General features: G+C 35.1%; 1 protein-coding gene and 2 long non-coding RNA genes across 3 annotated transcripts; 2 read left to right on the top strand and 1 right to left on the bottom strand.

Moving 5' to 3' along the window:
* The first annotated feature begins 1,402 nt into the window (after positions 1-1,402).
* LOC149415102 (uncharacterized) lies at positions 1,403-2,353 on the top strand. The gene is made up of 4 exons (XR_016303891.1): positions 1,403-1,558; positions 1,748-1,837; positions 1,938-2,016; positions 2,099-2,353. It is a non-coding gene; the product is annotated as an uncharacterized LOC149415102 (long non-coding RNA).
* Positions 2,354-24,005: 21,652 nt separating this feature from the next.
* LOC149415101 (uncharacterized) lies at positions 24,006-27,338 on the top strand. Its single transcript, XR_016303902.1, has 4 exons — positions 24,006-24,148; positions 24,555-24,752; positions 25,467-25,616; positions 25,828-27,338. It is a non-coding gene; the product is annotated as an uncharacterized LOC149415101 (long non-coding RNA).
* An 11,795-nt stretch (positions 27,339-39,133) lies between these two features.
* Positions 39,134-54,967, bottom strand: LOC149415100 (uncharacterized). The gene is made up of 6 exons (XM_089643000.1): positions 54,772-54,967; positions 53,402-53,830; positions 49,325-49,525; positions 45,096-45,239; positions 44,858-44,914; positions 39,134-39,159 (listed from the first exon to the last, which is right to left on the bottom strand). Exons 1-6 carry the CDS (start codon positions 54,965-54,967, stop codon positions 39,134-39,136), a joined length of 1,053 nt encoding a protein of 350 aa, XP_089499126.1.
* Positions 54,968-72,089: the final 17,122 nt, after the last annotated feature.

Here is a 72,089-nt window from a genome sequence, read left to right as displayed (position 1 = left end):
CAGCAAAGTGTACATAACATTTTTTACTCCAAATGTGCTAAGGAATAGCTGGTTAAAGTTTGTCGGGTTAGTGCCGATACACCCTGTATATTAGCTTGTTGTCAGAGTAAAACATAAATAGAAGTTCCGACTGCACCCATCTGAAACACCTCTGTGATATGCAATCGATAATGCCACTTACTGGTTTGCTGAACACTCTCGGCATACGGCAAACATTCCTTTTTCACACCAGGCAGGTGGATTTCTATATCCGTAAATGCCTGTTTTTCGCCTGAGCTTTCTTCCTGCGACCATGGTTCAGTCTTGATGGTAAAATTCTCTGGGATGGGAAGATCCATGGCTCTAATGTGAAAATAAGTAAGGTCTTTAGAAAAACTTATCTATATCATAAAAAATATTCATCACATAGTTTAAATAGCTTTTGTTTTTGAAAAAGCCAATATGATTCGTAAGCAATTCGCATTTCTTCAGAGATTACTAAAAAATAATAGTACCACAAAATAAATTTTCTGTTTTTCAAAATGTATATGATGTTCACTCGGGGTAATTAGATGAACTTACTAGTCGCTTGGTTTTAATGTGTGACAGCGGCCGTAAATCAACCTTGAAAAAACCCATTTAATCTCATCTGTCACGTGTGTTGGGTAGCTCAGTATGTTATAACGCTGTCAAAACTAATCAATCAAGTGCTTAGCGATATATTCTTACAATAAACAAATACAAATTTACGAGTTTATGTGTTACTTTGTTGACATAATTAGAACCTACTTACATGCACGGCAAAGCGCGGTGATCAATTTCAAGGCGTTGAAGAAACGTCACAAGGAATTAGAAGCACTTCAAATCATTGCTTTAAAAATGTGTTAGTTGTTGAAATAATCTCAAACGGTATATATTTTACATAATTGTTATGTATTTCATACGGTATTACATTAGAAAGACTGTTACTGATGAAAGGGAAGCAATCATTAATAAACCACTCACTAAATCGATATCTTCGAGCTTTTGTACGTAGCAAATTCGTCCTCTATTTAACCATAGATATGTCAATATCTAGACAAATTTATGCGTGCAACAAAAGTACCTACGTCCCACACCATCGACGAGGATAGAAGAAACGATAAAAGGCGCGACCATACACAATATCGTCGGTGCATACATAATATGAACAATGTAACGTTTTTGACGAAAATGAACTAAATATACAGTTTTTTTTAGTTTTTTTTTCTCCACCTTCTACAATATGAACCATGTCCTAATAACCAATATTTATGGAGATAGAAAACGAATCATGTGCAGGCAGTCAAAATTTTGCATCTCAATAAGAACCATGTGAACTTATTTTACATGGTTCATATTATTAAATGTGCGCTTTTTTCCGCATCTATGGTCACATTGTTCATATTCTACATCTATGATTACACTGACAGTTGTCAAGTTGTTCCCGCATATTTTCTACCTTGTACACGCTCTAGCTGTTTTTGAAGTGAATAAATAAATAAATCCGACATAATATTATTGTTTGACGGTTCGTGGCCATTTGGTTTATAAAGTAGCGGTAAGTTATTATGTTTTATTTTATAAATTTCACGTGTTTTCCTAAAAACAGTAACAAAATGTCATCCGAGGATTTATGAAAAATGGCTGCCCTTTGAAGCGTCAATAATTTGAGTCCAGTGTTGTGATAAACTTCGAATTTTGACACAATGTGGAAAAATATTAAAGTTATTTTGTTTTTATGTTTCAGGGAAAGTTTAATACTAAAATTTAACTCAAAAATAAGAGAAATACATGATTATTCTAAGCATTACATGTCATTATCATCTGACTGGCATCTGTAAGTATTTGTCTGTCTTTTAACTATATTTTACTATATTGTTGTCATATTTGTGCGTACTATGTAATGTATATTTCAATCTGTGTATCTTCTTTTACAGATAAATATATCTTTGACTATAATAAGAGAAACGTGTAGAGAAATCACTGTTGTTTGCTGACAAGTTCAAAAATTTTTATGTGAGTTCATATTTTTATTACTGTACTAGTACTGTAGCAAGAAAGATGTTGAATTATGTATTTAATTTTGATTTTGTTCCAGAATGTACCGAAACCGCACGAGGGAGATTGTACGTTTAAGTACGATACGTAGTTCTGTATCAGAGGTTATGGATGTTGGAGATCTTGAACCAGTCAATCAAATGGATGTTGAAGATCTTGAACCAGTCAATCAAATGTATGACAACATGATGTTATGTCCTGTGACTGGAGAATTTATTCCAAACCTGTCGAATAACATTGGCTCCACACGGAACGATGTTATCTCTGGAGACAAAAGTCTGTGTGAATTAACTGGAGAGTGGATCCTAGAAAATGATAATACAAATGTTTCTTTACCATTAGATTCTGATTCACTTGTTCAGAAGATTAAAAAAAATAAGAGATGTAGAGTCTTGGGCAAAGAGTATGTCGGATATAAAAAGCATTGCGGGAAATATGAGCAAAGCCAATTGAAGTCAGCAAAGTCTATGGGAATAAGATGTGAACACGAACAACCCAAATTTGCACTTAAAAATTCTTTTTATTGTCATAAAATAACGGAAGAGGATCGCCTGCACACATTCAACAGTTTTTGGAAATTGAAAACTTGGTCGGAGAAGAGAGCTTATTTCCTGGGCTTTGTAGCAGTACGTGCTATAAGACAGCGTCGTCGTGAAAGCGCAGATTGCACGAAAAAGACACAAGGACGTGATGTATATCTGTTTACCAAGGACGGGGATAAATATAAGGTGTGTCACAAAATGTTTATGAATACGTTGAGCATTACAAAAAGCACTTTCAGGAGGTGGAGCTATCATAATCAAGTTGTCAATGACGAGGATAACGTATCCCCTAACACTGTAAGTAAAAAAGTTGCCAAGCATACTAAAGCAGTGGATAGTATTAAAAAATGGCTTAATCTTCTGGCAGTTGTTCCGAGTCTCTACTGCAGATCACAAACAAATAGACGATATGTGGAATCGTTCTTTTTATCGAAGCAACACATGCTTTCAGTCTTCAGTATTTGGTGCACTGAAAATAATGTGCCAAAAGTCAACAGAAACTTATTCAGTGACGTTTTAAAAGCTGAAAAGGTTTCCATTCACCACCCACGCAAAGATCAATGTGATATTTGTGTGGGTTTTAAATGCGGTACTATTGGAGGAGAAGTTTATGAGCAGCATATTATACGCAAGGATCAAGCGAAAATTGCTAAGAATGCAGCAAAAGAATCTGCCAGTGAGACTACATTAGTTGTCACTATGGACTTGCAGAGTGTACTGTTATGTCCCAAATTACTAGCGTCTGCTGTATACTACAAGCAGAAACTTCAACTCCACAACTTCACATTATACGTCCTAAACAATGCAGATGTCACTCTCTACACGTGGCATGAAGCAGATGGAGGTGTGACCGCGAATGAATTCACAAGTTGTATAATCAACTACTGGAGAGCTTACCCCTACAGTATAAGAATGTCATCCTTATTTCCGATGGTTGCAATTACCAAAATCGGAACAGAATACTGGCAAGTGCATTGAGTGATTACTCTAAAAGATCGTCAGTCACAATAGATCAAATTTTTCTGGAGAAGGGCCATACTATGATGGAAGCCGACAATGTCCATTCGGTGCTGGAGCATTACTTCAAGCCACCAATATATTCTCCAAGTGATTATTTATCTCGCATGCAAATGGCTCGACCCAAACAGCCATACAATATAAAAAATGTCCACTTCGACTTTTTTTAAAATTACGAATCATTGAATACAAACCTAACATCTTTGAGACCGGGAAAGAAAGTAGGGGATCCCGTTGTCACAGATTTGAGGGCTCTTAAATACTTATCGTCGGGGGATATCCTCTATAAATAAGACCAGTCGAAGGATTGGCTGGAATTGCTCCAACGCCGCAAGACTGGCTATGTTCCCCCATTGCCTCTATACACCAAACCCCTTGCTTTATCAGATTCTAAATTCAGGCATTTGCAAGAGTTAAAACTGGTAATAGATAAGGATCATCACCCATTTTATGATTCTCTAACTTATGTGTAGAATTGTGGGAGAAAAAACAAATAATTTAAGTGTGAATTATGTTTCCTCTTTTTTAGTAATTATATTCCAATAAAAACATCATTAAAAAATATAATATTGTGTTTATTTTACTATTATGTATTTCATTGAAGTATGATTTTATGCTATTAATATTATCGAGTTATTAAATTTATTCTTAAAGAATAAACTTACTAAAACTAGTGTGAAAAATGAGAGCAATGGTCCACTCACTGAACTTGTCAGGAGGTTACTAGTTTTAATTAGCAGAGCTCTAAGAATGTGAATGGTAGAAGAAGGCGAGGACGCCCAAGAAAGACATGGCACGACCAAGTGAATCAGATACTTGAGTCGGACCATGTCAAGAGTCAGAATAATAGAAGAGCATGTATGAGACGTTGTATTAATGTGAACGAGACAAGGAATGTGTGCCAAGACCGAGTTGTTTGGCGGTCCGTCCTCTCTGCCTACCCCTGCGGAGAAACGGCGTGATGGTTAGTTAGTTAGTTATCTTTAAGATATTTTAGAGATGGATTTTCTTCTGTGTAAATATGGGTGTTGTGATGACAAAGATGTGTGTCGTTAAAACTTGGGAATCTTAAAATAAAAAGTTTCATTCACATAATTTATACTTTTCCAATATATTATACAAAAATTGATATAAATAATAAAACAAAATGTCATATCCTTTGCACACCACTACATTCACATAATATATTTTGTGATAATAGTCTCCCATTTTAAATCTCTACTTTAAACACAAGACTTGAATGAAATATTTTGACAGCTGCTATTGAAAATGAACAATGTGACGAAAACCGTGCACAGAATATGAACCATGTGAGCAAAATCGCATTAAAATGTGATTTTCTGATACAAAATAATTAATATTTGCAAATAACATTTTATTTTACTGAATAAAATGTATATTTCCTACTTTGTTCATAAATAGAACTTTCGTTTTCCGTTTCGTTATTTTTTTAAACAGTTTTTATCGATTATCTCAGAATGTACTAAAGCTTACATTGTTCATATTATGTATGCACCGACGATATGTAACTAACCCTTACCACTCCATTATTTTTTTATATATTTTACTAGCCAACTCCAATTTAAATAGTGGCAAAATATTAATTTATTGAAAGGCATTTAAAAAAAAATCTTTAAAAATTCATTCGTTATGATTTATATTTAAAATAAAAAACAGTTTACAGAAAAAATTATGGAGTACTTATATTTTTGCATCGTATGGTACTTTTAAAAACATTCTCCATGATGAAGACCAGGTTTTCTGGAACAGGTCTCACAAAACCACACTATTTCGCGTCTTCCTTCTGTGCTGTTAACACTATCATCATCAGGATCTTCAAAATCACAAACAACATGCTCGTACTCACTGTCACTTTCATAAGATTCATCTTCTGAAAACACTTGGTAGTCAGATGCCATATCACGCGAAGTTCCCGCTATTTTAGGTTATGTGAATTTGCAAAGCTTATTTTATAGTAAGATAAAAACTTAAAACAGTCAAAATCTAATTAAAACGTGAATTTAAATGTTTTTTTTTATCGAATAATCACAAGAAACAACGTCGCATGTCAAGTTTTGCGCATGAAAATACACCGCGCGCGCACGTCTTATCTTGTCGACTGCCAGCCGACAGCTGAGTTGAAGCGTACAAATAGTGATGTCGGCTGGCACTCGAAAAATGAGTGGTAAGGGTTAAGTACCCATACCTATATCCACAATTAATTAGGTATATTATTTGTCCCGTTGGCGTCATGTATTTTTTATCAGGAGATTTTTTCAATGTGGATGAGTGTTTCAGGCGAACAATTATTGCTTATAAAAATAATAGGTACATTATTATAGTGATTATTTAATTAAATGTAATCGTGTCTAGAAGAACAAAAAAATAGAACCATAATAGATCAATCGTAGAACAACTATAAATTTCTGTGATCTAATAGTTTTCACAAAATGATGAGTATGTAAAAAAAGTCTTTTTTTCGAAGGAAGCAAATACTTTGGGGTGTGACATATTGAATGAAAAAACATACACTTAGTAAGACACCACTTTATTTTGGAATTAATAACAATAGCCAACCGGGTTTCGCTTGTCCCAAGCTTCATCAGGACTAAATATCAACTGTTGATATTTAGTCCTCATATCAACTGTTGATATTTAGTCAGTTGATATTTAGTCCTGATGAAGCTTGGGACAAGCGAAACCCGGTTGGCTATTGTTATTAATTCAAAAATAAAGTGGTGTCTTACTAAGTGTATGTTTTTTCATTTAAAAAAAGTCTGTTTCTAATTTTCGCTAATTTGAAAAATCAAAACAAAATTAAGATTTGTAACTACGGAACTTACATACCTACTAACTGAATGAACTTATATACCTACTTAGGTACTTAATAATAAAACAAAAATATATCTAATAGATGATGTTTTTTTCATATTTCAAATAAGGAATTAAACCATTTGTCCAGTATCTTTGCATAAGTGTGCCGGTAAATCTGACTTCTGTGAGCAGGAATGGTTACAATAGGGATACGATTAAGGTTTTTCTTCAGTATTTTTCAGTATTTTTTTCTTCTTCCGCAAGTGTTGCGGTAAATTTGACTTGCGTGAGCTGGAGAAGTTACAATGGGAATAAGAATAAGGATTTTCATAAGTACCTATGGACGCGTACGTACCTTTTTAATATGTTTTTTCTGAGCAGGAGTGGTTACAATGGGGACATGAATAAGGTTTTTTCTGCGTAAGGGTGCGTAAGTGCCTTTTTAAACGTGATTTGTCTGAGCAGGTGAAGTAACAATGGGAACATGAATAAGGTTTTTCTCCAGTATGGGTAAGAATGTGATGTTTTAAATATCCCCTTCGAGAACGTGAATAGCTGCAGTAGGAACATGAATAAGGTTTTTCTCCAGTATGGGTGCGTAAGTCAATTTTTAAATTTGATTTTCGTAAGCTGGAGTAGTTACAATGGAGACATGAATAAGGTTATTCACCAGTATGGGTGCGTAGGTGCGCTGTTAAATCTGATTTGTGTGAGCTAGAGTAGTTACAATGGAGACATGAATGAGGTTTTACTCCGGGATGTGTCTTCAGGACCATTATCACATCTGTAAAAGATGACAGATAAAGCTCGATAATAGTACAGAATGTTGATATTCAAAATATCACAAACACTTTCATCACCGCTGCTGTTAAAAAATTAAAATCAAAAACTTCTTTTGGACCGGATCTCATTCCGTCATTCGTGTTAAAGGGATGCTTTGAGCATTAAAAGGAAACCGGGTGGTGTTTTTTCCATACAAACGTATTCCTCATTTCCCTCTCTGGATTTTGACACTAGAAAAAATATTTTTTTTACAAAATATGAATATTGACCGCAAGCGTGTCGGTACGTTTTGATTTTTTTGATAAGTTACTTTTTATAGGAGTTATAACCCTTCAAAAATTGTTAAAATTGCCTTTTTTTAACGCCATCAACAAACGTTCAGTATACAAATAAGACGATGTATTTAAAAAAAAAAAACAGACATAGAATGTTTTCTTAAAAAAAATCTTGGAAATCGGTTCAGTTTTGGAGTAGAAAAATGAGGACTACAAAACCTCGATTTTGACAATTTTATTTAGGTATTATCAGGCTGAGGTGCATGTGTCCCTTTCTCTCAGTATTCGGGGGTGAGGGGGGCGGAGAGGGTTTTGTTGAATACGTATACAGTCAACAAAGTGATGTGACATTCTCAATAATTATATCAATACACTAGTCCACTAGTGTTGTCATGTCCCGAGTTATCGATGTTTTTTAAAAATTATTTTTCTGTTTGGTGACTTATCTTGAGTGTGCCAATACTTACCGAGCTTATTTACAAAAGTTATTGTGACAAATTTAATTTGTTTACGTCAAATAAATTAATGGAAAAAAATTGAAAAAAAAAACACCTGTTACAGACAGACCCCGAGATGATTCCGTTCCGTATTGCCGAGTTGGATATGGAACACAAAAATTAATTAAAATATTTTTTGATAACTTTTGATGGTTGTACTCAACATAATATTATTCCTTTATAGGACACTTTTTTTAAGATACAACTACCGAACCAAAAAAAACTTTTATATTTGACTAAATATATTGTTCTAGATTTTTTTTCAAAAAAATTATATTTTACAATAAAATGTGTGATGGTAAGTACATACACCACTGATCGTTTGATGGAATGCTGGTACAGCGTATGTTCAGTGGTACATGCATCTACCACATGTTGTTGAATCGATTATGTTATTATAATATCATATACAACAACAACAGTGACACGGTGAGCACATCAAATATTCGCTCTATACAAATTAATAGAAAACCAGTGAATTTCTATACTCAAAAGCAGCGAAAAGTATATTAAAACGTGGCTTCAATTGCCCACAAGTGTAACTGGTCTTACATCTTTTAAAAAAGTGATTTTAAAGTGTCAAAAGTGAAAACAAAATAATAATTAAAAGTGACTCAGTGCGAATATCTGGAAGATTATTATTGCTACCTGCCTTGTCAAACTTACTGTCTCGCAGTGTATTGCTCATAAGTTCATAAGTCATTCATAAGTACTCATAGAAATATTGCATAGGTACTCGGAGTAAACCAACTTTCAGGGGAGTGAAACCATTGCAGTTAAATAATTAAATAAAAATAGTATAATAAGTACTCATAGAAATATTGCATAGGTACTCGGAGTAAACCAACTTTCAGGGGAGTGAAACCATTGCAGTTAAATAATTAAATAAAAATAATAACCTTTTTCTACTTGCAATCCAATTTTTACCATAATGGATGTCGAAGCATTGATAACAAATGTAGAAAATGCTGTGGCTGCATTTAATACCTGTTTAACGGATCCAGCAAATAAGTTCACGAAAGACCAAATAACAAAACTAACCCCAATTACAAGTCATTTCTTAATAGCTATTGGTAGATTGGCGCAAACGGTGTCTAATAAAACTGCTAGTCTAGAGGGTGAATTACGGGCTTATAAGGAAATCGGAATAAATATCCCAGCCCCACAAAACAACCTCGACATTTGCGAGGTAATTGCTGAAATTAATGAGCGTAGCGAAAGAGCTCAAAACATCATTCTTTGTAATATACCCGAAAGCACTGAAACGACTGCGGCCAACAAATTAATAGATGACAAAAACAAGGTAACGGTTTTAATCTCTGCTCTTGATGATACCGCAAACCGTGATATGCTACGCGTTTACCGCATTGGAAAACCAAGTGTTGAAAAACCAAGGTCCCTTAAAATAGAATTCAATAACTCCACAACATCCAGAACATTACTAAGTAAACGTCATCTTTTAAAAAACAACACAAGGATATACCCCGATGCTACAATTTTTCAACAAAAACATCTAAAAAATCTAAGAGAAGAACTGGAAAAACGAAAGTCAAATGGCGAATATGATATTACTATAAAATATGTAAACGGAAACCCTAAAATAGTGCAAACACCGCCAAAAAACGATGCAAACTCAAGATATACTACCAGAACGCGCGGGGACTACGCACCAAATTAAATGAATTACGTTCTACAATATCGCTACACCATTACGACGTATATGTGCTGACAGAAACTTGGCTCGACTCGGAAATAAAATCAAGAGAACTCGGACTTAACAACTACAAAATTTTTCGCTGCGACAGAAACTCTAAATCCAGTTCCAATACAAGGGGAGGCGGAGTACTAATTGCAATAAAGAAGAAATTGATGTCAAGAAAACTCAAAACAAAAAATAATACACTCGAACAACTATTTGTACAAATTGATACCACTGTAGAAAAGATAATAATTGCAACTTTATACACACCGCCACTATCTGATGCCGGAAACTATCGAAGCCACAGCGAAGACGTTGAAAATCTACTCTACAAATACCCTAACTCTAAAATTATTATTCTCGGGGATTACAACCTCCCTAACCTAAAATGGAAAACAAGTGATAGTGGTTTCATTGTTAATGAAAGTCAAAATGATCGTGCACGTGAGATATTAGATATGACAAATTTTTTAAATCTTTTACAACATAACTTTATATACAACATAAATGATCGTTTACTAGATCTAGCAATATCAAATTATCCTAAATTGTTCATTGAGAAATGTAATGATCCTCTGTTACCTGTTGATAATCATCACCCCCCTCTTTATATTAAGTTAAATATATGTGGCGTCGAGCCGAAACCCGTTGAAAAAACTCTCAACTACAAAAAAGCAGATTTTGAATCTATAAATTCTCATCTTTCGCATGTTGACTGGTCTTTTTTGTCTGAAGTTAATACCGACGATTCCTTAGAAAATCTATATTCAATATTCTCCACCACTATCAAATAATATGTACCACTATTTACTCCTAAAAAACATACATATCCAACTTACTTCTCATCAGAACTAATAGCCTCACTACAACAAAAAAAAATACTTCATAAAAAATTCAAAAAAACTCTGAAGAAAATCGACTATACAAATTTCAGTGAAAGTAGGAAAAAATGCAAAGATCTCTCTAAAATCTGTTATAAAACATATATAAATTCTATCGAGAACACAGCCTTAAACTCGAACAATCTCTGGAAATTTATTAAAAAAATAAACAACGACAGCACAGACTATCCTCCAGAAATGCACATGGACGACAAATACGCCAACAATACGCAAGACATTGTAAATATTTTTTCTGATTTCTTTAAAAATGTTTATGATGATGAAACACTAGAAGAAAATATTCCTACATACACATTAAAAAAAACCACACATTTAACAGACTGCTACATCACCGAAGAATCTTGCAAAAAAAAATTAAGTTCCTTAGACATAAACAAGTCTGCAGGCCCGGACTCCATCCCGCCAATTTTTCTAAAACAGTGCTCCTCCGTATTGTCTAAACCACTAACCATTTTATTTAACCACCTACTATCCTCTGGATATTTTCCCGTCTACTGGAAATCCAGCTATATTATTCCAATATTTAAAAAAGGTGACGAGACTGACATTTCAAACTATCGACCAATATGCATACAATCTGTATTACCCAAAATCTTTGAATCTTTAGTTTTGGAAGAAATATATCCCACACTAACAAAGTTAATAAATGACAAACAGCATGGCTTCATTAGAGGTAGATCAACTACAACAAATTTACTACTGTTTCAAAACTATATATTGGAGTCTTTTTCTAAAAATAAACAAGTTGACTGTATATATACTGATTTTTCGAAAGCCTTTGATAAAGTGTCTCACAAAGTACTGATCCAAAAACTTCATGCTATAGGAATCAGAGCAAATATGTTAAACTGGTTAAGTAGCTACATATCTGGTAGAACTTTACTTGTTAAAATAAAATCTTTTTTATCTAAACCATTTTTGGCCACTAGTGGCGTACCGCAAGGTAGTTATCTTGGCCCAATTTTATTTATTGTTTTTATAAATGACATAGTCAACTGCTTTAAAAATGTCAATGTACTGCTATTTGCCGACGATATTAAATTATATAAAGAAATAACTTCCTTAAACGACTGTCAAGTTCTTCAATCTAATATAGACATGCTAAATAACTGGTGTTCACAAAACAATTTATATTTAAATGTAGAAAAATGCAAAATTTTGACCTTTTCCAGAAAAAAAACATCACAATTTTTTGGCTATTCAATAAATAAAACAAATTTAGAAAGAGTAAAGGAAATGCGAGATCTTGGCATAATAATGGATGAGAAACTAGACTTTACGGCCCACATTCAACAAACTGTGAATAAGGGTATGAAAGCATTAGGTTTTATATTAAGAATAATTAAAAACTTTGAATCTTTACAAATCATAAAACTATTGTACATATCCCTTGTTAGAAGCCTGATAGAACATAACTCCATAGTTTGGTCGCCCTTCTACAATGTACATATTCATAATGTTGAAAGAATTCAAAGAAAATTTCTACGCTTCGTCAATTTTAAACTTAACATCCCTTTAGAACACATAAATTACCAGTCATTATTGAATCATTTAAACATTCCGACATTAGAAAACAGAAGAAAAATAAACGACCTAACCTTTTTATTAAAATTATTGAACTCTAAATTCGATTGTTGTGAACTCCTGCATTTAATAAATCTACACATACCTACACGAACAACTAGGCAAATATCAACATTTTACATACATACATCTCATTCCAACTATAGTTTTCACTCTCCAATACAACGTTTACACAGTCTTGGTAACAAATACTTAAATAATATAAATGTATTTGACAATAATTTGAACTTGGCCAACTTTAAACGGAGTATGTGCGAACTATTTTTACCTAATTCGTAAACTATTGTTATACTTTCTTATTATCATTATGGTTGATTTTGTGGATTTTGGAAGATTTTATATTTTTCGTCTCACTTACTCTATCCATACCTATATTTTTAAAATTCTTATATTTTATGTAACATATTTTCAGAGATGTGCTTTATTTCAAATAAATCCATTTCAAATGGAAATGCAAAATGGGTATTTTCCATTTTGCATTTTAAATGCTTTTCTAAAAACCATTTTGCATTTTGCATTTTAAATGCTTTTCTCAATGCATTTTCCATTTTAAATGCTTTTTTGCAACATTCTTCCTACTATCTCCACTCATCTTTTTTTCATAAGACCCAAATATCAGTCGGTCCTCAACCTCGCTATGAGAGATAATTTACATTTGTCAAGTTGCTCCCTGGTAGGAGCCCTGGCAATTGAGTGATACCATTACAAAAAATACTGATTCAAATACTGAACATGGGGCCATGACGCTGTAATATTAAATGTTAGATAGCAGTTTCTATGTTTTTACGTTGCCAACATTAGTCCCGCGCAAATTTTTTGTGGTTTCATAATCTGTAGTCATGGTGTTTTTGGATTTACCATCATGTAATATGTTTGTTCTACATTGATGTCCCTTATTAAATGACAAAAAAAATTTAAAATTCTATAATTATTTTAATTGTTTGACCTGAGAAACCATTTTGCATTTTCAATGCATTTTGAAAATAGGTATTTTGCATTTTGCATTTGAAATGCTTTTCTAAAACCCATTTTGCATTTTGCATTTTCAAATGGAAAAGTTTTTACCCATTTCCATTTTGCATTTCAAATGGTTTTGGGTACCCATTTTGCACATCTCTGCATATTTTGTCAACTCGATTCTCCAGTCGCCGTCACTCGTAATCGCCGTCGAAAGTACGTACATTGGTCGACATGGTATTCTTGAGTTTCTTCGTAGGTATATACTTAGTCGACAAACGTCAAAAGTCATTCGGAACTAACAACGAGTGGGTTGAACCAGTCGAAACCATAGATTTATGGTCGACATCGTGAAAACTGTCAAAATCGTACATAGTAACGAACGGTTTCCCGCCCGCTCTTGGAAGGACAAACGTCATATATTTTTACAAAGTTGTTTTGGTTCCTTATAATGGCTGATTTACCGCCGATATTGGCTGCAATAAATAATGTAGAGCAAGCTGAAGCAGCTGCTGTGAGACCAACAAGAACGTTTCGCCAGAGGGTCGATCCTTTCGATAATTTAACAGACGAAGTCTTCATCAGGAATTTTAGGCTTACCAAAGACCTAGTACGTCGGCTGGTAGTCATTGTGTCGCCTTTCATATCACCCCCAACCCGTTCTTCAGCTCTAGATGTCGAAAGTAAAGTGAGTTCAAAATGATTTATACAAACGTCGAAAGTTTTTACATGAAAATGAACTTGCTAATTAATCTTTTCCAATGTCGTTTTGCAGGTGTTAGCAGCATTAAATTTCTTTGCCACGGGTGGTTACCAGTTGCCCGTGGGGTGTAATTTGCACATTGCAATTTCCCAAGCATCAATTTCCCGGGCATTAGATGAAGTGGTAAACGCACTTAATAACCGTGAAGTTTTTAACCGTTGGGTAAAATTTCCCCCTAACATCCAGGCCCTAAACCAGATAAGGGCGAAGTAAGTTTTTATTAGAGAAACATTATGATCAAGTTATTTACTTATTTTAAGGTTAGCTCTATCAATAATATTTGTTTATTTTAGGTTTTACAACAAATACAGATTCCCAGGGATAATCGGCTGCATCGACTGCACCCACGTGGCCATATATCCACCAAAAACACGAGATCCAGTTACTCCAGAATACATTTATGTAAATAGAAAGGCATATCATTCAATTAATGTTCAGATAATTTGTGACTCGGATCTCCGAATCATGCATGTCGATGCACGTTACCCTGGGAGCACTCACGACGCTTTTATCTGGAAGTCGTGTTCTGTAGAACCTGTGCTGCAGCAGATATATAGGAGTGGTCAGTCCGGATATCATCTTCTGGGGGATTCTGGGTACCCTTTGCGACCTTGGCTAATGACCCAAATCGACAGGGCTGAACCTGGATCTCCTGAAGACAGGTTTAATATAAGATTAAGATCAATCAGGTCAACTGTTGAGAGATGTAACGGTGTCTTAAAAATGAGATTCCGTTGCCTTTGTAAACACAGAGTTCTGCATTATTCTCCTGAAAAGGCGTCCAAAATTATTAATGCATGCATAGTGCTTCACAATATGTGTGTAGATGATAATTTTGATCTTCCAGAATATCTGATGGATCATAATATAGATTTGGGACTGATTGCTGGTGGACCGGCTGCTGAGCCTGAGCATCGGGCTGTTAGAATTAACCCAGATTTAGTGGCTGGTAGAGCTCTTCAAAATAGAATTGTTTTAAATTATTTTGGTTAAATGTTTATATGTACTAGCCTTTTTATCTTTTTCTTATTCATTTCTTGTTCATTCTATATTATGTCATGTCTCTATTACACTCTAAATTGTTTTATTTTTATTAATGATGGCGGATTAGCCACATACAAATGGTGAGTGGCAGGCTGCATGAGGCTGCGTTACAAAACTTTAAATATGATATGTACGTATTGTACATTTGATTATAATTATTAACTTTGTAAGCACCACTTTATTTTGGTGGCAAATCAACTAACTTATTACAGCAGTTCCTATACAATTCCTTCCTTAGTGTTGTATTTGTAGGGTGAATTTCAAGAACTTTTATATTATATTTTGTAGTAATGTAGGGATTTAAAGTTGTAAAGTATGACACATTATGTTTAAAAGAAAACAAAGGTCTGATCATAAAAAAATAATGTATTTAACATTAAGAATACCAGTTTTTTTTTTAAATAATAAAGATATCAACACAGTTTTCAATATATTTTGTAATACAAGAAGAATAATGCACTGACAAACAAGTCTGATATTTTCTAGTAAATAACATCTTTGGTGTTAATTTTAAAATAAAACATTATATTTATCCAAGGAAAAAAGTAAACCATTCATTACGATGAATAATATCACTTTTTATGAAATAACTCAATGTCAGAGAGTGACACAGTTATCAGTTGTACAGTTTTAATATATTTTGTAATAAAAGCTAAAGAATAAGTACACTAACAAACAAGTCTGATAGTTTCTAGTAAATAACATCTTTGGTGTTAATTTTACAGTAAAACGTTATATTTATCAAAGATAAAAATAAAACATTCATTACGCTGAATAATATCATAATTTTTATCAAATAACTCAATGTCAGAGAATGACACAGTTATCAGTTGTACAGTTTTAATATATTTTGTAATAAAAGCTAAAGAATAAGTACACTAACAAACAAGTCTGATAGTTTCTAGTAAATAACATATTTGGTGTTAATTTTGAAGTAAAACATTATATTTATCAAAGATAAAAATAAAACATTAATCACGCTGAATAATATCACAATTTTTATCAAATAACTCAATGTCAGAGAATGACACAGTTATCAGTTGTACAATTTTAATATATTTTGTAATAAAAGCTAAAGAATATGTACACTAACAAACGAGTCTGATAGTTTCTAGTAAATAACATCTTTGGTGTTAATTTTAAATTAAAACATAAAATTTATCCATGATAACAATAAAATGATAACATTATTTTTTACATTGAAAACTATGACAACTTTGTTTTATGACCCAGTAAACGATGGTTTGCACCAAAACATTTTGTTAAACAATAGGTTGAAGAATATCACAATTCTTATTATATAATAACATAAAATGATGTTTACTTATAAAAAAATGTTACATATTTTCAATACAAGCTAAATACTAAGGCACGTTAACCACCACATTTAGTTTTATTTAGTAAAGTAAAAACAAAAAAAAAAAAAAACATATAAATAATGTGCTGCTTGCTTTAATGACGGGGCTAGTAGTAGTAATCAAATCACTTCTTTGACTTCCCTTCTTCTAAAAGTTTAGCAATTGTATTTAAAATTTCTATGGATCTAGTATTATGATTTTCTATTGACTCTGTAAGCCTCGTCAATACAGCCAGCAGCTCATTAAAAAATACCGACTGATTAATGATGTTTCGATCCCCTTGTTCAATGAACGCATTTGATGTCTTCAACGTTTCATCTACTCTACGGGATGCTGTACTTCGCCGAGTCTGCACGAGTGGCGGTCGGTTAATGGAGGGTTCATTCAAAAAAGGAGTTGCCTCCAAAAGTGGTGGTGTCAGTGACGGGGCCTCCACGATTAGTGGTACCTCAACTCTCCTGGGAGACTGCCAGCTGCTGCAGCCTGCAACAGGTTGAGTTGAGGAACTCAACGTGTTGCTGGCTGTAGCACCTGGGAGAGACCAAAAGTCAAAGTCTACCACAGACTCTGGGACTCCTGTGTGGTCCGTTATCAACACGGGACTGATGACTTGTAAAATCATCTCTTCTGAGTGGTTTAAATTTATTGATGGCGCCGGTGGTCCACCTCCAGTCCCGGCCGCATGACGTCTCAAGGCGACACTCTTTAATTTGGCCTTCGATCTTAAATCTTGCCATGTCTGAAAACAATTTTGAATAATATTCATTATATATAATATTCGAGTACGATTATTCTATATCGCCCGGAACGCACGTCTTTTTTGTCGCGCTAAAATTTTGTTTCTGTTTCCTATTATCAGCGCTTGATAATTAACCGAAATGGGTGACAGTAACGAAATTTTGACTGGGCTTCACCTTCTAACGAAAACGATTGAAAGTTTGAGTGACAAAATGTTGTTTTTTGAAAGGGAACAGAATTCCCTTAAAAATTTGCTGACAACGTATGTCGGTAGCGTTAAAATGTGTACATGTACATGCAGTGTCTCTTCGTCGAACGCCGCAGGTCCGATCCCCCCGGACCCGCGCGTCTTGCCCGCCGCGCCTGCCGCCGCCGCACAAGCGGTCACAACTTTACTACGCTCGTCCCCCTCCGCCCCGCAGCTCTCAACGGGACCCAGCGACATACAACCAAACAGAGCGGCTAGCCCACCGCCCGCCACAACCCAAGCTGCCTTAGTCGGCTGCCCCAACGCTCGTAAGATTACCACGAGATCTGCTACAAAAAAGGGCAAATCGGAAGTAGACCCTCAACCTGCTATAACATATGCTTCAATGGCATCATCTGTTCCAGATCCATCGGTTCCGATGTCCGGCCCATCTAAACCGAAGAAGATGTCAACTCCCGTTGCCCAACCTACCGATACTATAACATCGAAGACTGCAGAAACCGATACAGCAGAATCCAAATCGGAAACAGAAGCCTATATCTCCACTTCGGCTAACCCCAATTGGCGCCGAGTCACGCATAGGAAAAAAAGACGACCAGTACTTCATGGTACCGCGACTGAGCATAAAGGCCTCATAGCCGTTGAAAGGCGCAAATATATACATGCCTGGCAATTCGATGTCAACACTACGGTCGAGGATATGGTAAATTTCCTTCTCAATATAAACAAAGAAATTGTTTACGATGTTGTCAAATTGACAGCCAAAGCTGACTACGCCTCTTTCCGGATTGGAGTCCCGGAATCGAAGCTTTCATTTTATATGGACCCGAACATATGGCCAAATCATGTTGCATTTAATGAGTGGTTTTTTCGGAGAAACGTTGCAACCAATGATAAAACGAAACACTCTAAGAGTGAGAAGTAATTCTAACCTCTCTATCTATTATCAAAACGTTCGAGGGCTAAATACGAAATTGGCAGTATTTAAAAACAACCTATTTGCTCGAGATAGCTTAGATTTAATAGCAATCACTGAATCGTGGCTGAAACCAAGTGTGCATAATTCAGAGCTATTTCCAGAAAATTATGTTGTCTTTCGTCGTGACCGCCTCACACGAGCGGGGGGTGTCGTCCTGGCTGTTCGTGCTGATTCTGTAACCCATGCTGAGAGGATTTCTTCAATGGACCTCCCCGACACTGAATCCCTGTGGGTGAAGCTATCCTTGAAATCTTCAACTGTTTTCGTATGTGTGATATATGTGCCACCTCGTTCTTCAACTTCGTTATACTACAACATGTTCGAAAAAATAGAAAGTAATTATAATCTTCTCAGTGACAAAAATATCTTAATATTAGTTGATTTGAACCTCCCTTCCTGTAACTCCAATATTGTGAACATGTTTAACTATTTTAAATGTTTCTACGGTTTGCAAGAATATAACTTGATATGTAATGATTATAATAACACTCTGGACATAGTTTTATGTAATGCCAAGGATCTTATAAAGTGTGTTGAGAAATGTCATGACCCTATTACAAACGAGGACAAGCACCACCCTGCTTTGTCTATTAGTATTAGTGAGACTCACTCAGGTGTTGCAAATTCATGTCTAAACCCAAGTCCAATAGAAGTTCCCTCCTATCATGGAGCTAGAACCATAAACGCATGGAGATTCAGCAAAGGAAATTTCCACTTATTATATGAATTGCTTTCTGAATGCTCATGGCAACCGGTCTGCCAAAGTTCAACAGATATAAATGCATTATGTACAAATTTTTACAATTCAATTTACAATATATTCGACAAGTGTATACCCATTTCCACACCTCGCACTACGGCACACAGAGTATATCCTAAGTGGTACACCAATAGTATTATTTCAAATATTAAAATTAAACATATTTTTCATAAGCGATGGAAAAAAACACGTCACAACTTGGACTATGCTAGTTTTTCAGCCTATCGCTCCATCGTAAAACATGAAATCAGTGAAGCTTTTAAAAATCATTTAACTTCAATGGAAGAAAAATTATCTATTGATCCCAAACAGTTTTGGAAGTACATTAAGGATCTAAAAAAATCCAACAACTCATTTAAGTCTATGATTCTTGACGGAGAGGAATTGACTACTGATGATAAAATCGCAAATAGTTTTGCGACCTTTTTTTCATCTGTTTACAAAAATGTCCAACCAACTCTCAATATTGACTCTACCCTTCACACTGTACAGATTGGGCCCTCATTCGACCTGGTCAGTATTTCAGAAAAAGATGTTAAGGAGGCACTCTCAAATTTAAAGAAACCTCACTCCATCGGTCCTGACAATATTCCAACATTTATACTAAAGGGTTGTTCCGACCTTTCAATACCACCATTATGTCATCTCTTCAATGTTTGCCTAAAAAACGGGATTCTCCCAGACATCTGGAGATTAACTAAAATAACCCCTATCTACAAGAAGGGAGACAAACGCGATATCCGGAATTATCGACCAGTTGCCGTTCTATGTTCCATCATGAAAATATTCGAGAAAATTCTACATAAATATATACTTAATCACGTTAATCCAATTCTTGATGACCGTCAATATGGTTTTAGACCCCAGATGTCAGTAACATCAAACCTCTTATGCATCTCAGATTTCTTATCACAAACTCTCGACAATCGGGGACAGGTGGATGTTGCTTATTTCGACCTGGAAAAAGCATTCGACAAGGTTGACATCGACATTCTTCTAAATAAGCTAGCTTCATTTGGTTTTTCCAAAAGACTACTCTGTTTTTTTGCTTCATATTTTCGAAATCGTAGACAGTTTGTTTATTATAAGGGTTCCAGTTCTTTGGAATTCACAGTTTTTTCTGGAGTTCCTCAGGGGTCTATCCTTGGACCACTTCTGTTTCTGATTTTTATCAACGATATTGGTTCAGTCATCACACATTCGCTGTATTTACTATTTGCAGATGACTTGAAACTATATCGTTCAATAAAAAACCATCTTGACTGTATTCTCCTTCAACGTGACATTGACTGCGTCTCAAACTGGGCCAAAATAAATGGCTTGAACTTCAGTACACCCAAGTGCAATATCGTCTCGTATACAAGATCAAAGAAACCGCATGTATTTGAATATACAATCAATGAAATTATTCTCCAACACCTAAATCAAATCAAAGATCTAGGAGTTATTTACGACAGCAAACTAACCTTTCACCAACACATCGATGATTTAATAAGCAGAGGATACAGGCTTCTCGGCTTCGTAATTAGAAACTCATATCCGTTTCGTAACACAAAAACACTGACGTTATTATATAACACACTAGTCCTAAGTGTACTTGAATCAAACTCGATCATCTGGGCTCCACATGAATTAACATACACTTTACGCATTGAAAGAGTCCATAAATTTTTTTTAAGGTTTTTATTCTCGCGGCTCTATGGACGTTACCCTTGGCTTTACCCATCGATTTATATATTAGGCATGACCAATTACCACTCCCTAGAGACACGTAGAGGTATTGCTTTGCTTAAATATTTTTTCCAACTAATAAACGGTCACTTATCTAATAATGAGATTCTGGCCCAATTAATTTTTTTTGTACCAGAGTCTCACTCTCGAGGACGTCATCACAATCTTCTATATAGTAGAGCAAGCCGCACTAATTTATTAATGAACTCACCTGTGGGGAGAGCTACGTGCTTTTTGAATGCGGTAGATAAGAAATTAGATTTATTTTTTGTGTCCTATAGCGCATTTGCGAGATTTTTGGCATTGCATATACACTGCATAAATGGTACAATTATAACGTCTTAGGCTTTATTACCTGTAATTGTTATAAATAAATGTACAAATTATATATAAATAAATAAAAAAAAAATAAAAAATTATTGACAGTAAATATCCTAACAGTAATGTAGAAATACACTTTCTAACATCTTAAAATGTTCAATATTCTTCGATTTTGAAACAATCGGCATTGAGGTTAGGTAACCCAATACACATTCTTTTCAATATAGTGATTTTTAACAAACAAATTAGGTTTAAGGAAATTCCGTGTGAACATCATATTCGTTTTATCGAATCGCGATTCGTCAAAGACGGACCTTCATCTGAACGTAGTGTTAGGGCAACAAGAACAGTTTATATTTTGTACACAAATTAACAAATAGTAACCTTTCTCCAGTGTTTAAAGTCTTTATTCGCCCCTGCGAGGGCATTCAGTTTCTCCGCGATTTGCACCCACCTCCGTCGCGATTCATTAAAAGTAAATGTCGCCAAAAGAAGTTCGGGATCACTACTAACTAGCTCAATTAGGAGCTGTTTTTGGGCGTTAGTTATATAGCCGGTAGACATTGCGACAAAGAAAGTAAATAGTGTAAACACAAACAACGATGCGACGGTTGTTTTGTTTTGACATTTCAAATTCACACCATAGAAACGCCAAAAAATCAGAAACATAGACAATATTCACAAGATTACCAATATAATCATCTCTTTGATCATTCGACACTCCAGAATACGCATAAATGAAACAGTCGACAAAGTTGGTCGTGACGACCAGTAATTTTTTGCGAGTAACGAGCAACTTTTGTTCGCTACTGGAGAATCGCTAGCGTTACAATTAAATTTCTAATCTAAGTTGACAATTACTCCAAATTTAAACTTAATGTTAAATATTTTAAAATTACGTTTTTTTAATACGACCTTCAAACAATTTCAATATAGCCTAAATCAACTAACGACAGAAATAAGGTTAGAACGGGACTATAATAAATTCAAAAATAAAATAAACTTCACTAGCTTAAATAATTTAGAGAATTAGAAGTACGATGACATTTCACTATATTACTTTACATATTATTATTGAAAAGAATAAAAATCACTTCACTTGATATGTTTTTATAATTAAAATTTTAAAAAATATTTTTTCCCTTTACACACGAGTTTTTGACTCTTTTAAAGAAAAGCATGTTAACTTTTATTATTTTTATTTGAAACTGTGTTTTATAATCACTGTGTCTTATAATAAATGTGTCATATAATAATTTTTTATTCACTGATTCAATCTGTATTGCAATATGGAATTGTTGGCTGAGGTGGTGTATTAAAAACCTCTTTCTTGCCTGTAGAAATCATCAAGAGAATATTAATTAAAATAATTTTAAATAAGACATATGATTACCCCACCATGAGATTATTTATAGAATTTAAATCCCCTAATCACTTAAAAAAACATCGCTTTTACAATTTCATAAAGATTCTTTCAACAACAAAAACCAAACACTTTTTTCAAACAGCAACATACCAAATGTTCTATAACCTCCCCGTGCTGCAAAACCACCACAGCCCAAACATTTTATAAATATAATGGAGTGAAATGGTTTAACGAATTACCTCTAGATGTAAGATTACAAAAAAAATTGTTGAAATTCAAAAACACAATTAAAAATATAATTCAGCAGTATTTCTTTAATTATTACACTTTTAAAATAATATCATAATTCTCTAAAATAATATTAGACATAATTTTTTTCTGCTTTCTTCTTTTTTTCTATTAATTTTTTTATAACAATTGTCTGAAAACTGTATTTTATTTTTCTTTGTTAAAAATAATAACATTGTTAAAATGGTAATTGATTACGTTTCCTCACCTTTCTACCACGAGCTTTTGCTCAAAGGGAAGGTGTGTTAGTTTACTCTTCCTGATATTAAAAAAAAAACAACTTTGTAATATGTATACATTATAACTGTACCTATTTAAAACAATAAAAAAATAATATAATATAATAAAATAAAAATAATAAACATTGAAAAAAAACAGCCTAGCATTGGGCGAAGGTTTTTATTGCCCTTGGGTCGCTGGCTTAACGTTTCCCATTTCAGATTTACGACTTGATGAGGGTCTAGAGCTAAATCTGCCGACAAATGGGTGAATTTCTAAGTTGGCTTTCTAAATTTTTATTGCGGTTGCCGGGCAAGCTATTCATTAAATATTTTAGGTCTAATAATGCGAACTGCCGCCTCAATCAGCGTGTAAAATCACAGAGACATATGCGGGCGCACGTGTTCAATTTGGTCTTTCTGTGAATTCAAATCACGTAGATATCTAGGGACATATCAAGTACAGTTAGTTGCAGGTAAAGAATTGCCATCAGTTTGAGTAAAATTAACACCTCTAAATTTAACCGACTGCTAATTTTATCGCACAATTACTCTCTTTTTATTCATAAATGTGAATTGTTTCTCTAAATAGTCAATTAACCGCCCCATTTGATAAAAAAAACTCTGTGTCGTACTAACCTGCAACTAGAGTTACTCACCTTGTTGTGAGTCTTCTTTGGACCACTTCCAACGGGTCTAAGTCTGTTTTATATTATCCTCCCCAGACTGTCTGCTTGTTGGTTTTAATGTTACATAATATGTTTAATATGATCCTGCCCGGACTGTCTGTCTGTTTGGGTAAATATTATGTAATAAGTTTTGCCCGAGTTTAATGTTAAGTAATTGGCATCGAACCATTTATACAATTGTTGAACATTGCCTGAAGAACAAAAAACTGTTATTGACTGTTCTACAAGCTATGGCTGGAGATATCCACCTTTACCAAAATCCAAAATAAATGCGTATTTTGACCGCCAAAGAGGAACAATTATTTTACCCGTCTGTAACTTTTGCATCGTTTTTAAATCAAATTAAATATGCAAGCATTACTGATGATGGCATAAAACTTGTCTATGACTTCATTATTGTCTGTGGAAAACTAACCTAATTTGATGACTCATCCTTTTTTCATCGCCAGTTAGCCAGTCGCATCCCCCGGTTTTTACTCTCTAATTCTACATTATATTGCTAACACTGTTAAACACACGAAGTTAAATTTATCTTCCCGTGCTTGTGATATTTAATAGTAAGTACTAATGCTTTTATGAATCACGCTATTCATTTTGGTAGCGGCCGTTATCGGTACACCTAATTTAACAAATCTATTGGCGTTTTGTTTGCGGAACGTTCAACCTGTCAATTAGACGTCTGTTTATTTTAGTAAAAATATTTTAAAAATTAGTTTTAAATATTCCGTTAAAAGCTTTACCGGTCTTAATATTACTTATGGTTATAGTTATATTGAGTTATCCGACGAATCTGTAAACAGATTTCAAATGTCAACTCCAAGGTCAAGATAGTCACAATATGTATATCCCTATTTCCCAGTATAAGTTTCGCATAAGATATCATTGTTTTGACAAAATATTTAACCAAACAAAATGAAAAGCTCATTTAAAATAGGGTTCCATCACAATTATGTTCTGTTTCAGGTAGGTATACATATTTGTTTGGGCTTGTACCAATTACCGCAGCCTATGACAGCGGTGTCATGGATCTAGTAAATCCAGAAACTGTTTCCATCAAGACGGAACCAGGGCCCCAGGAAGAAAGCGGAGGTGAAATGGATTTAGATTTCCTAGATGTAAAGAAGGAATGTTCCCCATATGCGGAGAGTACTCAGACAGCCAGTTAGTTGCATTGCTTTTGTAAAATAAATTGTATGTTATTAATTAGAGTCCATTTTCGATTGCCATGGCGATAGAACATAATATGTTTTTTTACGCTACCCTCTTTTGCCGTAGTTATATTAGTTTTTATCTTTGCCAGAAACAGCCAATCTACAACATTAGTTAAACTAAATCATTTTTATTTAGTTTTGTGAATACTCCAGGCTAGAAGTCAAAAGGAGGGAATGGATATAGAGCGGTGAAAGGTGGGAAGTACCTGTCTATTTCAATCAATGTTTAAATGGAAAAATTGTTAACATAACACCAAGGCGATACCGATAGTATCTCTTACTCTGGAACGTGCCACAAGAATATATTGTGAAATATCATGTATCAATCAAAAAAATTGCTTGCGCACGCCTTGATTTTATCCCGGAACCTCCAGATTACAAGTCGAGAGCCATACCCTTTGATTACAATAATATAACCTCACAATAAGCTCTCGATTCCTCAAATTTTCCATTTTTTCCTCATGAGTTAAAAATACATATTTATTTATTTGTTTGTACACGCCCAATTAGGGCTCTTACTATTATTGAAAGGAAACAACATTTCGTCGACTTATAACAACTCCATAATGCAGGTGCTCTAAAGCAAATGTTTATTCCTTCCTGTAATTTGAAAACTTGTGCTGTTTAACATCGATTATCAATCTATGTACATGTTATTTTATAGCTTGCATTAATGTGGAGACTGTTACCGTTAAGGCGGAACTCGGATGCCGAGAAGATAGTTATGGGGGACTTCCTTGTATGGAAATTGACATAGACCTGCCGGATTTCAAAAAGGAATGTTTCGAACGCTTAGAAAGAATCTACCAGTCCGGTAAAAACAATTTCCTTCCTAAAATTTTACAATTTCTGCCATAGTAATTTGTTAATTTTTTTATCAATTTTAGTGCTTTATTATGGTTAGTGTAGATATTATGTCGAATAAAGCCTTTATAATCGTATTATTTTTTTTCGACAGATATCAAGACGCATCCTGTGGAAAAACAATTATTTTGTCCTAATTCTATCTTCTCCCTTTTTAATAGGTCGAATTTAAATAGGCACCTATGCAACCATACAGGAAAAAAACATTTTTCATGTTCGGAGTGCAACTATTCATTTTCTCGACAAGTCTATCTAGAGAGGCACATACTGACTCACAGTGGAGAAAAACCTTTTACATGTTCCGAGTGCAACTATTCATGTTCTCGAAAGGGTAATCTAACGAGGCACATGCTAACTCACAGTGGAAAAAAACCTTTTTCATGTTCTGAGTGCAACTATGCATTTTCTCAAAGGGGCACTCTGAAGAACCACATGCTGACTCACAGTGGTGGAAAACCTTTTTCATGTTCCGAGTGCAACTATTCATGTTCTCGAAAGAACAATCTGACAAGCCACATGCTAACTCACAGTGGAGAAAAACCTTTTTCATGTTCTGAGTGCAACTATTCATGTTCTCGAAAGAGCCAACTGACGATCCACATGCTGACTCACAGTGGTAAAAAACCTTTTTCATGTTCTGAGTGCAACTATGCATTTTCTCAAAGGGGCACTCTGAAGAACCACATGCTGACTCACAGTGGTGGAAAACCTTTTTCATGTTCCGAGTGCAACTATTCATGTTCTCAAAAGGGCCATCTGACGATACACATGCTAACTCACAGTGAAAAAAAACCTTTTTCATGTTCCAAGTGCAACTATTCAGGTTCTCGAAAGGGCGATCTAACGAGGCATATGCTAACTCACAGTGGAAAAAAACCGTTTTCATGTTCCGAGTGCAACTATTTATGTTCTCGAAAGGGCCAACTGACGATCCACAGTCTGACTCACTGTGGTGAAAAACCTTTTTCATGTTCCGAGTGCAACTATTCATGTTCTCGAAAGAACAATCTGACAAGCCACATGCTAACTCACATTGGGGAAAAACCTTTTTCATGTTCTGAGTGCAACTATTCATGTTTTCGAAAGGGCCAACTGACGATCCACATGCTGACTCACAGTGGTGAAAAGCCTTTTTCATGTTCTGAGTGCAACTATGCATTTTCTCAAAGGGGCACTCTGAAGAACCACATGCTGACTCACAGTGGTGGAAAACCTTTTTTATGTTCCGAGTGCAACTATTCATGTTCTCAAAAGGGCTATCTGACGAGACACATGCTAACTCACAGTGGAAAAAAACCTTTTTCATGTTCCAAGTGCAACTATTCATGTTCTCGAAAGGGCGATCTAACGAGGCACATGCTAACTCACAGTGGAAAAAAACCGTTTTCATGTTCCGAGTGCAACTATTTATGTTCTCGAAAGGGCCAACTGACAATGCACAGTCTGACTCACTGTGGTGAAAAACCTTTTTCATGTTCCGAGTGCAACTATTCATGTTCTCGAAAGAACAATCTGACAAGCCACATGCTAACTCACAGTGGAGAAAAACCTTTTTCATGTTCTGAGTGCAACTATGCATTTTCTCAAAGGGGCACTCTTAAGAACCACATGCTGACTCACAGTGGTGGAAAACCTTTTTCATGTTCTGAGTGCAACTATTCATGTTCTCAAAAGGGCCAACTGACGAGACACATGCTGACTCACAGTGGTGAAAAACCTTTTTCATGTTCCGAGTGTAACTATTCATGTTCTCGAAAGAACGCTCTGACAAGCCACATGCTAACTCACAGTGGAGAAAAACCTTTTTAACGAAAATAATAAATTAATGTTATAACTTATAAGTGCACATATTTCAACTCGATTATATAACCATTATAATTAACACTATAAAATAGAAGTAGGCCGAGTGGCCCAGTTGTAGCATTGTGAACCATGTCATTTTACCAACTTCATAATTAATTCTCTTTTTCTTAATAAATATAAATTTAATTTGTTTATTTCCATGTATTTTTGTAATTATCATATTTCCTTGAATCATTATTGATAACAAACACATATATTCTTCATCTTGATGCTCACAACTCTTTTAAACTCAAGCACTGGCTTCTTTAGAAGAAAAACATTTCTAAAAGGAAAAGCAGTGAAAAGTAATTTTACGAATTATTTTAGTTAACATAAATGATTATACTTTTTAAATTGATTATTATTTAATTAAAACATTGTTTGAGAAAAATATTCATCTTATAATATCTTGTTTTTTTTTAAATATTAACTCCACACAGGAAGCCCTGTAGAAAATAATTTCCCTGAGGGAATATTTCATCTTTGGGGATGCTGTGTGGAGGGTCTTTTTGTGGAGAGGAAGGAGTGAACGTCTCGAAGAGTCCCATGTTGTAGGAGGGAGGAAACACAGAGGCCGGCAGCTCGTTCCACAGCCGAGCTGTGGAACTTAAGAACGAATCGTAGAAGCGACCCGTTCTCATGTGACAAATGTCAACCGTGTACAAATGTTGGGCGCGCGTTTGGCGTGTATCCCGACTACGCACCGGTGCCGAAGGGATCATTGACGCTAGTTCCTCAGAGCATCTTCCATTGTAATACCGATAGAACAAGGACAGCATATATACCTGACGCCTGTGCTCTAAAGATTGCAGTCCTTTTGTTAAGATTGGGGAATCTATCAAACGGACCGCCCGTTTCTGCACAGAGTCAAGGGTTTTTTTCAGGTATTTAGGGGCTCCGGACCAGAGATGGCTGCCAAATTCGACAGTAGGGCGCACTTGCGATTTGTACAGGGTCAGCAGTTGTGTACTATTAAAGTATCTGCGGGGCCTGTACAGTACGCCCAGCTTCTGAGAGGCCAACTTTACTCTGGCTTCGATGGAGCCTCCGTACCTGAGCTGGTCACTTATAGTTACACCTAGCATATCAATGGAAGGCCTGTTCAGAATATTGCTTCGGTTGAAGGAGACTAGATTATCATTTGGATCCCTTTTAGACGTAATCGGACAGGATTGGGTCTTTGAAACATTAAATTCGACGAGATCATTTTTACCCCAGGAGGAAATACTCTCGAGATAACCGTCCATTCTCTGTTTCAAAGCCCTCCGAGCCGTTGGAGTTTGTGTGCCCTTTGGGGGCTTGTCAAACAAAAGCTATCATGAACTGTACTGTCATCCGCGTAACAATGAATCGGTGCACATGTCAAAAGGTCATTGATGTGCAACAAAAACAAAGTCGGAGACAGAACCGATCCCTGTGGGACGCCAGCATTTATAGAGTGCGAGGTAGAGGTGAAACCGTCAGCAACCGCCTGAATCGACCTATCCCTCAAAAAGTCAGCGATCCACGTACACAGGGATGCGGGAAGTCCGTAAGAAGGCAATTTGTTGACAAGTCCTCGGTGCCAGACCCGGTCAAAGGCCTTTGATATGTCTAGTGCAGTCTTTCCCACGGTATGGCGTACGCCCCACCGGTGGGGCATAACGCCTCAGAGGTGGGGCACTACGCTTCAGAGATGAGAGATGTAGGCATTCCATATATAAAGGGGAATACTCATCGGTCATACAAAAAATGCGTGAGATGTACAAAATTGAAATATACGCTAAATTTTACATAGTGAAACCCGTTACAATTTCAATAATTATCTTAAAACACAGAAACTGTGCATGATAATATACTGCTTAGTTGTTTTATACATAATGAATATGTATAATGAGGAAATCTGTAATTGGTTTCTCAGTTAAGTGAATTTAACATGCATAAACCAACCAAGTAACTGTTAATTTTCCTAAAATAAAATATATTATTACAATAAGAACATGATATGATTTTTCCTTAGCATGAATGCGAATTTCTAACAATAAGTTGGATATCCGTGAACATGAATGATGACAGTAAGAAAATGAGAATGGATTTTGCTTAGTATGAGTGCGAATGTGTCTTCTTAAGCTTGACTTTGTGAGCGTGAATAGTTACACTCAGAAAATGAGAATGGTTTATCCTAAATATGAGTGATAGTGTGTGTCGTTAAATTTGACTTCAATAAACATGAATAATTAAAGTAAGAATGTTTTTTCTTTAGTATGAGTGTTATTGTGTCTCATAAACGTGACTTCTGTGAACATGAATTATCGCAGTAAGAATATGAAATTGGTTTATCTTTAGTGTGAATGCGTATGTGAGTGATTAAATTTGTATTTTGTGAACATGAATAGTTACAGTAAGAATATGAGAATGGTTTTTCCTTAGTATGAACAGAAATAACACGAGAAAAGAGACGGGTTTGCCTTAGTATGAGTGTGAATGTGTCTTATTATGCTTGACCATGAATAATCACAGTAAGAAAATAAGAACAAAGTTTTCTTAGAATGAGTGTCAACGTGTTGCAATAACTGTGACTTCTGTGAAAATGAATAACGACAGTAAGAAAATTAGAATAGTTTATCCTTAGTCCTCGTATGAGTGAACACGTATGCCATTAAATTGCAGTAATAACATGAGAACGGTTTTCGCTCAGTGTGAGTGCGAAGGTGACATAAAGGCTTAAATAAGACACTTACAATAAGGATTTGCGAAGAAACTAACACAAAATGTCCTAATATTACTTTACATGCCAGAAAATTATCATTACCCTTTCCCTCAATTTATTTGGTGGAATGTGGTTTTAGCGCCATAGGCGATTTATTCATTAAAAAACGAAATCGATTGGATATAACTAATAGAGGGGACCTAAGACTAAAATGAACTAAGTTAGATCCGGACATAAAATTTCTTTATAGCAAGCGTAACTGAATTTAATTTCAGTTATAATATATGTATTAGAATAGGTTTTATTTAATTTCATTAGGGGTTCATATGTTTACAAACATATTACAATATGATTTGAAAATTTACCTGCTGTTTAGTTAAAAAAGATGCCGGTGGGGCATAGACTAAATACAATACATCAATGCGGTGGGGCATCTTATGGTAGCTATACACGTTAGGGTTTGCATGATGGTTATGCATGTACATGCATAACCATCATGCATAACCGAGTTTAATAAAACACATACACGTTAGGGTTTGCATGTACACTTTCCTATAAACTCTCAGTTAAAGGTAGTTGCAGCTATGTAACGGTGTTTTGTAGGACATTTTCCTAATCTGCTGTGCACTGTATCGCCAACAATGGACGACGACGATGTGATAGCTGTACTTGACTTTATACTTGTAACAAAGAAAAGGACAAGAAAAAGAGATCGCACTGAGTGGTGTAAACACTGGCTTTTGAAAAGAAAACAGTTCTCTCATATAAATTTGATGAATGAACTGAGATTTACATCCACTACCACAGAATATTGGACACTGAGAACTGAGAATGACTTAGAACTCTGCATGCAAGCATGAGCGGCCGCCACACACGCTCGGTTATGCATGCGCGCAAACATAACCGAGTGGCAAAAAATATCTATTTTGGTATTTGTTAGGTTGCATGTACATGCATCGATAACTGTACAGTTTTTTACATACACACTAGGGTTTGCATGATGGTTATGCATGTACATGCATAACAATCATGCAAACCCTAACGTGTATGGCTACCATTACTGTTGAAAAGACAACGGTGGGACATGGCATATAGAAGGCTGGGAAACACTGAACTAGAGCGACGTTTTCACTATCATTTAGAGAATTTCTTCCGGAAAATGTATGTACATAAAACATGCATATTATATTTGTAGAAAGTAGAGAAAACTCGATGTTTTTTAATCGAGTAGTAAAAATATATATTTTCGGGCGCTTACATTGCTAACTCTGGCTAAACCTTATGAGATACATCAAAATAATGTACTACGGAATTGTATATCTTAAAAAGGTCTGCAAAACAGTCTTTAATGGCATGTGTATATCTCCAAAAGTTCACCCCCAGAACGCCAGGTACAAGTCAGATAATAAAAATTAAAGTAAAAACAATCAGATCCATGTACAAGAAGGAATCAGGATTAGTAATGAAATCTCCCTTTTCCAGATCTGATATCTCAATATGGTCGTGTAGGTGGAACCAATGAATGAGAAAACGTTATTTTCTAAATGTTTCCAAAGTTAGGTAAAGTCTGCTAGTAGCCATAAAGTAAAAACGTAGGTATTATTTTTAGTAAATTATGGTTTTCCTTATTCAAAATTAAATAAGCGACGACGCTTACGTTTTTTAAGTCCAATAATTTTTCTAAAATTGACAGTTTGTACAACGGAATTGTACGTACGTACGGATTCGTTTGTACGTACGGATCGTTTTTTATTTAAATCGCAATATTTGAAAGCAAAATTAACTATGTACAATATTTTGTTGTGAATTCAAAAAATATCATATCTAATAATTCAAAGAAAAAGATTAATACAAAATTAAACTAAATTTTAAAATTACAAGTGATTTTTTAGCAAAAAATTTAAATGAAAAAAGAAAATCGGTTATTAATAGAAAAAATCAGAAAATTGTTCTGACTTTTGAAAATTATCCATTCATTAATTAAAATAAGAAATTAAATTTAAAATTTAACTTTCAAAATGTGGCCGAGGAGTATTTTGATTTTGGTATGTTTATTGGCATTTTTGGTATCGGTGAGAACATACGATGTGCCAGAAATTGTCAGGTCCTTGGAGCTGGAAGGAGTTCCCTTCGAGAACCTTCCGACGCCCGAAAAACAGATGTTTCGCTTGTCAGAGGAGGAATTTCTAAACTATTTCGAGTTTTGGATGCACCTCAAAAGGCAGAGCACGACGGGTTTGCCACACTTTCGATGTTGGTAGCAATAACGTGATTGATAAGTTGGTTTTTCAGGAGGTCCTGAAGAAAATAATTTCGCTCAGGGGCTACGTCATCTTTGAGGGTGGTCTGTGGGGGGGTCTTTTTAATGAAAGGAAAAAGGGGTGGGTAAGAATCTAGGGATCAGTGCGTCCAAGAGTGACGAACAATTAAATCAATCCATTCCGCTGCGGAGTAAGACAAGGGTCTCCCTGAACCAGCCTCTGCCGATCCAGCCCACCAGGCAACAGGCGCATCCGCCGCCAAGACCTAAACACACCTCGTCAAATCACCAAACGCAACGAACCACTTGGTGTGGACCTACGGCAAAGGTTTATAGTGATTTTTTGGGGTATTTTGCCGTGTTGCGCTACCTCCTTCTTTAGTAATCTTGTAATCTGATTACACATCTGCCCTTATGATGGACACTGCAACGCTGTCCGAAACGTTGGCTAAAGAAAGAGGTAGCGCAACACGCCATAATACCTGGGCCCTTTACACCTTATGATAACTAGATGGAGCCCCCGTGGCTGAGCTGATCACTTGACATTATATGTTTTTCCTTCTCAGAAGCCGAGTTGCTCATTAACCGAGTACGTAACAACGAGTAGACGCGATATTTGTGCTCTCACCAAACCGATTAAAAACAGTGAATAATCTGAAGATTTATATTCAAGTGAGTGAACTTACTGATAAAAAAAGTTTTTCTTAAAAAGGTGGCTAAATATACTGTCAATCAAGTGCTTTATCACGGTGCATTTTGCAAATTTAACTGTGTTCTATTGGAGTCCATTAGAGCTCAACCACTGAGTGATTGTGACAATAACACACAAATCAACGAAATAAACACTGTGTAAACTAGGGTAAACATGACGCACACAAATAACCACCGATTTATGGAATCATGCAAGACGGCAATTCAAGACCTGTTGGAGGCAGTACAAGATCCAACAAAAAATTTTACCAAGGATCAACAAAACTTAATTACCTTAAAAGCAAATACAATATTGGCACTGATGGGTCACGTCGCCATTGAAATGACTGAAACCAATGTCAAACTTGAGTCGTATGACCAATCAGCAGATAGAAAACGATACTTAAATCGAAAAAACGAATTTTACCTAATGATTACGCCGAATCAAAATAATAAAGAATCAAATGAAAAACTCCAAAAACGAATCCAAGAAAAAATTAAAAACGGAAAATTAAGGATTAGTATTGACAGCATTAAAAAAATTACTCAAAATAGATTAATCATAAAATGCTTCAAAAAAGAGGATGCACTGATGCTGCAAAAATAAATCTCCAAAGAATTACAGGATGTAGAAGCAAAAGAACTTATGAAAAAAAAACCTACACTTATATTCAAAGGTATCTTCAATGACTACAACACTGAAGATTTTACTGATGACCTATTTGAACAAAACGAATATCTTAAAGTTTTTACACACACTACAGATATCAAATCACTAATAAATGTGAAAAGGGTTGTTAAAAATAAATACAACGATACGGTGAACTTCATTGTAGAGGTAGACAAGGACATCCGAAGAACTATAATACAAAAAGAAAAAATAAATATCGGATATCAAAGAATTTACGCCGAAGATGCAAACCCGCTGGTACAATGTTTCCATTGCTTACGCTTTGGACACACATCAAGTAGATGCCTTGGGAAAGAAAAGGACGCATCTAGCTGCAGCTATTGTGGAGACCCTCACACACATACGGCTTGTATTAATATAAGCAAAGCACCCAAATGTCTGAACTGTGAACAACATAACCTAAAAAATAAACTGACATTTCCATCAAATCACCGAGCAAATGACAAAATTAATTGTAAGTTTTATAAAAAAATGCTTGAAATTGCACACCAAAAAATCGATTATTGAAAATCGTTATGTTTTAATATTTTCTTCCTCAGGATGTCATAAAATTGACATTTCTAACTACGTTTTACAAATCCATATTCTTGAAGTTTATTTTGTACTCTATAGTAGTATTTTGCACATAACTCTACAGCAGTATTCTCTCGTATTATTATTGAAACATTTCTCTTTTTATATATTCTACTTACACGCCGATTTTCTTCAAGTTTGTTTTGTATTACTCAATACTAGGTTGTACATAGCTTCTCAGGAAATAGTATCAAATAATACTAAACCCAACAACCATAATATTAAAATATACGAGGATAATACTATTATTACAAACAGTTTGATATTTTTCTTTATAAGATGCACAAAATTAAAATCTATTTTTCAATTTATTTTTTACAGGCCTACAATATTCAAGTATAGTTCGTACATCTACTCCACCCATACTATTTATGTACATTGGCTTGCAACATTACTTATTAATAGATGCTATATTTCAACTTCTAACCAATATAGTGAATGTTACGAGTATAATATTTTATATTTTTAAATGGCTTTCAACTATATTGACAATGATACTGATGTAGAATTTACCCGTGCAAGCAATTTAGAATGTTGGATTCACGCACAAAATATTAATAAATGCAATTCTAACCTAACCTGTGTCCAAATAAATATAAGATCACTAAACAAGTATTGGGATATTCTTCATGCCTATTTGAAAAACTGTTTGAAAGACATAGATGTAATTATGCTTTGCGAAACTGCAATTAACGACGAACTTATTAAATTATATGATATTCCAGGATATAAATCGTATTACTATTGCAGAAGCAATAAACAAGGAGGCGGTATATCGCTGTATATAAGGGAACATTTACATTTCAAACAAGAAATGGTTGAAACCATTCACTTTGAAAATGTGTTTGGAATATTGACATTACCTAATAAATGTAATTTTTATATTTTAGTAATTTATTGACCAACCAACCTCAATAAAAAGGGATTCTTAAATGAAATTTCTTGTTTTTTTTGTAATAATGTAAACTTTAATGATAATTTAATATTTTTTGGGGATATTAATCTCAATATACTAAATCAAAGTGATTCAAACAGGTATAATAGCTTATGAAAATATACTAACCAGTAATTACTTAATAAAATGTATTAATGGTACGACTAGAGAAGCAATCGTTGCTGGTCAAATAACTAAATCCTGTATTGACCACATAAATATATGTCAGGTCCAAAGATATTAGAAGAACGAGATGTGCTATGAGCAGTTCATACTGTGTGGAATTGTTTTGCCGAGTGTCGCCGGTTATGTTCACCAATACTACTGCACACCTTCGCTTACGCTAAGGTATCCGCACCAATACATAGAACAGATTTCTGTGCGTACATGTCCCGATACCGTTCAAAGTACCCTAATTAGGTAGTACTCCGCCGACGGTCCGGCGGCCAACATAGCATATCTCGTTCTTCTAATATCTTTGGTCAGGTCTAATACATATAACTTATCCGCGTGTGTAATTGATTCGAGAATTGCTGATCATTTTATGACGGGACTAAATGTACAATACCATGATGTCAAAAATATTGAACAAAATGAAAAATCACAATTCTGTCTCAAAAACGTGTTGATAAATAAGTAAAAAAATATAATTGGAATATCCTTTTGAAATAAGTGGATTGCGTTACTCTGTATAATAAAATTAAAAATAAATTTAATGAAATCTATGAAAAAGTACTGTAGTAAAGTCTTATAAACCTCAAATCAGACCTAATGCCATAAATGAATGGATGAATGAAGATTTATTATCAAAAATCAAATTAAAAGATACACTTTACAAAAGATGGAAAAATAATCCTACAAATAAATTTTATGAAAGAGAGTGCAAATGTAATCGAAACAAAGTTACAAAATTAATCAGTGCATGCAAATCAAAATTCTTCAACTCAAAATTTAAAAATTACTTTGCCGACTCTAAAAAAACATGGGACGAAATAAACAGATTGTTAGGAAGGAAGAGCAAAAGTAATGGCGACCAAGTAATATCAAACTATTTTTTAAAAAAAGAACAAACATCTGACAATTTTGCAAACTTTTTTTCTGACAATGTTGAGCAACTATTACATAGATGTGACAAAAAAGCTTTTCATATTCAAACACATAGACTTCCACACAGCATGCTCTTAACACAAGCAAAACTTTGTGATATTGAAAAAGTAGTCAGAAGTTTAAAAAATAGTCAATCGCCGGGGATAGATAAAATAAGAATGTCTGACATTAAAAAACACTTTAATATCTTAGGACCTATTTTAATTCTATTAATTAATATGATTTTATCGGAGGCAATTATACCTGAAGATCTCAAATGTAGCATAATCCGACCCATCTACAAAGGTGGTAAACATAGTGAAATTGAAAACTATAGACCGATCAGTATTTTACCTGAAATTGAAAAGATCCTAGAAAAATATATATCTGTAAAACTAATAAAGTACCTTGAAAAATGTTCTATTATTGATAACCATGAATATGGTTTCCAAAAAAATAAAAGCACAGATCTACTACTTCAAGAATTTTCAAATAAAATTAATAATGATCTTAACAAAAGAAAACATGTACTCGTATTATTTATTGATAATTCAAAGGCTTTTGATACGATTGATCATAGTAAATTACTTAAAACTCTAGAAACCATTGGAATTTCGGGAAACCTACATAAATTGTTTGTTAACTACTTTCAAAATAGAAAGATTTGTGTAAAATTTTTTGATCATTTTAGCAAAAAAAATATTGTTTTCGCAGGCGTACCACAAGGGTCCATACTAGGCCCTACTTTGTATATAATATATGTTACTGCAATGAAATTTATTTTTTCTCATGTAAAACATTACGTTTATGCTGACGACACTGCATTAGTTATTTCACATGAGGATTTATTAATAGCGAGCACTTTACTGCAAATTGACTTTTTCACTCTTCAAAAATGGTCACATGATGTAGGTTTAATAATCAATGCTAAAAAAACGAAGCTTATGCACATCAGATCTCTTCATAATAACATCACCATAACTCCTAAAATTATTTCTCATGATTTTAATTGCATCCATAACTTTGTAATACAACCATGCTCATGCAAAAATATTGAACTTGTTTCAAAATACGTATATCTAGGCTTAACAATTGATTGTAATTTTACATGGGATATACATATACAAAAAGTCTGCACACGGCTTAGAGCTATAGTGAGCAAACTTTATAGATTGAAGTTTTTTGTTCCACCAAATACCCTTAGAATAGTATACCTGTCATTGGCGGAATCCCTAATAATATATGGAATAACTTCATAGGGACATTCAACAAAAACAAATCTTCTTTCAGTCCAAAATGTACAATATTCGTTGGTTAAATTATTATTAAACAAAACCAAATACGAACAAAGAAATGACGTACCAAAGTCATTGCTATACAATTCTGTAAATTTATTATCTGTTCGTGCTTTATTGTGGCTTAAAATTGCGAGTCAGCATACATCTCAATCTGAACATAGTAAAATAGTGACACATGTTCATAATACAAGACTAATTGCAAACGATGGACTTGTAGTTCCCAGATACCTGAATAAATACGGTCAAAGAACGCTAGAATACCTCGTTCCAATAATTTACAACATGTTACCAAACTCAATAAAAAGCTGTGAATTGACTAACAGAAGGAAATGTATGTTAAAAAAATGGTTATGTGAAAGAATTTATTTGTACTAATGTAATTATGTGTATATTTTATGTACTTGTTAAAATTGAATATGTATTTAAAAAGTAATTGTTAAAAGAACCCGTTGACAAACTGATATCAATCAGTTTAACGGGACTTAATTGTAAAAAAATGTATTTTTGAAAAAAAAAAAAAAAAAAAAAAGCTCCACTCCTTCGTTTCTTTGAAAGACCCTCCAGACAAAGTTATTCTTACCGCATGAGGAAACCCTGTCAAGTGCCCCCCACTGTTGAATTTAGCATCCACCTCTGGTCTGGAGCTCCAAAATACCTATAAAAAAATCCTTGACTCTGTGCAGAAACGGGAGGTCCGTAGATTGGGTCATAGATTCCCCTATCATAAAAAACGGATCGCAATCTTTAGAGCAAAGGCGTCAAGTAGGCATGCTGACCTCGTTATATCGGAATTACAATTGAAGATGCTCTGAGGAACTAGCGCTGATGATCTCTTCAGCACGCGCGGCCAACACATTGACATTTGTCACATGAGAACGGGTCGCTTCTACGACTCGTTCTTGGGTTCAACAACTTGGCTGTGGAACGATTTGCCTGCTTCTGTGTTTCCTCCCTCCTACAACATGGATCTTTTCAAGACCCACGTTCGCTCCTTGCTCTCCTCCAAAAAACCCTCCACACAGCATTGATGACATAGGCCCTGAGGAATAAATTTCTCTCAGTGTGTTCCTATTTAATTTTTTGTGCCTCTCCAACACCATAATTTGTTGACGGTTCCAGCCCGATGCTCCGTATCACTTCATAGCTACAATCCGTCCCGGCCGCAACCTGTTTACGTCTCCAACGGTTCTCTGCTAACCACCAACGGCAACGGGTATCTGGTGTTCCCGTACGGTGGTGCAGTCACCGTTGCTTGTCCAGGGAGCTACCTAGTGCACCCCAGTGCCACCGTACTGAAGACGGAGGCGGTGAGACACTCAATCCAACCTAACCAAAATTAATATTACATAATCTTACATAAACTAAACTATCCTAGATTCACTTTACCTTAAAATAAGCAAGTATCTAGCGGTTTCCTGATGCACCCATTGCTAAACACGGAATACAAACATTCATAAGAATCTCTTAAACCCATGTGAACACTTAACTAATATCAGTGTAGCAGTGTATAAACCACTTCGGTGGAACATTCAACACAAAAAACAGTTTTTAAATTGTCCAATTTATAGAAATATAAACAGTGTAAATTTAGATACAGATCGCCGCTATTTCATTTGACAACACACAAGCCAAAAAAGTTAGCCCTATTCCTCGGCCTGAACAATCCTTACGTCACTGCAGAGCAGGCTGAGCAGGAGCTAGAGCCGTGTCGCGATGTCTGCGCAGGCAATTCCGCCTTTCGCTGGCTGACCTGGCAGCCGCGCGACATGAGGCGCGGTTACTCCATTTGCTGCGAAGTCGGCTTCTTCCGGAGGGCCGTGCGGCATTTGTCAGACTTTTTGGCAGGTGAACTATTCACGTGATGGATTTTTTCATTTATATAAACAATAATGAAGTATTCCTTAATTTTAAAAAAATGCCCGTATTAAAATCCTATCATGCATCAAAACTTTATTCTAAAAAGAAGCTAAATTAAGGACCTTGGTATTATTTTTGATAATAAATTAATTTCGGTTCCGCATATAAATGAAATAAATAACAGTGCAATGATATGTTTGGTGTTTATTTTGAGGACAGGGAAAGATTTTAAATGAATTAATCCATCTAAATTATTATTCACTGGGTTGGTGAGAAGCAATCTAGAGTATTATTCGACAATCTGGGCTCCACTGAATAAGATTCTCCAACTAAGTATCAAGAGAAGGAAGCGTTAATTTCTAACATTTATTAATTACTAGCTGACGTGTTCCCGGCGTTGATGGGGGTTATTCTTAGGACAATGCACACTCCTACGTCGTTTTTTCCTTATTTTTTCGTCAACTGTGCGTCTCCTATTGCAGTGTGTGCTAGCCCCAGATTTTGACAAAAATATTCCACATGCAACAATGTCTGATGAATCCATCGTTCCAATATTTATTTATATAAAACAATATGACTTTTATAAGTTGGAGGAAGAATTTAATCTCGGTTGACAGTTGACATAGACAAGTGACAGCGGCATAGTCACTTCTATGAGCGTATTCTATTTCAATTCCAATTTTAAACCACGATCTAAAATATTACGGATTACGGCACCGGCTTATTCATACCGCTTATTCCTATTATAAACGGGTATTTATTTGAAAAAAATATTGTATGAAGCGTTGCCAGCGATCCCGAATAATTACCTAAATGGGTAAAGGAAAATTAATAAAAATATAAATATAATTAAAAATTATTGTTTTATTATTGATTAAATTTTTGTTTTATTATATATATAAGTATGTTATTACTATACTCAAGGGAATTTAATATTATTACTTTGCATTTAAAAGAAAAGTAGGAACGAGTAAAAAAAGAAGTTACTTAGTTACAAACACTCTTAAAATTTATTTAAAAATTGTATAAAGTTATGGGTTAGTCTTAATCTAGGCTTAATACTGGTCTTAAATTGTAATTCTTAAAATTAATTGTCCTTTTACTTAATCCTAATTTATTGTTCATTCAATGTCTTCAAAAGTTGGGTCACGTTACGAGATAAATATACAAAAATTGTTCAGGCACTTCCCTTTACGATGATTCTGGAACCGCGGATCTCCACGTTCGCACTTATCACTGATAACACAAGCGGCAACTTGGGCTGATTCCAAAGGGCGGAATCAGTTCAGCCTGGGCCAAGGCTCCGACGGGCGGAGTCGGCAGGCAGCGACTTCTGAGAGGGCAGCTTCCTGGGCGGAAGTCTGGCGACCACTCTGGCTTCCTGGGCGGAAGTTCGCGGGGTTACGGGAAGAGCCTCGGCGACCGCTCCAAGGGGGAGGGCAGGAGGTTTCTCGGCGGAGGCGAGATAGTGAATCCTGAGAGGCGAGATCGTGACTGTTTTCTCCAGAGGCGAGATGGGAACCCTTTTGTTGCGGAATCAGTTGTCTTCACCCGCGCGATCCGGCGACCGTAGCACGCCTGTGGTGGGGTGCTGGAATTATAGTGGTTCCGCTATACACCACTTCGGTACGTTGTCTGAGCCCGTGGCGCTGGCATCGCCATTCTCACCGCTAGATTGCGCTGTCTGGCTGATTCTGATAATATTGATTAATATTATGCATGCATACACTTAATTGATATCTGGTTGCAATTAAATTTCTAATCTAAGTTGACAATTACTCCAAATTTAAACTTCATGTAAAATATTTTAAAATTACGTTTTTTAATACGACCTTCAAACAATTTCAATATAGCCTAAATCAACTAACGACAGAAATAAGGTTAGAACGGGACTAAAATTCAAAAATAAAATAAACTTCACTACCTTAAATAATTTAGAGAATTAGAGTGACGATGACATTTCACTATATTATTTTATATATTATTATTTAAAAGAACAAAAATCACCTCACTTGATATGTTTTTATAATTAAAATTTAAAAAAATATTTTTTCCATTTACACACGAGTTTTTGACTCTTTTAAAGAAAAGCATGTTAACTTTTATTATTTTTATTTGAAACTGTGTCTTATAATCACTGTGTCTTATAATAAATGTGTCATATAATAATTTTTTTTTTTTTAAATATACTTTTTTTTTTCACTGATTCAATCTTTATTGCAATATGGAATTGTTGGCTGAGGTGGTGTATTAAAATCCTCTCTCTTGCCTGTAGAAATCATCAAGAGAATATAAATTAAAATAATTTTAAATAAGACATATGATTACCCCACCATGAGATTATTTATAGAATTTAAATCCCCTAATCACTTAAAAAAACATCGCTTTTACAATTTCATAAAGATTCTTTCAAAAACCAAACACTTTTTTCAAACAGCAACATACCAAATGTGCAAGGTTCTATAACCTCCCCGTGCTGCAAAACCACCACAGCCCAAACATTTTATAAATATAATGGAGTGAAATGGTTTAACGAATTACCTCTAGATGTAAAAAATTGTTGAAATTCAAAAACACAATTGAAAATATAATTCAGCAGTATTTTTTTAATTATTACACTTTTAAAATAATATCATTATTCTCTAAAATAATATTAGATATATTTTTTTCTGCTTTCTTCTTGTTTTTCTATTAATTTTTTTACAACAATTGTCTGAAAACTGTATTTTATTTTTCTTTGTTAAAAATAATAACATTGTTAAAATGGTAATTGATTACGTTTCCTCACCTTTTAACCACGAGCTTTTGCTCAAAGAAAAGGTGTGTTAGTTTACTCTTCCTGATATTTAAAAAAAAAACAACTTTGTAATATGTATTTTTTTTATTTTTATTTTTTTTTTTCTTTATTCATAAAAATATATTTAGATACAGGTTTTTTACATCCTTTTCGACTACCACACTAGACACATGTCCGTATTATGGTAGTCGAAATTTGTATATAATTATATAAATGTAATACATGATTCATTCAGTTGTAAAATAGGTATAGGTTAAATAGGTTTAACTGAAAATAATAAAGCGATGAAAATAAAGATAAATTAAATAATTATTTTAAAAATAAATTTTAAACAGAATTGAAATGAAAAAAAAGAATAAAAAAAGAATAAGAAAGCAAATGAACTTATTTAATGATGTCAGGTATTCTTTAAAATAGTTCTTTCCTTCATAAATAACCAATACTGAATATATAATATTATGTACATGATCACATACAGGAAAGAAATTGGAGTAGGTGAATCTTGTAAACATAAAGATAAAAATAAAAATAAGGTAGGATACAAATAAAAATAATAGACAATGCTAGGGATAATAGAAATAAAAACAAAAAATAAAAATAATCGCATCAGCGTAATATAAGGTTTTTGTTGAAAGTTAATTTAGAGATAAAATTTTTACTCGAAAAATAAGAACACTATTAAGTTGTAAGGTATTCTTTATAATATTTCCTTCCTTGAGCAAATAACCAGTTCTGTACACTAATGGCATAAAGATCATCAGTTTTCGATGTCTTAATATCAATACTCAGTAAGTTGAACATTTTTGGCGCTATATAAGAGAACTGTCGCTGGGCGAAGGCTGTTTTTGTTGGAGGAATTTTACATTTTTGGTGTGATGAGTAGCGGGTGCAAATATTGTGTTGAGTTTTGAGTGCTAAATCATTTTTCCTTATGTGTATAAGAATTGTCTTCAATTAAACCGGAATGAAGATTTCTCTTCTGGTGCCCGCTTGCGTCTAGCGGCGGATTAATTTAAGTGAGTGTTGCCACATGTGGGGGAAATAAAGTAGTACCACAGAAAAATGAAAGAGGTTATCTCAGGTATAGGTAAGTAACTTTTTAATTTCCACTCCGAGAATATGAATAGCTGAGGAGGGAACATGAATAAGGTTTTCAGCCAGTATGGGTGCCTTACTACGCTATTAAATTTGACAATCGTGAGCACGTGTAGTTCAAATAGGAACACCAATTATATTTTTTTCCAGTATGGTAGCGTAAGTGCCTTCTTAAATTTGATTTGTCTGAACAGGAGAAGTTACAATGAGAACATGAATAAGGTTTGTCTTCAGTATGGGTGAGTAAGTGCCTTGTATAATTTGATTTAAATGAACAGGAAAAGTTACAATGGGAACATGAATAAGGTATTTCTTTAGTATGGGTGTGTAAGTGCCTTGTTAAACTTGATTTAAACGAACAAGAGAAATTACAATGGGAACATGAAAAAGGTTTTTCTCGAGTATGCTTAATAATGTGTCTTTTTAAATGTTCCTTTTGAAAACATGAATAGCTGCAACAGGAACATGAATACGGTTTTCTCCAGTGTGTGTGCGTTAGTGTACTGTCAAACCTGATTTGTTTGAAAAGGAGTATTTACAATGGGATCATAAATGAGGTTTTTCTCCAGAATGGGTGCGTAAGTGCACTGTTAAACTAAACTTTCGTGAGCACGTGTAGTTACAATGGGAACATTTATAAGGTTTTTCTCCAGTATGGGTGCGAAGGTGCACCGTTAAAGTTGAATTTTCTGAGCAGGAGTAGTTACAATAAGAACATGAATAAGGTTTTTCTTCAGTATGGGTACGTAAGTGCCTCGTCAAATTTGATTTAAATGAACAGGAAAAGTTACAATGGGAACATGAATAAGGTTTTTCTCCAGTATGGTTACGAATGTGAATTTTTAAATGTTCCTTTTGAGAACATGAATAGCTGCAGTAGGAACATGAATAACGTTTTTCTCCAGTATGGTTACGAATGTGAATTTTTAAATATTCTTTTCGAGAACATGAATAGCTGCAGTAGGAACATGAATAAGGTTTTTCTCGAGTATGGATGCGTAAGTGCCTTGTTAAACATGAATTGACAGAGCAGGAGTAGTTACAATGAGAACATGTATATGGTTTTTCTCCAGTATGGGTGCGTAAGTGCACCTTTAAACGTGATTTTTTTGAGTAGGAGTGGTTACAATGAGAACATGAATAAGGTTTTTCTCCAGTATGGTTACGAATGTGAATTTTTAAATGTTCCTTTTGAGAACATGAATAGCTGCAGTAGGAACATGAATAAGGTTTGTCTCCAGTATGGTTTCGAATGTGAATTTTTAAATGTGCCTTTTGAGAACAGGAATAGGTGCAGTAGGAACATGAATAAGGTTTTTCTCCAGTATGGATGCGTAAGTGCCGTGTTAATCTCGATTTGAGTGAAGAGGTGTAGTTACAATGGGAACATGAGTAAGGTTTTTCTTCAGGGTGCATCTTCAGGTCCGTTATCATATCTGAAAAAATAGCAGATAAAACTCAATACTCAATGAGATATCAATAATAAAACGAAAAAATGATTATAAGAAATTTAGACAAAACAAATCAATTAATGAATATATTTGTACAGCGCCCTTGGTGTGATATTTCACGAAAATGGCGCTATAAAAAATAACCAAATATTATTATTATTCTTACCTGCAGCTCTTACAGAGCGCTCTAAGCATTCCGTTTTAACGTCCAGCAGGTCTATGTCTATCGCCGAATAAGGAATACCTCCACCGTCTTCTTCTCTGTGTCCTGGTTCTACCTTGTTGGACACAGTCTCCACATTAATGCTACCTGGAATAACAAAAAAACAATACAGGTTTAGATCACATCAACGAAAAAAATAATAACTTCACTGACTTTTTTGCTATCCACACTTTAATTTCCGACCACTACACAACAGCCCTGTGCTTTAAAGATAAACCGCCCACAACTGCTAAATTAAAGTACGTCCCTCGAACAAACTACAAGAGTTTAATTAAAGACTTGCAATTAGAATACTGGCAAAAAGTATTTGATCAAACTGATACTGACATTGCGATGAATGAATTCATCCGCATCCTTCATACAAATATATATCTAAACATACAAGTAACACACTCATACCGAACAGCCAGTTAAAACTTACGCCCTGGATATCTCCCGGCCTTGTCAAATCGATTCACAAAAGAAACCAACACCACAAAAGGGCGCAAAAGTTTCCAGATAATATTTTAGTACAAATTCACTGTAAGAAATACAGGAACATAAGCAAAACGATTTTTAAAAATACGAAGGAAAATTATTATAAAACGTTCGTTCACGAAAATTCTTATACTCCAAAACGTATGTGCGAAGCATTTTGTAATATTAGTAAAACAAAAATCAACAGGTCTTCCGAAATTAAATCATTAGATATCGGTAACACAAACTCCTCTAATCCAAAAAATATGGCGAATTTTGCTAATAACTTCTTCACATCGGTGGGAACCACACTTGCCAAGAATATAATTGCACACCTCCTTATTAGCGATAAAAAAAACACAAAGGCTCTCAACAAGTCCGTTCTCCATAAAATCTAACTCCAACAGTGAAACGAACAAAGGTGAATCACGGCTAATAATGAATTTTAATATTATTATTTCTTCGATATGGATGACTTTGTGGTAAATGCTATAGACAAAATGCTCAAGACAAAATCGATTTTTCTTAAAGTAAGTAGATGTATGACACATAAGTAAATATTTATGTATTATTTACTCGTAAACTGCATAAATTATTTAAAAATACAAACTAAAATTAAATTTATTGCTACATACATTGAATATACCTTACTATTAAAACGATATACAGATCGTTTTATCAAGAATTTTATCACTAACTATAAATCTCTCCTTTCAGAGGATAGACACCATCCAGCCCTGAAATTCGAAATATCCTCCGCGATTCAATCAAAAATTAAAAACAACAAAGAGCGTAGGCGAAATTTCAGGAAAGCTGATTACACGGAAATTAATAATGACATTGACTGTATTGATTGGAAGTCTGAAATCGCAAATTTATCAGCAGAAGAAGCAGAAGACCAATTCTATTTAATAATAAACAATGTAATTGATAAGTTTATTCCATTACTGGCACGAAGAAATGAAAAATTTCCCATATGGTTTACCCCCGAAATTATTAGGCTATCACGGAAAAAGGACAAAGTCTGGCTCAAATGGAAGACATACAAAGGTCTTTCTGACTATCGTGAATTTTCCTTCTTACGTGCAACATACAAGAAGTTGTCTAGTGAATCTCGAAAGATATTTTTCGACAACATCGAAAGTTCATTGCAAAACAATATCAAAAGTTTTTGGTCATACATATCCTCATTAAAGTCGTCCGACGGATATCCTGCTGCTATGTCCTTTGACGGCCGTGAATCTAATAATGCCCAGGAAATCTGTAATATGTTCTCTGAATTCTTCAAGTCAACATTGGAACCCTCCTCCGTCAATGACACAATAGACATTGATCAACTTGAATCAGTTCACGACTCAGGACTTGCGCAAATTCACACGATTAAACTAACGAAACAAGAAGTGAAATCAAGTTTAAAGTCGCTAGACATAAACAAAGGTGCGGGTCACGATGGAATTCCGGCGTTTTTCCTTAGATCTGCTGCGTCGTCACTGTGCGTGCCGCTTACCATAATATTCAATAAATGTCTGAGTGATGGGGTTTTCCCTGGCAGGTGGAAGCTGGCCTACATCATACCGGTCCACAAGGGTGATTCGCGTCAACGAGTGGAAAACTACGGGCCAATATCCATTCTCTCGGCAATCCCTAAACTGTTGGAAAGACTTGTCCATACTAATATATATCCCCAGCATGCTGCCAAAATTACAGAACAACAACACGGGTTTGTCAAAGGCAGATCTACTGTGAGTAATTTACTTATTTACTCTAATTTTTTGTTTACTAGCATGGATCAAGGCCATCAGGTAGATGCAATTTACTGCGATTTTAAAAAGGCTTTTGACAAGGTTGATCACCTTATTCTTATTAAAAAAATGATGTATAACGGAATTAGGGGAAACTTATAACGTTGGTTCATCTCATATTTAACAAAAAGACAGCAAGCTGTATCGTTACGAGGACATACTTCCGTATGGGAACCAGTTACTTCTGGCGTACCACAGGGATCAATTCTAGGACCGCTTTTATTTATACTTTTTATTAATACAGTTTCTGAATGTTTCATGCATTGTTTATTTCTCTTGTACGCCGATGACATAAAAATATTTGCTATTGTTAGGAATTTAAATGATTGTCTGCTCATCCAACGAGACTTAGTAAGGTTTTGCAATGAAAACAAAATTTACCTAAGTTACAATAAATGTAAACAAATAAGCTTCACTAAAAATCATAACGCTATTATACACAATTATTATATAGGCAACTATTCACTAGATCGTGTATACTGTATAAGGGATCTTGGCGTACTTTTTGACTCCAAACTTCATTTCGATGCGCACATTAAAAACATTGTGAATAAAGCTTACTGCATGCTAGGCTTTGTTATCAGAAACAGCCGCGTATTTCGAAAGCCTGAAACCTACCTTCTGCTTTACTATACGCTGGTCCGTTCTCAACTTGAATACTACACCTCTATATGGACTCCACTTTACGATATCTATAAAGAAAATATTGAAAGTATCCAGAAGAAATTTCTGCGTTACCTCAACCACAGAATGAGCGCACCTAAACGGGGATACACAAATATGCTCTCGAAATATAACGTATCCACTCTTACTAACCGGCGGATTTACCTTGACCTAATGACCTTGTACAAAATCTGTAACAACTTTATCGACTGTCCTGGCTTACTCAATCTAATAAACTTTAAAATACCACTCAGAACGACGAGGCTTAACGACTTATTCCATATTAGCCGGACGCGCACAAATGCTGGTGTCAGAGATCCAATCAGAAGAATGTGCGAATTGTATAATAAAAACCAAAACCTGAAGGATTCCGACATATTTTTTGATACATATAGTACTTTTGGTAGGAAATTGAAGTCTGTTTTACTATAAAAAAAGAAGAAAATGTGTACTTACTTCATTCACTATACTCTTTAAGTACTTTTTTATGATTTATCTCTAAACTTGTATAAAAAATATTTGTACACTTTTATTTGATACTGAGCATTATCTATATACAAAATAATTTTACCTTATTTACATGTAAAAAATATTTAAAATTGTTATCTACCAGTCAATCAGTGAGAAATAGTTAGGATGCAGGTGAATTCTCAAGTTATTGTTTTACAAAATTATCTTTTAATTACTGTCTGTATCTGTGTTTTCTCCTTCAATAAATAAAAAAAAAATAAAATAAAATTTTTTTTTTAAAAAATCACAGATTTGACAGGTTCTTACTTACTGCAAAGTAAGAAAAATAATCCTATATTATATTCATAACAACCGTTTGAAATAAATAAAACTATATTTCACACTTTTCAACACTCTCTTTCGAACACCGTTTGATAGAAATAAAACTATAGTGCACACTTTTCAACACTCTCTTTCGAACACCATTTGATAGAAATAAAACTATACTGCACACTTTTCAACACTCTCTTTCAAACACCGTGACTTTGAACTTAATTGAATTCATTAGTACATTTTTTTGGCACAAGAGAGAGTAATAGTTACACGATTCATTACACGTAAGTAAAACTGTAATGGCATAATAAGTTTTAAAATTTCTTAGTTTGTCAGTTTCAAGTAAGGAAATATTTCAAAGGTAAAATCAAAAGAACCGATGGACGACAAGAATGGTAGAAGAAAACAGTTGGGTGTTCTAACTGCGTCCATCTGAAACACATCCATGATATATGTAATGCAACTTACTAGTTGGATGAACACCGTCAGCATACTGTAAACATTCCTTCTTCACATCTTGGAGGTCGATTTGTATATCCGTATACTCCATTTCACCTGAGCCTTCTTCCTGCGACCATGGTTCAGTCTTGATGGAAACACTAGCTGGGTTGGGAAGATCCATGGCACTGCTGTGATAGGGTACTGTTTTGTGATGGTAATTGTTTTCAACTGAAAATAAACAAAACCTGTTCCAAAACCTCTCTACACAAACATTTTATATAATTTTCAGATGAAAATAAAACTCAAGTCGACTCAAAACATAATATGGATTGTGTAAAAGCATATTCTTGTAAAAAAACTTAGATGTATTAACTAACTAACTAACTAACCATGACGCCGTTTCCCCGCTGGGGTAGACAGAGAGGACGGACCGCAAAACAACTCGGTCTTGGCACAATCTTCTTGCCTCATTCACATTCATACATACTCTTCTATTATTCTGACTCTTGACATGGCCTGACTCGAGTATCTGATTCACTTGATCGCGCCATGTCTTCCTCGGGCGTCCCCGACTTCTGCTACCATTCACATTTGCATCATATAACCTCCTTACACTCCTTTCTTCGCTCATTCGCTCTACATTCCCAAACCATCTAAGCGTCCCTTTTTTAATCTTACTCTTTATACTGACATCAGCCTTGCACTCTTAAATAGGTAAATTGAAACGATAAACTAAATGAAAGAAGAATTAAATTAACTAAGTCCATACCCAATTTCTACCGATTTATAACAAGTTTTTCGATAACTGTTTGATTTTTTTTGTTCCAATTAAAGTAATATTTTAAGATAATGTATATATATTTGTTATGCCGAAATATTAATTGTATGAAATTTCCTCGATAAAAAAAAAAAACAAAAAAACAGCTCCGAAAATTATTAGGAACACATTTTGTTCTGTTATTTTATATGTTATAGGCATGAAAAAATACACAGTGTATCTTTAAATGCAACTAAAGCATTTTTCGAGAATGAAATAGAGATGTTTGCTCTATTTCAAACAGTCGTGTTTTATTAAATATTTTCACCATTTTCGCTTAATTATTATCGTTTTTTAATATTAGCGCGCTCCCTCTAACATTCGTATTTACATATCTCCCTTTCATACCATCTTTGAGCGCTTACTACGGGGCCGAACATGATAGAAGATTCATTTCCGAATTGAATTTCATATTGAAAACATTTGTTTGTGATATTATAGACTGCCCCAGTTTTGTTAGACTAGTTGCATTGCAAATGAATCCCTAAAGATAAAGAAAACAATATTGGTTTATGAATATGACGGTGAAATATAAAACATACTTGTTGACGCCTATTATTGATATTGTGTGTAAATGCTAGACAAAAAAAAATTAATAATGATTTTTACTTAATGGAATCCGGTAAACTCTTTCACTCGGGTTCAAGATTAGATGAACTGCATTACTAAAGGCTGGGTTTTAATATGTGACAGCGGCTGTGAGTCAACTATTAACAAACTTGTGTATTCTCGTCCGTCACGACACGTGTTAACCTGGTTGGTGTTAGGTACCGCAATATGTTATAACACGAGTGTTAAGCAATATATTCTTACAATAAACAAGCACAAAACAAGGAGTTGAGAAGTTACTTAGTCAATATAACTAGAACCTACTTACTTAAAGGCGTAGTGCGGCGGTCACTTCTAAAGCGTTGAAGCAAAGTAGAAGCTCCTCAATTATAAAAACTATGCTTTAAATGTGTTGGTTATTGAAATAATCTCAAGTGACATAAATTTAACACCATTATTGTAATGTTCATATGAAATTTAAAAAGACGTAGCAATAATAATTAATGACTACAAGAGAGCACAAGATACGGAGACGCCATAAATAAACCACTCTCTAGATCGATATCTTCGGGCTTTTTGTATGGCCCCATTTTGTCACCCCCTTAACCACACACGACCACAGATAAAACGGTCGTTTGGTCCAGACAGGTAAATATATTGTGGACCATAAATAAATCTCAAGGCCATTTAAAAAAGTGCTAACATAGACAATATAACTGCACCCAGCTAACATTGTTCATTCACTAGCCCAAAAAAATTATATTTTTAAAATAAAAATATTGGAATGCAGGAAAAGGAAAATAAAAAAAACCCACAGCTATGCACACATAAAAATACTTTTTATTTTCAAAAAGACAATGGACAGTAATACAAAACAAGGTCAGTACAACCGATGTATTCAGCATTGATTTATCATTGAAGTAGAAGATAAAACTAATATATCTAAACAAAACATGAAACAGAACAAGACTCAGAAAAATAAAAAGTAACGGTCTCAACTAGGAATCGAACTCAGTCTTACTGCAACAACTTAATAGGATTTAATTTGACCTTGAACAAAAATACAAGAATATATACACAAAATACATATTCAACAAATTTAAGAATTAATTATTATTGCCACAGCACTAGAAGTTATTCAAATTCTCATGCAAGGGTTTCATATAATTTCCACAGCTTTGTCGTCAGCAAACATCATGGAAAATGCTGGTTAAATCTGAATACTTACATGATGTAATTCTGGAGAGGTTTAAATGACCTTGTTTGATGTAATCGTGGCTTTTTTTAGCAGTTTTAGCATTCTAATACGTGGTATAGTATCGCGTCGGAATACGGATAGGTCTGAAAAGGAAAATTAATTAAATTATTAGCCAATGAAGTACATTCAGGAATCAGGAACATTGTATCAAAGAACGAGAGGTTAGTACCTGTATTTAACAACGGGTTCGGGTCCTTCTTTCAGTTGGTGGAGATAGACAGGATATTATATGATGACTGGAAGATTAAGCGTTGCCAAGCATTCTTTATTAATCCCAAAAGTACCGCATTTTTGCTTTCAAATGCGAAATGACACCCACAAACAAACGCATTTCTTGCTGCTTCTTGCTAGCACCGGATTATCGAATCCGTCTGAGCAACCTTTAACACAATACGGCATTAATTTATCACCTTGAAGAATTCTAGCACGCAACATTATTTTTAGATGGGTTAGACGATTTTCAAAATTCAAAATATTTACGCTAAAAACTTCAACTGACTAACTTTCGAAATGGCGTCTTCGAAATTACCGTTAATTTTTATCACAGCATAACACATGCTTAGCTTCTCTTTCTGTTACACAAGTCCCTATGGTAGAGAGCGAGAGATCAAACTACAATTTTTGCTCTGAGCCAATGAGATTTGAGCTTTCAGCCACAACAGCTTTGTCTACAAGAATTTGGGTTGGGAATAACTCCTCCCATCAGGGTTACAAGGTCAGACGGGAGTTGTACGCCCCTGGGAGACGCCGACTAACGTTAATCTGACGTATCCACTAGAGACGGTCGATATTTCTTTCAAGGTTAACCTTTCCCTTATTGTCCTAAAAAAATACACGCGTTCCGGTGCTGTGTAGTGAATACACATCTTAAAATAAGCGATTTAAAATCGGAAAAATATGAATATTTATAGCCAATCGCTTATTTTTATTATATTTTATTTCAAAAGTGATAATAATTGTAATTTAATAGCTGAAAACATGAAAAAACCATCGGCAGAAGCTAAAAAAACGTGCGAAGAGTGCTTATCTAATGACGGTCCGTGACCGAATGGCGGCTGATGGGCGCTGGACTACATGCACACAGCTTTGCGTGTTTACGCTGCCAGTCTTGCAGGGGTTTCAAACTTAATTTTTTTTTTAAATGAAATAAACAAATTTGTAAAAAGAAATATTATATTGAGAAACTAAACATAAAAAATTCCACATGCATTATATTTAAATATAACAGCAAAATTATGTAAGAACAAAACAATACAGCGAAATTAAAAATAATAAAGATTTTAAACCAAATATATTAAATTGTTAATCTAAATTGCATCGACATTGTGGCAGAAAATATATTTTTTTTCTTTTCTGTGGCTTGTGCATACAGATTTTTGACAAATATGACAAACTATGGTGCTTCTTTTTTTTGTGTTGTATGGGCAAAATCTGTAGGTTTTCGACGGTGCTCGGGACACTAGTACATTTCTTGAATCACTCGTAATATCATTCGTAACAGCAGTTGCCGGTGGTGTTTCTTGATAATATGACAAAACTGTCTCGAAAGCATCTTGTTGTTGTTTGTGAAATTTGACCGTGCTGTTTTTTCTTTTCATTACATTGGGCTTAGCCAACTCTAAACCTAGCTGTCTTATGAATAATTTCGTTTTACTTCTATTATTTTTTTTCCACTCCGGATACTTTTGAATCCATAATAAATATGTGTTCAGTGCAGCAATGTCTAACATTTCCATGAACAAACGAAACGGCCATCTTCTTGTCGACCTTACACACGAATACTCGGAGGTCATTTTGTCCCCTGTGTCAACGGCACCCTTGGTTTTATTGTAATGTAAAATTATATCCGGTTTTTTTGTATCGGTTTGGCTTATTTCATTTCCAAGGAATTGAGTTGACAGCAGCAAAACTGCTTTATTTTGCTGAGGCACATATGACACAAGTGTTTTATTTGATATAAAACCAAACTGGCTACTATACAATGGCCTTTCTTTTGATGGCAAAAACTCTTTAGGGATTTCCCTCTTATTTTTGCGAAGAGTGCCAGTTATGGTCAGATTTTTAGATAGAAGATTGTCCGCCAGTGGTACTGACGTAAAAAAAATATCTGTGGTTATGCCTATATTGGTGCCATATTGAGGTTCCACCAATTCCATAACGACACGATTGCCTTGATTTATTCCTCTTTTATTATTTATCATACCGCTGTATATTTGCATGTTACATATATATGCGGTTTTAGCATCTGCAGCGCGATCCATATTTTGATGCCATACCTGGCTGGCTTTGACTTCATATATACCCGAAATGGACATTTACCTCTAAACGCCGCCAAACGCTCATCCACGGTTATATCAAGCGATGGAGAGTAATTTGATTTACATGCATCTACCAATTTACTGAAAATCGACTTAATTGGCTCTAGCTTGTCTGAAGAAGCTTCAAATCTCTCTCGTCTTGTATCTCTATTATCAAAACGGATCTGAATATATATATATATTTATGAACCTGTCTCGAGACATAGCTGCCGTGAAAACGGCTGACAAAATGGACTTTCACTTGTCCACAACTCATTCAAACTTAGTTTTCGGGTGCGATTTCTGCCAGAAGCAAGCATTATACCGATGAAAGCATATAATTCATCTTCGGATAATTGCTCAATCATATTCCCGGGTAAACGCCTCAATTGACGATTCGTTTCTTGGCATATTTCTGTCACCATATCTGCGCTTATAAATAAAGCAAACATTTCTCTTACTGTGTTAGCTAATAAACTACCATTTTTCAGGCCGGAAGTTTCATTGACAATATTGCATTGCCGACGTCTCGATGATGATGGTGGTAATACACTCCATTCGAATCCATGTTTTGAAATCAGTATTTCTCCCTCGTCTTCATTTTCACTAGTCGATTCCGAGTCCGATTCTTCTAAATGTTCAACCAAATCTTCAGTATCTAATATGTCATTGTTCATTTCAAACTCAATATCACTATCATAATCAAGTTCTTGCGCTATCTCTTCTTCTGTTAAATTTCTGTCAGACATTATTCTTCCTGAAAATGGAAGGGTTTTTGTAAATAATGTAAAACGCAGTATTGCTTAGCTGAATATTATAACGAATAAGAAAAAAAAAATGTAACATTTGAAATAAATATTCAAAAATAAATCTTAGATCAATGATTAAATGACGAAAGCGCACGGATAAATAGTTACGTAATACACACTTTTCAATACTATAATATAAGGTAATAGTATAACACATTATTCGGAAATAAATGAAAAAGTACTTACAAAAAATTATTAATTTAATTATCGAACGGAAATAATGATTCACTTTAGTACCCCTGCACAAGTTGGTCACGAGACGAAGCTACACAATGCGGCCGTAGGTATCGATGGTCTAAATAGAAAAATAGAACTGGGGACAAGTGGATTTCTCATGTGCACGCATAGCGAAGTAAAGCGGGACATCAATAGCGTGTCATTTCCTCGCACACTCTTCGCGTAGCAATGGCACACGGTTGATTGTATTGGTATATTTGCTCCCGATTTCTTACAAAAAACTCTGATTTTTAATTGAATTTGAAAACTATATTAAATATTATTTTTTAATTCAGTGCATAAATGTATAACGGAGGAATACCTAAAATCTGAACCCAGAATTTATTATATTTATAGAGTTATTAAAGATATTAGAAGCAATGTGTAGTAAATACACACCACAGATGAGGAAAGGTTAATGTAAATTTCTCTACGATAAAAATAATAATTATAATTTTTAGCATTAGTTAATGAATTGCATAATTTGCATGGTGTTTGGAGATTCATGGTATCTACATACAGTGAAAAAAATTGTAAGGGATCCCAAAAAATTATAAATCACAAATCTTTTTTTGGTTTATAAATGTATATTTATTTGGTAGTTACTTTTGATAGGAGCCATGAAAGCTAAAAAAAAATTTGGCATGTTTTTAATTATTTCTTGCTAAAGCAATCCCGATGAGTTACAAAACTCACTGAAAGACTGGAAGAACTTATAATACATAGGTGGGAGTTAATAATTACAATTTTACATTGATATTTTGATGTCAAAATTACAAGTTGCACATACGAAACAGTACAAAAATAGAAAAATATAATATTTTTACTAATAAAACTTTTACACAAAAAATAGTTTTTACATTACAGTTATGTTAGATTGTCACCATAGATATCATGTCTCAGCGATCACTGTACGAGTCGGTCGAGCGTGCGAGCCCACATACAATTTAATATTTAATGTCATTTTCCCTATTTACAGAATAAGGAAATTTATTTTTAAATCAATATTTAGCTTCTAAATACCTAATGTATTTTATTATAATATGTATGTTTTATTGTAACAGTTAGTTTTAATGGTTAAAATAATTTTTCTAGTCTCGGCAAAACGCACCAAATCGTCACAAGTAACAAGGAGCTTACCTTTATTTTCGACAGGGTAAATTTAGTAACTAAATAACTGTTATTACTCAGAACCGATACGCTTTTTTATTAATTAAATAAATCGCTTTTAATTGACTTATGCGTTGTAAAATATCGGCATCTCGTCACAATTTTTATTGAATGATGCAGTATGTAAAAATTGAACTTTTACGCAATATATTGAATTTTTCCTTTTTTTAACCACTCTGCTATTTTTGTGTACTTTACAGCTCAAACTGCAATCGATTCATCAACGTCGTTCTATCTCCTTTTGTATTACGGTAAGATATATGTGATTTAAGCAGTATTGGAAAGAGGAAACACTGCGCTTTTTATTTGCACACAAACAATTATATAAAAAAATGTTCATCTTTGCAGATTTAGCAGATTTCTGCCTAAAAACTGCTAGTAATTACTAAAATCGACGATAGAATCAATTGCACCGAGATCGTTATAATATGGACTAATAGGCAATGCTTGTAAATCTTCTACATTATGTACAGTACCAGTAGACAATGCTGTTTCTGCTCGTTTGGAAAGATCTAATGTTCTGCGTTGACATATAGCTTTTCAGAGTCATTTGGTTGGCATTGTGTTTGTTTCGTAGTGGAAGTCAATTTACATGTCTTCGTATTTATCCTACTTTTTTAAGTTGGCGCAATTGCATAGCTTCAACTATAAACTGAGGTTCTTTGATTGGCATATTTCGCATTAAACGGAATCAAGGAGTTCCGGTAGTAGACAATCCATGTAAAATCTTATCAACTTTGTTTCCATACATTGTTTCCAAAATGCATCGTCCTTTCTGATATATTCTACTTTCATTGTATTTTCTTTTCCAGTCCAAAGGCCGAACAAACACTTTTCTTTGCCTGTGACACGGAGTTGTCCTTGTATTTGGTAATACCACGAGTGTTGTTTATTGATGACCAGCTGGCCTTTAATTAATTTCCAAAAAGTTAGTTTTCTTTTACGTATAGCTTCGTCTAATCCCATTTTAAATGCTGTTATTGGAAATTTTACTTCTACAACCTGTAATGGTGTAAAAAGTAATGTAGGAACCTTCCAATGCTTACAAAAACGGTAGAGCAAAGATCTCAATCTCATGATTGTGAGATTAATTTTCTGTCAAGTAAGGTGGGAAATCAGAAATAATAAGAGTAAATACTTAATAGAAATTATATTGAAACCATCAAAAGTTACAACAAAGGAGTACAAATAATAACCATGTAACAATAGGAATAAAAGTAGGCACATACCAGATGGACTCCTGAACCAAACTAAACTAACTTTACGTGGTCGAGAAACGAAGGAAGAACAACGGGTGGCGAACGAAAACTTGTCTCCGGTAACGGGGAACGGACCCGTGACGGGAGACAGGACATCCTTCACTTAATGGAGACGGGAGGGCGCAAGTCCTTCAACGCGCGCCTGTAGGATCATTAAGTCCGCAGCACGTGGCAAGCAACCAGACTCGTCTTACGGAGCCAGGACATCCTTCACTTAGTGGAAACAGGAGGGCGCAACTCCTTCAACGTGCGCCTGTAGGATCATCAAGTGTGCAGCACGTGGTAACCAACCAGACTCGTCTTACAAACTTCGGGAACAGCAATCCGTTCCTTCGCGACGCGGGGATACTCAGCCATCAACTTCTAGCCACAGCTAGGACCAATCCATTTGCGGTTTCACAACCGAAACACGAGTACTACAAATATGACCACCGGCCAACACTGGATAAAAAAGCGGGATTCCATAATCACCACTAAAAATAATAACCAACACGAACTATTCGTGATAGGAAAAACACCCCGCGCCCTTTTTAAAAGAAAAGAATGACTTCTATTCACATGATTAACTCAGATTAAAACACCTTAAATGGCGAGTGACTGGATCACCGAGCCGCTGGCCAAGCAGACCGGGGAGGAAGTGACCAAAAACAAAACTGTCCCTCCTTCCTTAAAAATATTGCCAAAGTTCAAAAAAAAAACACCATAGACAAAATAACCCCAATTAAGCAAGAACTACACTTGTCACAAAATATTTATGTGACAAACCATATCCTCGGTAACGCCGTCCGGCGAAGCGCCTAAAAACGGGTACTCCAAATCAATGTACAGTCCACAAGGACTAATTGTCACATTTTCTTGAACGGACAGTTGTTGAAGAGCCACCTTTTCACTGTCGATTCCATGCCGAATGCCTGCTACATTTAACAGACTTTTTGGATTTTACATGTTTTTCACCAGCGGTCCGCATTTAATATCTTCCCTTCTTTTGACTACAGTTCCGAATAAGGAAGCCGTTAACATATTCCGCCTTAGTTGCAACCATTCACCAGAATCTCTCTGTAAAATGGTTTCTTTTTGGATTTTGTCCCGGTTTATAATATTTTCTCTTAAATTCAAAAGAAATTCTTCTTTGCTCTTCTGGAAACATTCTGGTAGCATATCTGGTTGCTTGACATTGACACCATGAATTTCTTCATTTTTAGAAATTTGTTGAAGAACACGATTCTTTTTCCTCATATACCGTTGTGTATTTAATACTCTCTTTTGACGTTTGGCTTCAAGAATATTCACAGGTGTGCTAGGATTATGATAAAAAGATTTTTTTAAATTGCACAGTGGGGCTCTTGTATTAAAAGAAACCACAGCACCATGGCATCGTGCCTCATAGGACTGCCTCATTGCAAAATTTATCCTCTTTCCACCTATGAACTTGGCGATTATGCCATTAAATCGTTCAACGACATTACTATCCACATCGTGTATGAGACTGCGTGCATGTGCACCGACAGCAGATGTTATCAAAACGATTCTTAGCCACAGCGGGCTTCCTTTAAGCATCTTCAATAAGCTGGAGTCACCCGTCTTTTCCGCAGAACAAAAATAATTTCTACACTTGTCATGGTTTCCGAAAACGTGATAGGGTGAATTTATAATGTCTTTATGCAAATTTTCGATTTTTTTCGACAAGGGAATGTTAGAAATTTTATTGTATTTGATTGAACAGGTAACAGCCTTACGGAAAGACATAATATTACTAATGCTCAATAATTTTCTCAAATTCTTGGGATATTTTGTGTCAGTGACAAGAGAGCGTTGTTTTGTACAAAAGTTACGTAACACGTGATTTCTGCATTCGATCTTTTCCACTGTATTGTCCAAGTAAGATCGGGCCTGCAATATTTTGGAATACGTGCTGGAGTCTCCATCTGATACTAGCCGAGCATAAATTAAGTTGTATTCTTTAATCGACTCCCCAAAACCCTCGAGAAGAATATCTGACTCCATGCCGCTTGAAGAGCCGGTGTAATTTTTAAAACATACATGTCCTTTAGGTTCAGTGGCTTTTTTTCTGCTCGAGCGCAAATACAACAATATTTGTTACGAACTGACATAAACAATACCTTTCCAAACTTCTTTCAAGTAATTGCCGCTGCTCCTGACAAAGAGGAATAGTTTGTTGGGTATGATCTCTTACCCCAGGATCTATCTGAAATCACGTCAATCATGGCGGTTCCATTTTTGTTGACTCTTCCTTCTTTTAATGCTGCATCCCTTTCTTCAGTAGCTGCCAACGCCATACAATCGATAGAAGTTTCCTGCCATTTTTCGGATACTTCTGAGTGTATTTTCGTATACTTTGGAGACATTGTTGGTATGTCTACTGCTGCTAAAAACTCCTCCAACTGGTACTGTCCCCCACCAATTGCCATAATCCCAGACACCGCACATCTATTAAGATCCAAAGATGCACAATCATTATCGGTCGAAAGAAAGCTTTGATAATTGCAAAAATTGCATTTTATTGTAAATTTAGAAATAAGACCAGTTCTTTTTTCGCTTACTATTTCCAAATTTCTCAGACTACATCCAAAATTTTCGCAAAGTTGACTAAATATTTTGAGTTTTTTTAGAAACATATCAACGTTAACCAATCTACGGCCTTCAATCAACATCTCAGTCTTGAACGGTTGACAAACTTCCACCTAAAAGAAAAAAAAAGTATATTTTCACATTACTTCTTCAGCGTAAAATGATTCATCATTCAAACATATATTTTATATAAAATAGAATTTTCTATTCAACTATGTTTCTCTTTATATTGCTTTTACATACCTCGTATGAAATTGGGAAGGAATCAACTTCAATATCATGAGTGCTAAGCCCGAAAGTTGAGGAATCCCAGGCGTTTGTATCTGGTGTAGTCTCTTGTACATCCTGTAAGAAGACTATTTGTTGGAAGCTTTGCATGTAAATATGTACGGTCATTATATTATATTTGGCAAAACAAACAAATGGCTGCCTTCAAGGTAAATCTGCGGTGGCTGGTTTCTACAAACTATCTTGACCTTGCTTACTGGTTGATCGATACTCTATGGTATCTATCTACTCTATGGTATTTGCCAAGAGTGGTTTATTTATGTGTGGCGTCGAGAATAATCCATTGGATAATTAATAATAAACCGCTCGACTTACTTAGGTACGTACTCGCAGTCTAAATCAAAACAGCGAAACCTACGTACTTCAAGCACCTACTTGTCTACTCGCGACAATATTATCGCGCAGTCAGTCTGGAACATTACGAGAACTCGCCAGAAGGTTCGAGTCTACCGCGTAGGCATAATTGCCGTGACGCCGAAAGTTCGCGAAAGGTCCAGATCGAGCGAGTGGCCTCGATTTAGTTGCCATTTAACTACCTGCTGTCGCCACCGGCCGAACAATATAAATAGGCCCGACGCAGCGAGCATATTATTAGTATTCAGTATTTACTATCGTCGGCTGCACCTAACTACGAGTACTACAACCTAGTTTCGCGAGCATTCCATAGTATTTGTGCATAAATAAACGTGAAATATTGTGATTGTAAATCAGCTTTCAACTAATCAATAAACGATATACCTGAGTTGGAGAGATCTTTCATTTATACACCACGATAACCACATATGAATTTGACAATCGAACATTAATCGAATATTAAAAGATATTATCACTTACAATAATGTGATAACTAGTCTATGTTCCGGACTTAAAGGCTCACGTCTGCTTCGCTTTACTAATTTGTGTTGTAGAAGTCCTAAAAATTTGTCCAAATTTAATTTAACAAATGTCCTGTTTTCTTCCTTTTATGATTAATGGGACGCACACTCCAACGTCGTTTTTTCCTTATTTTTTTCGTCAACTGTGCGTCTCCTATTGCAGCGTATGCTTGCCCCAGAATTGACAAAAACATTCCACATGCAACAATATCTGATGAATTTATCGTTTCAATATTTGTTTATATAAAACAATAATACTTTTATAAGATGGAGGAAGAATATACTCTCGGTTGACAGTAGACATAGACAAGTGACAGCATAGTTGATTTATGTGACAGCGGCATAGTCAATTTTATGGACGTATTCTATTCTATTCCTTTTCCAATTATAAACGACGATCTAAAATATTACGGATTACCGCACCGGCCTATTCTTACCGCTTATTCCTATTATAAACGGGCCCTAACTCTAGTTTCAGCTCAATACAACACAAAGTTCGTTATCTAATGTGGCGGTAAATTGACTATTTACAGAACCAATGCACATTCAAAATAAATTTTACCGTGACATATTTATATGTTAGCCAATTGAGTACAATCTGCCAACATCTGTATTTTCTAAGGCGTGTTCGCTATTTGAGATATTATGTTCTGCCTTTATTTGGAGGATTTCAAATTTCAGAGCTGTCGACCGGAAATCGAAGGGACACGGGTTCGAGTCCCGTTGGCGTCATGTATCTTTTATCAGGAGATTCTTCAATGTGGATGAGTGTTTCAGGCGAATAATTATTGCTTGTAAAATAATTGTTATCCTTTGTGCTATGCATAAAAGTCTTGTCTTAAAAAAAACATTAGTTTACCAAAAAAATAATAATTCAAGTCATTTAGTTTATTTTAACGACAGATTTATTGTTCATCTCAGAACAACAAGATTTCACCTGACATTGGATGTCCTAAGAAAATGACCTTTAAAGAAAAATATTTTAAACTCATTTTCGCAGGACAGCACTTGTCAGATGGATCTTTCTTGTTGTGAGGGAATAATTCGACGTTGCAAAAAAATTTTATTGTTAAAATAATATTTTAGGCTAGTGAATGGGATAAGGCACCGAATGAGAATTACAATGCCTATTGCTGGGCTTTTTTTAGTTTTCTCTATCCTCGTCGGTGGTGTGTGACGTATTTTTTGCGCAGGAATGAAATTTGTCTTAAATATTGGCATATCTATGGTTAAATTTAGGACCAATTTGCTCAGTACAAAAATCACGAAGATATCGATCTAGTGGTAAACACGGATAAAACCACTGTGTATTTACAGGTATATCTATGATTCACGTCTTGCATCTTGCAACGTTGAACAATACCATTGTTACTCCGCTTATCTGAAGTAATATTGTATTAACTGTATGATATTTGTGTTCCATTTATACAGTTTTGTATCACTTCAGTGACCATCACTTTTATATCCTAAAGTTAATCCAATTCTTGCATTTCTACTTTTCTAGTGACGTTTCTTCTAAAAGTTTGAATTGTCGCCTTGTACGTAAGTAGGTTAACCTTCCAGCGGGCGCGTTGAGAAATTTCCCTTGAGCGTGCGCTTGTCGTAAATTTTACGTCATCAAGTTTTCTCCATGTAAGTGGTGTTTTCTTTATACAAATGTTAGGGAATTTTTTTAAGGATATGAAGAATGATAATAGGCAGTACTTAAAACAAAAACAAATTGACTTTCTTAAAAATACGAAGCAACACTCAAAACATTTTAATATTTCAAAACAAAATTTGTTATCGACCTATTTAGTCAGAATCAATATTCCCATTCTTACAATTGTTACAAACCACCTCAACTGAAGAATGGTTCTTGCATGTAAAGGACTGGCAACGGCAACACTTCATTGATGCTGAGGATCTTTTCTTATCCAGTGCACATAACCGACAAACACCGAGTTTTGGAAAGCTTATGTTTTCTTCTTCTGTCAACGGTTCAATAGCCCTACCGTAACTCACTTTGAGAAAAACATTTATATCTTGCGGTAAATGTTTGACATTTGATTTGACTGTAGCATAGCTCGAAGCTCGATGCTTGCAACTAAGTGGAAAGAGTGGGGGAAGCGATAAGGCGCGTCTGTCGCGCCCGCTGGAAGGTTAGTGTTATATTGACCAAGTAAAACCTAAGCCCCTTAATTGGAGCATGTTCATTTTAAAAATATGTCACATTTGGAAATATTCGCGATATAATATACTTAGTTACCCAAAACCAAAAAAGTTTTCACGGTACATGTGTTTGTTCATTGTAAATTTACAAACGTCACAAATGCCAACCGAACGATTAATAAGTTTTTCTGTTGACACTGAAGGGTACACTTTTACTTTTTCCTATTAGTCAATTCCATTGAGTATTACATCACATATTTTTTCTCGCGTTTGCTTATTGTCAATATAGTTTATTTGGTAAATATTTACCTACGACTACCGTTTGAGAAAATATTCCGTACGAGACACTATTTTGACACACCGATTTCTCGCATACTTCGCGTTTGTTATTACGTAGTGTAGGGCACTGCCAACATAACAATTAAAAAACACAATCGGATAGTTTTTAAAATTTATATGGCAAAACGGTTTTTTATATCATAGACAATGAAAAACATTTTTTTAAATGATGTGGTAATTTATTTATACATAAAAAATATTGTAAATAAAAAATTATTTATTAAAATTAACGTATTAAGGAAAGGTTTTTTGGTAAAGGTTACGAATTCCGCTTCACGGTAAATATGGAATGATTACTTTGAATTAATACTTGAATTTAGTTATATTATTAAATTATTACTAAAAGTTACTATAAATGTTGGGGAACCTTTAATAACGCCTGCTCGCGTCCCCTTTAAAGTTATATCCCAGTTTTCAAGTAGTTTGTGGGCTACGCTAGGTTTGTATAGACTGGTTTGTGATTTAATTCTAATGCCTATTTTCCATGTTATTTTCTGTAACAAAAAATTGACCCTTTAATAACGCCTGCTCGCGTCCCCTTTAGAGTTATATCCCAGTTTTCATGTAGTTTGTGGGCTACGCTAGGTTTGTATAGACTGGTTTGTGATTTAATTCTACCTAATCTAACCTAAACTATCCTATAATAACCCAACCTAACCTAACCTAACCTATCCTAATCTAACATATATATTAATCCAACCTAACCTAAATGGTAAATAATTACCGTTTATTTTACTCTACACCTTGAAATAGAAACCAATGTTTTACATTTAGTTATGATCTGGTCACAAAACACGGATAAAACCATTTGAAGCATCCTTCCTGTGCTGAATGGTGATCGAGAGTGATAATGAGGCTGTCTTTCTCTCAGATGACCTTGGAGCAACTGGTTCGACTCCCTCAAAAGTACACCACACTAAATTTGACAGTTCTAAACTTGTACTGAACCTGTAGTGTTACGATAATAACTCATTTAATTAGGTTTTATTAATCTGGATAAGTATATTTACTGCCAGTCAAGCTTGGCATTTGTGCAGTCAACATTATATTTAGTTTTCCATAGGAACTGCGCGGTCTCTGGTCTGTTGTTTTATTGGTGAAGGCGGCCGTGAGATATTATAAATTTTGATCCTATTTTTATTATGCATATGTTTTTCCCGCACGGTTATTTAATGCAAACATAATTCTAGTTTGTATTTAAATCACCATGACAAGTAAATTCATAATATATAATGCTTTTGTTTATGTTTCATTTCATGTAATTGCATGACTCGCATAATAAGCGTAATAAAAAACTGTCAACAGGACACTTGCAAGCATTGTTTACTTTATGCAATAACATTTTAACTTAGTCGTATGACTGACAAAACTTTTGTATATGTGTTCGAGTTCACCACCGAGGTTTTGAATATGTCGTTCCAACTGAAAGTGATTACTTTTATATAGTTTTCTCAATATACTGTTTCAGGTATGATTTATTTTAAGCTGGGACCAAGTAAAAGAAGGCCATGGATCTTCCGAACCCAGAGAGTGTTTCCATCAAGGTGGAGCCAGGGTCCCAGGAAGAGTGGGGAGGTGAAATGTCTTATACACATGTAGATATCCACCTCCCGGATGTAAAAATGGAATTTTCGCAGTATGCGGAGAGTACTCCGTCAACCAGTAAGATGAATTACGGAAATAAGAATAATATATAAATAAATAATAGAATAATACACGAAGTATGTTCAGGATTTTGAGGAATTCTTTCCCGTTTCTGAATGATTAGCAGACAGAAATTGTATCACTCTTTATGGAGTCCTATCGTGAAGTTCATTAGTTATACTGGTATTTCCTTTAAAATGCGTCTTCACAGTAAACTGTCAAACTAAGCAAATTTATAATGCTGACAAAATCTCGATTTCTAAAGTTAATACATTTTCCACGCATGATATAGGTTATGTATGATCGTCCATTAAAATATGTGTACTTCATGCACAAACACATTATTTCACTGACAATATAATAAAGCAAAAAATATCAATTTTAAAGGAGTGCAGGCAAATACCTTTATGTTTACTTCTTGATGCATCAGTCCTTAAGCGGACATCTGAGGTCCTTTTTAAATAAACTCCCAGTCTTGTTTTCCGCTTCTACAAGATTTAACAATGATTTCTTCAATCGAAAATATTTTTTTTTACTAAAACAATAAGTTTTCTTATTACTTCTCTCGGAGAAGGAAGGTAGTAGTTTTTAATGTAATAGGTTATTCGTATTTGCTTGTCTACGTACGTATTGTTGTTTTGTTTCTGCAGGTAGCATTAATGTGGAGACTATTACCATCAAGATAGAACCTGGACAACGAGAAGAGTTTGGAAGGGGAATTCATTACTCAGATATTGACGTAGACCTCCCGGATGTTAAAAAGGATTGCTTAGAGCGCTCCGAAAGATTTTCCCACACAGCAGGTATAAGCGATTTTGTTTTGTTGAAGTTAAAAATTCGTGCTCTCTTAATTTATGCGTTTTTTTATGAATTTACCGAACTCAAGAGCTGTATTAATAATCTTTTCAGACTTGTCAAACTTGAAGACGCATCCTGAGGATAAAAAAATTTTTGTTCCCATTGCAGAAAAACTTTTTTCATGTCCCGACTGCAACTATTCGTGTGTGAGAAAGGATATACTAAAAAAGCACATGTTTACCCACAGTGGAGAAAAACCTTTTTCATGTCCCGACTGCAACCATCTTTTTGCTACAAAGGGGAATCTAAAAAATCACATGTTTACCCACAGTGGAGAAAAACCTTTTTCATGTCCCGACTGCAACCATCTTTTTGCTACAAAGGGGAATCTAAAAATGCACATGTTTACCCACAGTGGAGAAAAACCTTTTCCATGTCCCGACTGCAACTATCTTTGTTCTACAAAGTCGGGTCTAAAAATTCACATGCTTACACACAATGGAGAAAAACCTTTTTCATGTCCCGACTGCAACTATCTTTGTTCTATAAAGGGGAATCTAAAAAGACACATGCTCTCACACAGTGGAAAAAAACCTTTTTCATGTTCCAACTGCAACTATTCGTGTGTTAGAAAGGATTTACTAAAGAAGCATATGCTTACCCACAGTGGCGAAAAACCTTTTTCATGTCCCGACTGCATATATTCATGTTCAACAAAAGGAGATTTAAGACGTCACTTGCTGACCCACAGTGGAGAAAAACCTTTTTCATGTGCCGACTGCAACTATTCGGGTGTGACAAAGGATTTACTAAAAAAGCACGTGCTTACCCACAGTGGCGAAAAACCTTCTTCATGTCCCGACTGCAACTATTTGGGTTTGAGAAAGGATTTACTAAAAAGGCACATGCTCACACACAGTGTCGAAAAACTTTTTTCATGTCCCGATTGCAAATATTCGTGTATGACGATGGGTTTACTAAAAAAGCACATGTTTACCCACAGTGGAGAAAAACCTTTTTCATGTCCCGACTGCAACTATCGATGTTATAATAAGGGGCATTTAAAAATTCACATGTTTACACACAGTGGAGAAAAACCTTTTTCATGTCCCGACTGCAACTATCGTTGTGCTAGAAAGGGATATCTAAAAATGCACATGTTTACTCACGGTGGAGATAGACCGTTTTCATGCCCCGACTGTAACTATTCATGTTTAACAAAGGGACATCTAAGAAGCCATTTGTTGACCCACGGCGGAGAAACTCCGTTTTCATGCCCCGACTGCAACTATTCATGTTTTACAAAGGAAAATCTACGACGTCACTTGCTGACCCATAGTGTAGACAAACCTTTTTCATGTCCCGACTGTATCTATTCATGTTCAACAAAGGGAATTCTAAAACGTCACTTGCTTACCCATAGTGGAGAAAAGCCGTTCTTTTGTGCCCAATGCAATTATTCATCTTTAACGAGGGGAAATCTAACACGACACTTGCTGACCCATAGTGGAGAAAAACCGTTTTCATGTCCCGACTGTAACTATTCATGTTCAACAAAGGGAATTCTAAAACGTCACTTGCTGACCCACAGTGGAGAAAGGTCTTTTTTTGTGCCCACTGCAACTATTCATGTTCTTCAAAGGGACAACTGAAAATTCACATCTTTACCCACAGGAATAAAATATATGTTTCTAGCTGTTAATGAATACCTCCGTAATTGAGAAAAGTACATGTTGTTTAAAATGTAAATGATGTATAAACACCTAGGCTTATTTATTACAATCTCAGTGATCGCGAGTTCAGGCCATCTCTCAAGGAACCATCAAAATGAAAACTTTTTATACGGTTGTACTGATAAACCATTTATTTGGCAAAAAAGTCATGCATAATATTACCAAATTATCCTGACACAATTGAATGCTGGAAGTTACTGGCTCTGTTTAAGTAGGTACGTTTTTTAACGGAATACGTCTTACGTCGTTGCATAATACCGTTCTTGCTTCGCTATTCTGTAAGTAATGTATTGTATTAACTGAACAACACTTGTGTTCCATTTATTCAGTTTTTTTGTCACTTCAATGACCATCACATATCTATCCCGAAGTTAATCTAATTAAGGCACTTCTACTTTTAAGTGACGTTTCTTCAACACATTGCACAACATTAGAACTGTTACCTTGTAAGCAAGGCATCACCAAGTTTTTTTCGCTTGCACACTGAAATGCATAAATCAATGATTATTTTTTATTTATATATTTTATTCTTTGTAACAAAGCTCTTCCAGTGGACATTGGACAGAACTCAAATAACTTTAAATATAAATCAGATGGAACATCAAACAAGACAGATCTAATATCAAAGATTTTTTAAAAATTTATATGTATTCATTCCCAATAGTACGGTACTGATTCTTTTTTATCTTAAACATACTATTGAGTTGTTATTTGTATTTCTGTTATACACTGCTGTAAACTGTTATCAACTGAGCCTCCTTTCAACACAGGAGTTCCTAGTGAGATAGGCACAGCTCATCAGCAATGTTAAATATAATTGATTAAGAAGGAAGAAAAAATAAATACCGAACTTTTACAAAAACCTAAAATAAATCGGACTAAAAATTACAAACACATTGAGACTAAAATAAACAATAATTTACTTGACAAAACAAGATAATTAGAAAATCGAACAAATTTAAAATTTCGGCTTACAATAATTTACACTGAATCTTCAACAAAAGTCGTACCACAATAATAAGTCAACTGGCACATATCAAAATTATTGGTTCTCTCATTAGTTTTCTATTATTGTCACAAACTACCAATACCAAACTGAATTACATAAAACTTTCAAATATGTTTGCTTCCAACTTATCAAATAAATGAATCTTTCGAAACTTACCTTAAATGTACATACTTATTGTTAAATAAAATAGTTTAAAATTAGCTGGTAAAAATATGTGTAAATACTAATTCCATAAATATACAATCTATATAAATGAAAATGTTCGTTTGTTGAAAATCTTTAATCTCCGAAAGTTCTTCATCGATTGCTTTGAAATGTTGATACTACGTTGCATTTGAATACGCGTCTGTTTTTATTTACCAATATTATAAAGACTGACACCTGTGATAGATAAAAAACGTTTTTTTTTTAAAGCGCTATCTGTTGAACGTAAAGAAGAAACGCGCTATTGTTTCTCTATCGGCACAGACAGAATTAGCCACATCCGCTCGCGGTAGAGTATAGGTAGTAATTAAATAAATATATCTTTAAATAGCTACTAAACAAAATTATTATTTAATGATAAAATAATGTTTATAAGACAAGGTTTTATGCATAGCATAAAGGATAACAAATAATTATAACCAATAATTAGTCGGCCGAAATATTAATATAAATTGAAAATATCTCCCGAGAAAAAAAAAATATATATATAAAAATATATATATATTTTTTTTTTTTTTTTTTTTTTTTTTTTTTTATATTAACTCCACACAGGAGGCCCTGAGGAAAATAATTTCCCTCGGGGCCTATGTCATCTTTGGGGATGCTGTGTGGAGGGTCTTTTTGTGGAGAGGAAGGAGTGAACATGGGTCTTGAAGAGTCCCATGTTGTAGGAGGGAGGAAACACAGAGGCCGGCAGTTCGTTCCACAGCCGAGCTGTTGAACTCAAGAACGAATCGTAGAAGGGACCCGTTCTTGTGTGACAAATGTCAACCGTGTACAAATGTTGGGCACGCGTTTGGCGTGTATCCCGACTACGCACCGGTGCCGAAGGGATCAATGACGCTAGTTCCTCAGAGCATCTTCCATTGTAATACCGATAGAACAAGGACAGCATACCTACCTGACGCCTGTGCTCTAAAGATTGCAGTCCGTTTGTTAAGATTGGGGAATCTATCAAACGGACCGCCCGTTTTTGCACAGAGTCAAGGGTTTTTTTCAGGTATTTAGGGGCTCCGGACCAGAGATGGCTGCCAAATTCGACAGTAGGGCGCACTTGCGATTTGTACAGGGTCAGCAGTTGTGTATTATTAAAGTATCTGCGGGCCCTGTACAGTACGCCCAGCTTCTGAGAGGCCAGCTTTACTCTGGCTTCGATGGAGCCCCCATACCTGAGCTGGTCACTTATAGTTACACCAAGCATATCAATGGAAGGCCTGTTCGGAAGATTGCTTCCGTTGAAGGAGACTAGATTATCATTTGGATCCCTTTTAGACGTAATCAGACAGGATTGGGTCTTTGAAACATTAAATTCGACGAGATTATTTTTACCCCAGGAGGAAATACTCTCGAGAAAACCGTCCATTCTCTGCTTCAAAGCCCTCCGAGCCGTTGGAGTTTGTGTGCCCTTTGGGGGCCTGTCAAACAAAAAGCTATCATGAACTGTACTGTCATCCGCGTAACAATGTATCGGTGCACATGTCAAAAGGTCATTGATGTGCAACAAAAACAAAGTCGGAGACAGAACCGATCCCTGTGGGACGCCAGCATTTATAGAGTGCGAGGAAGAGGTGAAACCGTTAGCAACCGCCTGAATCGACCTATCCCTTAAAAAGTCAGCAATCCATGTACACAGGGATGCGGGAAGTCCGTAAGAAGGCAATTTGTTGACAAGTCCTCGGTGCCAGACCCGGTCAAAGGCCTTGGATATGTCTAGTGCGACCGTTTGGGTCTCACCGTGACGTTCCAGGCACCGCCCCCAAACATGCGACACATACGCGAGAAGATCACCGCACGAGCGGTTCCGCCGGAATCCGTATTGACGGTCGTTGATAATTTTGTTCTTCTCGAGGTATGTGAGCAGTTTGTCGTTGATCACACGTTCCATCACTTTGGACAGAACTGATGTGATCGCTATGGGGCGGTAGTTGGCCGGGTTGGAGCGGTCACCTTTCTTGGGAATAGGGTGAATGACCGCTTTTTTCCAACCAGAGGGCACAGTGCCACACTTCAGGGACATTTTGAAGAGCTTTGTCAAAACTGGAACTATTTCTGCAGCACACCTCTGCAATACCAGCACACCTCTGCAATACCAGGGCAGGTATTCCATCAGGTCCACTAGCTTTGTTAACATCGAGCCCCCGTATAACGTGGAGTACATCCCGATGCCGGATCCTCAGCTTTTTCATATAGAAGCCGCAGTGAGGAACCGACGGCGGAACAGCACCTCCGTCATCGAGGGTCGAGTTTTCCGCAAACATTTTTCCTAATAAGTTAGCCTTTTCGGTGGCGGTGTTTGCTAGTGAGCCGTCAGGTCTGGCAAGAGGTGGCAAACTGGGTTTGCAAAAATTCCGACCTATTGAGCCCGCAAGGGACCAGAATGCTCTGCTGCCATGCGGGCAGGCAGCCAGCTTTTTGCTGATCTGCAGGTCGTGTTCGAATTTTGACCTATTAATGATTCTCTTGCATTCCTTTGCCGATTTGTTGTATGCTGATCTGCTTTCGGACGTTCGAGATGTGTTGTAGGCTCGGTAAGCCGCGTTTTTTCGTCGAACTGCTTCGGAGCATTGTCGACTGAACCACGGCTTTGAGCCCACACCAGTTTCTTTAGTAGTCGATTGTATGAAGCCATCCATCGCCGATTTGATGACTTCACCAATCTCCTGGGCACATCTTGAAGGGTCCGAAGTCCGAAAACAAACAGCTGACCACGGAAAAGCGTTGAAATGGGCCCGCATACCGAACCAATCTGCTGACCTATAGTGCCACACTTTTCTCCTCAGCCTCTCA

The sequence above is a fragment of the Hesperophylax consimilis genome, chromosome 19 (assembly GCF_061612785.1).
Source record: "Hesperophylax consimilis isolate HC1 chromosome 19, BYU_Hcon_1.0, whole genome shotgun sequence".
In the NCBI taxonomy this organism is placed as follows: domain Eukaryota; kingdom Metazoa; phylum Arthropoda; class Insecta; order Trichoptera; family Limnephilidae; genus Hesperophylax; species Hesperophylax consimilis.
This window is presented reverse-complemented; position numbering and strand designations above follow the sequence as displayed.

Bases quoted from the DNA above. Each gene is read 5' to 3' on its own strand.
- LOC149415100 (XM_089643000.1), bottom strand. From the start codon at position 54,967: ATGTCTGACAGAAATTTAACAGAAGAAGAGATAGCGCAAGAACTTGAT. The intron at 53,831-54,771 runs GTGTATTACCAC...AAAATAAAGCAG, and splicing joins AAAACATGGATTCGAATGGA to TTTTGCTGCTGTCAACTCAA. The intron at 45,240-49,324 runs GTAAGTTGCATT...TTGTTATTCCAG, and splicing joins TGACGGTGTTCATCCAACTA to GTAGCATTAATGTGGAGACT.